The sequence below is a fragment of the Phaeoacremonium minimum genome (assembly GCF_000392275.1).
Source record: "Phaeoacremonium minimum UCRPA7 unplaced genomic scaffold PA7_03_scaffold_376, whole genome shotgun sequence".
Taxonomy (NCBI): Eukaryota; Fungi; Ascomycota; class Sordariomycetes; order Togniniales; family Togniniaceae; genus Phaeoacremonium; species Phaeoacremonium minimum.
The window spans coordinates 1-54,047 of record NW_006921280.1 but is presented as its reverse complement, the minus strand read 5'-3'; the positions used below and the strand labels follow the sequence as shown (position 1 = coordinate 54,047).

Below are 54,047 nucleotides of genomic sequence, written 5' to 3'. Positions count from 1 at the left end.
GGGGGGGTTTGTGAACTTACAGTTCCGGCGGCGCCCTTGAACAAGGCCATTTTGTCACCAGTGGGCTTCCAGTTCTCCTCGGGAACGATGCCCTTCAGGATCTCTGTGGCAATGTCCCATAGCTTGTCGTGCTCATCGCCGAAGAGGACGAGGACGCGGTTGCTCTGGGAGTTGAAGCTGCTGGGGACGTGGAGGATGGCCTCCTTGACGATCTCCTGGACGCGCTCCTTGCTGATGGTGAGGTCCTTGCTGAGGGGGTAGTATGAGCGGCGGCCCTTGATGTTCTCAAGAACAGCGTTGGCGGAGACGGTAGACATCTTGGCGGTGGTCTGTGGTGTGATTGTGGGGGTTGGTGTCGTTTTGCGAGTAGAGTGAGGACGCAGGTTCGAAGCGGTGATGCTAACGAGACGGCGGCTTGGTGATCCTGAGATGGACACGGGTTTGAGTGTGCGTAGGGTCTTGGAGAGAGACTTGACTCCGTTCATATGGGTTGATTGACTGGTGATACTGGTGGGATGGAGGGGCAAGCCGGGGAAGGGTGATCCAATTTATATCTTCCGGACAGGAGACGGGAGCTCGAAGTGGCCACGCCCGAGAAAGGGCCATTGCAAGCAGCATGTTGGAGGGCCCCGTCTATCTCCCTGAGCAAAACCCACCTAAACGTTACTCTAGAAGACCAAACCTGGCGGGCACCATAGTATGCTCTTGACGTAATGGGCCAATCCGGGACAGCAAAAGGGACCCAGGCAGGCAGTGGAGGTAGGCCGGGAGACGGGAGAAGTCTCCATTGCGTGCGCGTGTACTATGCAGTAGGAGCGGAGCCGTGGGTTTGCTGCTACTACCCGCTATCGAGGGCAAAGTTGCTTAACGAAGCATTCAATAAGCAAAGCAGTCGAGGCCGCGCCTAACTGGGACCAGATGACAAACCCAGTTTCTGGCAGCAAAAACTGCTTTGGGGCCTGAGGGGGCTTAGGGGGCTTCTGGCTACGGTTCCGTGATGGGTCCCTGACAGGGATGCATCTGCCTCGGGGCCAGCTTAGCGTCATGGATCGCAAGACAGTGGCAGTGTGGCGCATATGCCCGGGTAGAATTTGCATACCTCCAGGGGGGATTTGGAAGACTGCTGGTAGGTACATGAAGCTGTACATCAATTTACATGCCTAGTACAAGCCCGTTCGCTCAATCATCTCCATACGCAGTAGTCCATACACAACTCAATTACAGTGCTGACCCTACCATGTAGGATCATAGCACGCATGCCTGGTAGAAGGATTCTCTATTCCTTCCGGATGCAGCTGAGGGCTGTGAGCTTTCCAGCGATAGAGTTGGAGGATTGACCAATGGCCAATGCCTGTGCGATAATGACTCGGTCGTCGGTGTGGAATTACTCGGATCGCACCCACGCGCAAGTCACGTAACTCAGATGGTCCATTGGAAATTGCCATGTAAACATATCTTAATCAAGGTGGGCCATGGCGTTGAAGATGTTACTCGAGAAGGCATACTCGTTGATTAACTGTGGTTGACGATGCTGTTTCTCGAATCTTCTGTTCCCAGTTCCAGTTGACGATAACGGCCTCAGCTCAGGGCGGGGCGGGGCGGGAGGGGCAAGAGTTGTCGCAATTTGTGAATAGCCACCGGAGAGAGAGAGAAGCTCGCAACCCCTGGCCGGAGAAGCATTCTACTCGACTCTACTCTAGAATCTCTCCTCGTATACTGTAGTATAGAGAGAAACAAGTAGAATCACGATCAAGGCCCCACGCATCAGTTTGTTCCCAGAGACTGTAGCCCAATGAATGTACTGCACACGACCATTCCTCTTTGAGCTGCCGCGCGGGAGGCCCACAGCCAATCCACAAGCGCTTCAGCATCTCTGGTGTGATATGGATCTGCTCCCAGGGGGCCTGCCATGTGCCTTGGTGCCCTGTGGCTGTCGTCAGAACCTTAATTTTCAGTGCTCGAGCTGCCGGCTTCGACTGCCGAGGTCTTTTTCGAATGGCGCTGACAAGAGAGGTCTTAGAAATTCAGCCCCCAAAGCCGACTTCTGCAATGAGGCTCAACGAGCGCCGAGAACTATAACAATTTTGTTTCAGCCACACGTATAGTCTGACAATGGCAGATGGATAGACCAACAGAGTACAGCATTTGGTGACGGTGTCAACAGTATACTTAGAGCTGCGACGTTTTGGTTTCACTCTGCTGGAGTTGACGCTGCATCGCAGGAGGTGAGGAGTTGCTAATTGCGGCGACCCACACTGGCGTCCCAGACTGCTTCATGCAACCGGATATCAGCCGGTCACAAAATATCTCTCGTATGTGCGTGCCCCATGTTGAGAAACTCGTAAACAGCAGGATTCGCTATCGTCAGCGCAGGAGAAGACAATGATTACTGAAGATCTCGCGAATGGTTACTTCATCACTGTTCTTGCACTGCTCCTGGCTGACGAATCCGATGTTGGTTTTTCTCTGGGTGTAATCCTTAGGAACCAACCCCAGGCCTGTCACTAGGTACCTATCGGAGTTTACCTGTGGCAACGAGGGGCACCGCGTAACCCAGCCCTGGACCTCGAGGTCGTGTGTGCCCCCCCTGATTGCGATAGGCCTTTAGATTAGCGCTGTTCCCCCTCCTTCTTGGCCTGCTACCCGACCTAGGGGGTTCTAGAAAGCCCTACTGCAGCTGCTGCAGCTGCTGCCGTCTGTTGATTCTGTTTAGTTGTTCGTGCCAGGATGCGCATCCCAACCCCGAACAAATGCAGCTGAGAGAGCACTTCGAGGTAAAGAATAACGCCAATTGCTTCAAATTCAAACATGCAAAGATATGTCTCAATCCAGCAGAGACGCTCCGAAATCCTCGTCATACTGCTTTCAAAATCTGAAAAGCATCATGCTCGTCCAGGATCTTTCCTCGCGGTGCTGACAAGACCCATGATAACTTGCTTCGTAATGTCGAGGCCACTGCCACCGCTCGAATAGACCCGTATACCCGTATATCCGACCTGTTGCGGTGTCATGGACTCCCCCATCTCGAGATGATCTTCCGCGGCGACACTCAGTCCCGATCTGATTGATTGAAGCCCCGAGCAGTGGAGACAGGCACAGCAGAAGATGCAAGGCTTGGGCCATGGTCCCAGGCGCCCCGCGCGGTTCCTCTCAGGTGGTTTCTATTGTGAACCGTGAGTCTTGATTGTAAGCAATATGATGACTTGTTAAACGGGTGGGGTTGAGTGTCTATGGGTGTTGAAGACAACTCCTACAGTTGAACACAGTAACGAAGTCTAGTCTAGTCTAGCCCAACGTTGTCCTGAACCTTGTTACCCGAGTGAGTGCTTGGTTGGTCTGAGTAGAGTTGACGCCAAAGCCTCGACACTGTGAGGAGAATTGGCCCATTGCACGTATAGCTGACCTTTCCATCGAGACGCAGAACTTCTCAACGCGCGCCGCAAAGTCGAAGAAGCATGCGAGTCCCACAGAGCGCAGGGTCGCCTTAATCGCCACCACAGCTTGCGACACAATTGTAGCATCCTAGCCTCAGCCCCCCAAGCCTCACCTCGGACCTCCGAGCTTCCTTCCGACCACAGACTTCACATTTAAAAAGGGAAAACGTCACACATAGAATCAATGCATGCCATATCAATGTTTCATGTCCCTCTGTTCTTAGGACTGTATATACTAGCTATCGCTCAAGCTATTTACGATCTGCTACACGGAGAATAATGCGGGGATCCCTTTCTTTCCTTGAAGGGCCCAGTTCTGAAAAGCGATTGCAAAGTTGCCTCCCTGAAAAAGAAAAACATCAAAACGCCAGTTGGGAACCTGACCTGTAAGTAGGTCCCTCTCAATGGGGGGGCTCTCTTTTTCTAAACCGAGACCATGCAATTTTTTGTTTTTCCCTTGCCCTTGCTGTTTTCATGACGATGGGGTTGGGAATGATGGGATGCATGAAAAGCCTTGTTGTTTTTGTTTTCAAAGCTGCTCCTCCCTTTCACTTATAGAAAGGACTTCCTGATGCTTGCGCCGACACGATCTAGTGTGCGTGGTATAAATAAGGTAATATGAACGGGAAAAGGCCTGCCTGCCCAAGTGGATGATGTGCGTTTCAGGGCTACCGCGGGTCGAGATCAATCGTCTCACAAGACGTGGGGGGGGTTGAATGTGCAAGACATTACCACGTCTCGGCGGTGTACTGGCCAACTTCCTTCTTGAGCTGCCAGAACTTCTTCGCCTCCTCTCGCCCCAGGTTGCCCTTCTCCATGGCCACCTCGACGAGAGCCTCCTCGACGCCCTCGCCCATGCCCTTGGTACTGCCGCAGACGAAGACCCTACCGTCGACCGAGTTGATGATGTACCACACGAGGTCCGCCTGGTGCTTGACCTCCTCCTGGACGTAGCGGCCCTCGCCGCGCCGGCTCTGCACGACCCGCTTGACCTCGTCCTCGTGGACGCCCCACTCGCCGCTGTACAGCTCGTCGACCAGGGAGTCGCGGACGCCCTGCAGGACCCAGACCTTGTTGGCGCAGTTGGCCGTCTTGAGGCGGCGCTGGACGAAGCCGCGGAAGGGGGCGATGCCGACACCGGCGCCGATGAGCAGCATGGGGCCGTCGGACACGAATTGCTTGGCGAGGGGGTTGGCCATCAGGCCCTTGAACATGGGGATGTAGATCTGGCGCTCCTTCTCGCCGTTCTTCTGCCTCTCGATGAACTCGAGCGCCTGGCGCTGGAAGAAGCCCGATCCGATGCCGGCGCGCTTTCCGGTTCGCCAGTCGGCTGTCTCGTGAACGGTGACGGCGATCTCGATCAGACGATGCTGCTTGCCGTCGAGAGTCTCATACGACTCGTGGGGGTCGTTGGAGAGGGAGTAGAAGCGCGGCATGACAGGCTGCAGGGCGGAGAGAAGGAGATCCAGGGGAGGCTTGGCGCTGGGGAACGCATGCAGAAGCTGCGAGAGCGTGATGTGGGGTCCGGTTCTGAAGTCGCAGAAGACGCCTTGACCCTCGGCGGCGCAAAGGAAGAACAGCAGCTTCCTCTCGTTCTCGTCGGTCGCATACTCTGCAAGAATGCGAAGCAGATTCTTGGTGGGCGCATACGACTGGATGTCTGAGCACCAGGTCAGCAGGTCTCGGCGAGTGGTGACCAGCTCTCGAGCCTGATCAGCGCCCCAGACAGTTGGCCAGCGGCCCTTGGTTGTGCGCAAAAGGACTGGCTTGTCACGAATGAATCGCGGGATCAGCAGAAGATCCAGGATCTCGTCGACCATAGAAGCCTCGTTCGGGGCAGACACGCCAATAGCGCCGCCGACCTTGAAGTCAATGCCTTCGCCATCTGGGTAGTCTGTGACGTCGAGGTCAAAGTGGAAGGTGCGCTTCTCGGCACCTGGGCGCGTCAATTCTCGAGTATTGTGAATGCGCGCGGGGAAGACATGATATGGAGGGTGGGGTTGGACGAAGGACGGCGGCTGGATCTTGGTGTCGAGGTCTTCGAGCTTGAGCTCCTGGAGGGTGGTCTGCGCCTGCTTGGCGAGGGCCTCCAGGTCTGCGTCGTTCTCTAGGCCGATAGCCGAGTCTGTGGGTGAGGGGATGGTAGAGGGCCGTCGCAGAGGCTGTAGGAAGGCCGTCTGCTCAGGTAGGTCGGGGATGTTGGTCAATTCTGTAGGCACCTCGTCGATCTTGAGGCAAAGTGACTTGAATGCGTCATTGTCGGGAAACTCGACATGCTCGTACTGAATGCCCTCCTTTCTCTTGCCGGCCTTGAGACAGCAGCCTCCGCCACAACACCTCTCGACTAATTGAGCTGTAGATTCTCCAGTGATCCGCTGCACGTCCTCTGCATTTCGAGCGACCAGTCGTGTGGACGCGCGGCGGCGTCGAGGCTCGGCAGCGGGGTCCTCCACATCTTGCTCGTCGGCCGACTCAGAAAAAGTGAGGGAGGGCGCAACAGAGGCAATAGAAGGTGCACGAGGGGTCTGGGGTATGGAATTTGCTGTGTGCTCAGCAAGGAGCTGGGCTATTTGGGCGTGCATCTTGCTGTCGTGGTTGTTGTCGTCGTCCTGGGGAGGTTTGGAGTGGACGAAGTGGGTGGTGGAGGGGGTCGTCGTGGGGATCGAGGTGCGACCGTAGACTTGGGTGTGGGCGAGATGAAGTGGTGATGATGAAGGTGAGGGTGAAGTGATGGGAGTGTTAACAAGCCGCTGGATGCATGACCGAGTCTGTGGTCGAACCAATTTATGCCAAAGATGGGACGAAGGGTGAGCCACTGTCGAGTAAGCTTTTGTCGTCGTTTGTCGTCTGTCGTCGTCGTCTGAAGTAGGTAGGTAGGTGGATTTGGGTATTGTGTGGTGTGAGAGAGCGCACACAATAAGTTTAGGTAAGAATGGCCAAATCAATTACCAAAGGCACAAGCACAAACACAACAACAATGATGATAATGATCAGTGAATGGAATTGGGATCGTGAGAGTTGTGTGTGGGCTTGAAGTGAAGTGAAGTGAAGAGAAGAGAAGCAGGTCGATGAGAGGGGAGTGGAGGGTTGGAAGCCCGGAGAGGCCAGAAGAGGGCTGTGGATGGCTTTTTGGCTGATTGCTTAATTGATTTGACTGGGATGACCTAATGATTGAATGATCGGCTGGGGATGACAGCACAGGCGCAGGGCTACTCCGTTAGGTTGGGCAAAGATGGCATGGGGAGGGGGCCGACTGGGATAGCCTCTGATTGATTGATTGATTGATAGCAGCAAAGCAGGGCTTGGAGGGCGGAGGGCGATGAGCAAAGAATTGCCGTTTATTACCTCAACGAATTCCGGCACGATGCCACTGCACTGTGTACTAAAATGCTGGTCTGGTTATCTGCGACTCCCGAAGCCGGTCGACGCCGACGCCGACTTGCAGGGCAGCCCAGGCCCCAGGGAGATAGCAGGCGAATGCCCCCTTCTACTCTACTATGCAGTAGGTCCTTCCAGGTTGTGGATTGCAGATTGGCCGCCTCTTGCTGGTTGCGTGGCTTTTGGACCGGGACTACGCAGCAGAGCACAGTACTGCATAGTAGGCAGCTTGCGAACCGGATGTCGTGTCCGGGCAGTCGTCTGCTTCTCTCTTCTGGTTCAGTTCTTCAGTAGCGCATTTCCTTGGAAAATGGGCCAACGTGTGGACCCGGGCCAGGGATATCGATGCTATACTAGGTAGGCTTCCTTCTGGGTCCTGGCGAGCCTGGGTCTTGGATCTTCTGGGGCGGGCGAGACATGCATTTCCCACGGCGGCCAAATACGGTACAGTTCGATCAGATAACTCGAGGCTCAAAGAGTCAGGCCCAGCTCCAGTCAGCAATCTGCGCTGGGCACCCCCTGTCCCCTGTCGGCCGCGCGCGCTGAGGTGGGACGCGGCTTTGCACAGCGTCACTCATAATCTCGTCTCACCGCGTCCCGTAGGTACATGTAATCATTTGCTCAGCTCGTTCTTGGCTGAGCCCTCCCCGTGTGTCTTTCGATTTGTTCTCTTATGAGGGCACAGTGTGTTGGGCGACCAAGGTGGCGGCAATTGGCCGGGCCTTTGCACCCAAATGGGGAAGACTAACCCAGGACTCCAGGACTAATTGACTGAATCGCCACCTCACATTGGCCGCCGCGCCCCCTTTACGATGTTACCAGCGGCCAGTTACCGAGCAGCCTTTTTTCTGGGTCGGCTTTCCACTTCTTCATGCAGCACGTCGAAACTCTCCGGCTTGTCTTTCCCCAGATAAACACTCCCTCGGGACAGACAGGAGAAACGCATCAGGCGTCTTCATTTCAATCCTGATCCTCCTCTCCATGCCAGGGCTATCCTGCCTTTCCACCGGTCTAGGGATGAGAAATGGGCCAAGGCGCTCGGGAAGGAGAGGATAAAAATCAGCCCACCTCGTACGGTCCCGGTCCGAGGTTGACCGCTGCTTCGAATGACTTGACTGTCTGATTGACTGACTGACTGAGAGGGAATGCCAGGGAGCTGCGCCCGGCCCAACATTTTCCTTTTTATCTCTCAAGAGTCGGAAGTCTTACGCGGTCAGGAACGCGGACCGGGGGCCTGTGAAACAAGAAACAAAGAGACATCACAGGCAGAAAGAAGCAATCTCGTTACACGAGGCAGTGAGTGGATGCGCTGCGTCTCGGATGCAATCCGCCAATTCCATTAGGAGAGTACAGTAAACCATAGGAAGCAATGGCACAAGCAAAAGCTGCCCCCTAGAATTCAGAAATTCGGCTCGGTTGTTTTCCTCGGTTGGAAACGGCAGGGGTACCGACAGCCGGGTGGCTCGCCCGTGTGGGATGTGGGAAGGGAAGGAAAAAAAAGTCTGTCGTAATCTTATCTAATGATGGCGATCTAATCAATCCCATCACTCCTTTATCAATCTACCGCGCAGCAATGTCCGACATCGGCCCTTCTCCTGGCCTCCTATTCAACAGGCACGGCGGCTGCATTCCCACTGGCTGCTTCGATCTGATAATTTCTCTTGGCAAAACTATGACAGCACCGGGTTATCTCTAAGGTTTCGAACTGTGTCTTTACTGTGTACCTGAGGAGCTCCCAGCAGTTTCAGGCAGGGTCCCCCGGCCGAGGTTCCTTGTGGTTGGGATTTAGGAGTGTTTTGTTGTCGGCCGAGGGGGAGGGAGTCCGACCCTGCTTCTCCCGGACGCGTCCGCCGGCCACGGCGCGAGCCTCCTGCATGATCTCGTAGTCTCAGCCTTTAAGTGGTTTATATGCTCGGGCGAAGGCAGCCGGAGAACCGGCGGTCGTGGGTGCTCGTGACAACTTGCATCTTTGATATTTGTTGTCAATGTCGTGCTCGCAAACCCATGTCGGCCGGAGAGACGCGATGTCATATCCAGCGGTTATCATTGGAAGACATCGCAGTCGACTAGGTCTAAACTGCCGCTACAGAAGGAGGGCCACTGACGTGCATGAAGCCGACGGCTATTCGTCCTTGTCTCCTTACGCTACGGCCAAGTAGTCTGCATGTAAGCCTGGTGAGGAGTCACTCGACCTTCAACCGGCTATCCAGCATTGGATTCGACCTACGCCGCCAGCATCGATTGTTTGCGGCGCAAAAGATCCATGGCCCCTCCACGCACTGCAATTCAAGAGCGCACTGGTCTGAAGTTTGTCTCTTTCTGATCTACCATAGCGGGCTCCTGTGGATCATCAAGCGTAGATAGACTTGATTATGCATCTGAAATCCCTCCCTTGCTAATCGTCACGCTGTATGGGTGACGACCTCCGGAGTTCTATTCGACCATGAGCAGCCTTGTAGGCAATAGGCGAGCCTGGTAGTGCCGCGACCATTAGAGGCAGGAGATAGCAAATCGATGGATAACCTGATATTACCCAGTCTTTTCCATCATATGACGTGTATGTCTCAACCTCTAATTCGGTAGCGAAATCAGAGCATATGTCCCGAATAGCAACCCTATCTTTGCCCACTGCTGCTGCCAGAGGGATGTACTTGATAAGCGAGCGGGGAGAACGGTCAGTGCTATGGCTGTAAGAGAGCTCCGTCCAGCGTCTGCTTCTAAACCTTGCACAGAAGTCCAGGATTTCCATATCTCTGCGAATGGTGCGGCTGACCATCATCGACCGGGTGCTTTCCGGTAAAATCGAAAGAAAGATTTGTGCGATGTGGAATCGAGTATCTTCGTCGACGCTAGGGTGCTCTTCACAAGCGATCAGGGCTTCGAGGAGGCCAGCGCTTTCGATATCCATGAGATATCGGTGTTTTTGCCCAATTACGCTCATTGGTAGTGGATGAAAGCCGTTGAGATCAAGATAATGTCCTGCCCACGGTCTACAGATCTTTTCGAAAAGTCGTACCCGGTCGGAATCTTGTTCAATAAAACGCGGCCCGAGAGCAGTGAGCAGGAGGAGACCAGGTATGTGATTGGCCGGAGATCTTCCATAATCAACGTGATGAACCCCATGGAGAATTAATGCCAGGCATAATGCAGTTGGCATGACAGCATCATCCACAGAGTGAACAAGAGTCTTCCTCGGAGGAAGAGGCGTCACGTCTTCAGCTGGATCGAGCGGCGACAATCGGGGCTTATGAATACCAGATTCATCAAGCCAATTATTCAGATCTGTAAAAATCCGTTGCTTGTCAGGAGCAACGTAGTAGGATGCGATGTCTGCGCTACTGATGTGCGGCGCTTTCAGCGGCCATCGGTATATCCAACGGAGAATTGATTCTGTCCTTGGATTCGGCCCACCAAAGAAGGAATCGTTGGGAAGATCCAGTGGTATCCAATCTGACACCATTCTCTGTATTGCTTGACGTGAGGCATCATCCTCGAAGAGACTATCAGCCGATTTGATATAGCTGAAAATGTCCCGTGCGAGCGGCATTAAAGGTGGAAAAGGGGGATGACGTTTCGCGATAGATTTGTATATGAAAAAATTGCCATCAAGTTGGGTCCAGTGTCGTTTGTTTGAGATAAGATCCAAGCCAGAAAGTCCTCTAATCACAAACTCTTGAGCCGTTTGGTGAACGAACTGAACGTAAGACTCGAGATCAGTCGAAGCTAACTCAATGAGCCCACCGGTTCGGCTTCGGAGCCAGGCGAGTTGTTCTTGTTTCGTTGCCTCGGGTAACCCTACACTGTACGTAGTGGTACATGAGATTGTCGCGCAGTATAGAGTTTCTAGAGTAAGCAGTGAACGGCTGGCAAGAAGGATGCGAAGCGACACAAGTGCTTCGAGGGCATATTCTTTCGGTATTCTCTTTAGAGTGAATTCGTACAGGTTACTCAGTTCATCAGGAAGGCTCGTCAGATATGCCTGAAGATGAGAATATGGAGTGCCGTCAATAATGTTTTGGTAGAGGTAGTCAACGACAAGTCGGACCCAAATAAACACGCCATGGGCCTTACTGGCGATTATTTCTATCCAGTGTTCGACATCTTTCTTGAAGGTTTCTCGCTCTGATATTGCAGATGACAACCGTGACCTGCAGTATAGGTGGATATCTTCCTTTGTGTGATCGTGAATAGCAAAACTAAGGACCCTTTTCTCGTCGCCCAATTGTTTCTGAAAGATAGGCCAGGGCCGGCTTGCCAGGCAGATTTTCAAGATAGGGCCAACCCCTGGATGGAAAATCGAGTTCGAGTAAAATTCTGCGAGCTCCTTCAAAATAGAAATAACCTCATTATTTTCGGACTGGTCTTCATTCTCGTCTAGAGCATCAATAAAGAGAATGAGCCTAGTACGGCTGTGTTCGGGTTGTGAACCTTTCCACCGTTCAAATAGCGAGCCTTTTTGAGCCTGTAAGAAGAGAGGTATAAGCAGAACACATTGTTTCAAGATCTCTGTGCTCCATTCCAGCCTTTTGTTGCGTGATACTCTTAGTAGGTCTGTGTAGATCTCTTTGATTGAAAGGAAGTATTCGGGGAATTGAGTCAAGACTTGGAATGTTATCTCAAGAAGCATCCCATTCAGGCTCTTTTGAACGCGAGACTTTCCTCGAAGATGGAAGAAATACGCCACTGGATCTCCAAATCCATCGGGAAGGAGCTTTAGTGTTCGCGGATCTTGCATGGCAAATCGCATAAGAGTCGATTTGCCGGAACCCGGCTTGCCTGTAATCCAGAAGACTGGACTAAACTCATTCTTGTCATCCTCCAGCCAACGGCAAAAGTCAACTTCGTCGCTGAAAAGCCATTCAAAGCTGTTCTTGTGTTGTTGCGATACTTGTTGTACCCTTGCTCTAGCGCTGGGATCGTCGAGGCTTTCTAGACATTCTGTTGCTATTCAGCCACCATTCTCTTTAGCCCATAAAAACAGCATAGACATTCTTACCCTTATAGCCTTGTAGCAGGAATCCTTGGTTACGACTTATTAGCACCTGTCTTGAGATGTAGCCACTTGACTTACTCTTATCATCCTCCTCAATACCAACAATCCAACGCTTGACTACATTGCTGACCTTCATGAAGCCAGGGTCAGTATTTGATTTGAATTTCGCCATATACCGATGGTTTTCGGGTATCCCTCCCCAGTCCTCATGCCCTATTCTTGCGCATTCAGGCGGGACAATACGCATCCCAAAGATTGCTTTCCGTGTCTCCTTTTCCTCGAAGAAAGAGAACAAATGGATGTTCTTGTATTTCTTCAAAGTCTCGTGGAAGGTGGAACTGATCCTGTCAAGGGTCTCGGAATTTTTTTCAAGGGCACGCAAAAGCTGGGTGTTGGCGCTCTGTCCTGCGAACACCTTGGTAAGAAGAAATGCCATCTTCCCATAGGACGCAACTGCAGAGCCTCGGTGAGGCGTTCCGAGGAAGATGACACCATAAGTCAGTTCTGCAACCTGTTTAGTACGCCTGTTTTCCGTCCCCGAGGATTGGTTCAACGCCTAATTCCTTAGCTTCACTAAAAACATGGTCAAGGGGATGCAGTATGGTCTTACCTCTTTGAGAACAAGACCTCCAAGACTATGCACAATAAATATGAAAGGGATTTTGGTATCATATTTATCGAACAGATCGCATAGGTCGTTCAAGAGATTTCGGCCATGTTGATGGACAGTGTTCAAACCAGCTGCTGACATGAATCGTTCAACATCCGCATCGTACCCAAAGCTATATATCCGGGCATTAGGCACGGCACTTGGTAGGAGGTCTTCTGGCCAGAAGGGCTTCTTTGTGCCTCTAACACCCTCATCTGCCCAGGTCTTCCAAGGGTGTCCAAAGAGGCCATGGATAAAGACGATATTTGCGCTTGGGATTTGCGAATCCTTTCCATATAGAGGTGGAACATAAACCTCATTCATTCCAATCTGATACTTCATCTTGAGACTTTCCGCCATCTTGACGAGCAAGCAAGCATGACGACTCCGTCACAGCCAAAGGCAGCCTTACTAGGTTGCCCGCTAGATATCACACAGTGTTGCAAGGATGCACATTCCTCTAGAACCTTGAGGAAGTCATCAGACTTTGGAAAAAGATAGACCGTAAGTGAGGTCGCCTTGTGAATTTGATAGAGCATTGAGCAGGAGCAAAGTTGGATGAAGTAACGATAGGTGAGGCTGAGGAAGGCGATGCGTGGCTGCCTGAGGGGTTTACTTGCCCGCCACCTGTTTATCTCAATATTCACTGACTCCCTTCGACATCAAGTAGTTATTCCGGACATGACAGAGCACGCAGTATATTCATGTCCCAAATTTGAAGTAAGAAGCAATGCTAATCCATATGTTCTGCATGGGTTACATTTCAAGAGAGTAAACAGATGCTGCTCAGATTCCCGGTCCGAGAGGACTTTTCAGCGGCTGCCACATTTGGCACATGGCGTAGCTGCGACAGTTGAGTTGTGTGACAAACAGCGGATCTCCCAATTGCTTAGATGCTTAAAAGAGATTGTCTAAGTTGAAGCCTGTAAATCGTCATGAGATGTATTGAAGGCGAATTTTCTTTTGTGAGAGAAAGAACAGCCAGTATTTAATTTTGGCCAGGTTGATCACAGCGTTTCCATGCCGCCAGTGATTAAAGTGCTATTCCAGATGACCGCTTCATTGGAGTTTACATGCAGCCCATTAATAGGTGTGGACACCTAAATGCTGGAAGTTAAGCCTTCTCGGCATTCAGATCCAAGCGTTGCTAATCAAGTATTCGGAAAGCTTCAATAGGCCCCAGCCAGTTCTGTGTGGGCGTTACTTAGAAGCACTGAGCTTTGATGGCTGAACTTGCCAATGACCTGCTGTGCCAACAGGGGCTGTCTCGATGTCTCAGAAGCTGGCGGGTCGGTTGGTGCTCTGTTCCAGAAGGTTGTGCTCCGCAACATGCTAACGCCTTGGCGGCCCGGGTATCTTGCATCAGCTCAGGCCCGGTGGAGTGAGCAATGTCATAGAGGGCAAGTTGAAGCTAAGCATAAATTGACAGGCGGTAATTCTTGCCTTCAATCAGTTATCGGCGCTTCTGGAGTGGACGACTCGCATCGATGGGGACGAATGCTGCAGACAGCTTGGCATTCCAACACGGAGGCTAGCAGTTTCCTCTGTGCGTCCTGCAACTTCGTTTGTTTGGGTATTTCTTCCCCGTTCAAGGATTGATTCTTCCGTCCACGCAACCCGCACGCAACTCTTGACTTAACCAGCTGATGAAATGATGCATTGAGCTTGGCAAGCTGTGCTCTAGGCCCGGAATGAATCCAGCAGTCCCAAGGAATTGATGACTAGAATGAGCTTGTTTCTAAGGAAGCAGTGGAGTTGCCGGGTTGCTCTATCCGACGGTTTTCTAAGCTTCTACATGATCTAAATGTGACCGCTGCCCGAATTGCCGAGTGTTCTCAGTTGTATGGCTTCTCTTCAAACCGGCACTGAACGCAACGGCATTCGGGGAAGGCGGTAGATCATTATATTCTAAGCTTTGATCTTCTTAGGAAGACACAACTTAAGTGTTCAAATGCACATAAACTCTAGCCATCGACTAACCCTGCACATGCGAAAACTTGGGATGAAGTGGCTGTAGAGCTGAACAGGTCTCCCGTCGAGAAGCACCCAACTCTTGTGAAAGGCAATTCCGAAGTATAGTAAGCAGTGTCCTGCAGCGCGAGAGACCCATCCTGGCTTTCTCCCTCTTAGTTGTCTGAGATATTGAGGCTGTTTGGAGGTGGCGCTGAAATGCGGCTGCGGGACAGCTGCTCGAAGGGGTGGGCACGGATCCCGTCCCCCTGAGGATCTGTTAGTAAGTGCTAACGTCAGTGCTAGCTTTGCTGATCCCTTTGCTATGGCTTGCTACAGAATGCGGGCAACTCGCTATCAGTCTGACCGTTTCAGGCGGTATAGGAATAACAACCTCCTGAGAATTCTGAGACTGCTGGACAGTGGTGGTCGCAGCCGTGTTTGAAGCGCGGCTGTGGCCGATCCCGACTCCTTAACCCGGCCTTGTTTCAGATCTCCAAGTCACAGCACTTCCGCTCCCAGATTCACTGGAGATCGTCACAAGTGCCAAACCCCCAATAGAAGCCGCCGGCCACTCCCAGCTCCGATCCATGGCAGCTTGCAGGGCGGCCTTGTCTTTGTGCAGCTGCCGGTTGTAGGTCTAGTACCTTGCATCTCGTCATGTCTCGTCTTTGGCTAGCACTGCGATGTCTCCTGCCACACATGGTTTGGCGGCGGCTCTTGCTGTCCCCTGCTACGGGACCGAGAGCAGAGACCGGGTAGTGTAGCAGATAGTTGTTGTCTGGACTCGAGCTCTCTTGTTTCTCAGGACAATACATTCTCTTATCCTCTCCAGCCCGATCCGACTGTCAGCGTTTTAGAGTTGTTTTTCATATCCTCTTTGCCCAATATTGTTTGTGCTTCATTTGATGTTTTCTTTCCTTCTCTCTCTTCTTACGTTTCCTCGAATCAGTTCCACTTCATAGTTGGCCTCAACGATGTACGCGTTGTAGACCGGCTGTAAGAGAACGGAAAAGCAGCTACTTGATCGAGAAAGGCGTTCAAAGCTGGATCATCATATACTTTCCGAGCTTGGTCTTTTCTCTGCTGTCGATCTTGTTCTGCCCCTTCGATGGCAGCTGTTCTCAAGCATTTTCATTCCCAGAATCGCTCGACCGGCCGAGCTTCCTTTGCACCTGTCTTTATCTCTCTAACTGCATCTCGTGGTTCCGCAGGATATCTTTTTGGGGCGACGAAAGTGAAGAATTATCAATTACGTGTCTAGGACAATCGTGCATCATTCAAGAGCAAACCTTTCAGGAAGGACTTGTGTAGGAAGGTATCTACGCCGGATCTCCTCCAATGTCCACCAATTCTTCCGTTCTCTTTGGGAGATACTTCAACATGGATTCAACTATTGAGTTCATCCCGCCCACCGCGCTGGTGGTGCAGAGCAAACATCTCAGCTATTACATCGCTTTCGGTGCTGCGCTATTAGTCGCCTACCTCTTCCAGTCTGTACAGTCAACCAAGTCAAGACAAGTCGAGGCGCCATTTTACAAAGCTTCCAAAATGAAATGGATGTTCGATGCAGAGAACCTTGTTCGCGATAGTTACAACAAGGTAAACATTAGATAAATTAAACTAAGGCTTAATATGCTAATGGGCGGGATCAGTTCTATGACAAAGTATATAAGATCAAAGCAACAGAGGGTGTTCAAGTCTTAATTCCTCCCAAGCTTATTGGCGAATTGAAAGGACTACCTGAAGAAATCCTGAGCGCTCAGGAGGCCGTCAGTGAGGTGAGCTCAACCTGCGATGCTGGCATATACCTTCCGTCGTCTCTAATATAATGATAGGCGTTAATGAGCAAATACACCCATTTCTGTCCCGGCCAAAACGGAGAATTGTTGTCAGCTTTGGTCAGGACAAAACTGACCCAAAATCTCGCCCGCTTGATACCAACGTTGAAAGCCGAGATTGAGTATACAACAGCGACCGAATTTCCCGAATGTGAGGACTGGACGGCCGTGAAGGTGCAACCGTTTGCACTGAGAGCCATTGCGAGAACGAGTGGCAGAGCCTTTGTCGGCCCGTCGATCAACCGCAGCGAACCGTGGATGGACACAAGCATCAACTTCGCCATCCACGTCTTCGTAGCTGTTGTGAAGCTGCAGTTCTTTCCAGCTTGGCTGCGACCAATCGGGCGATTTTTCGTGTCAGACCTCAAGCAAATCCAGAAAGATATCGCCAGAGCACAGGACATCTTACAACCCCAGATCGAGGAGCGTCTTCGGGATATGGAGATCCCTGGATATCAAGGACCTGACGACCTTATTCAGTGGCTCCTAGATACCCTTCCAGAAAAAGGGAGGACCGATTTTAGAGCTCAGACGGAACTGCAGTTGATTCTGAGCGCAGCATCCATACACACAACAAACAACTTACTTGTCGATTGCATTTACGATTTGGCAACAGATCCAGAAATACAAGATGAGTTGCGTCAAGAAGCAATCAACGTTTTAGAAGGTGAAGATAACGGGTGGGCGAGGAAGGACAGCATGGCGAAGCTAAAGAAGATGGACAGTTTCATGAAAGAGGTGCAAAGAATATCAGGCAACGTCACCGGTTTCATCCGCAAGGTCATCCAACCCATCAAGCTGTCCGATGGCACGTACCTACCTCCTGGCACGAAAATCCTGGCTCCCCAGGCCGGGGTTTCCCACGACGAGCGATACTACCCTTCGCCGGACGAGTTTGATCCTTTGCGCTTCTATAAGATGCGTCAGAGATCTGAGGAAGACTGCAACCGGTGGCAGTTCTCGTCGATCAATGACACGAACATGAACTTTGGCGCCGGCAAACATGCTTGCCCAGGACGCTTCTTCGCTGGTAACGAGATCAAGATGATTCTTGCATACTTTCTCATCAACTTTGAGTTCAAGCTCAAGGACGGTGAGGAGCGACCGAAACCTATGATGATCATGATGTCAAAGACTCCGAACCCAAATGGGGAAATCATGTTTAAAAGACGAAGCGTTAAATCATGATGGGCTCTCCCATAGTGTTCATGCTCTAGAGTAGATCACGAACTACGAACAGCATCAGAACGATAGAAAAGAAAAGCTTTTTAGAGCTGGTGTCGGGACTTTGGGGCCTGGAGCTCCCTGGCCTTTTTATAACTGTATATAATCAATGTACATATGATCTTGGAATTAGGGTCGGAAATCTGGGAGGCTAAAGTCCGGACTTCAGTCCACATCAACGACAGAACTTGTCGTTCAAAGGCAGGCATATGCCGCCAATATAACAAAATTTACGTGTTCAGACTTCCCAGTGCCCGTCTTAGTTTGCCTACGGTGGTGGGTCCTGCAGTGACCTGACCTCAATCCCTAGACGTCTTTGTGAGCCATAAGAGATCGGAAACACAAGAGCTATATGCAGCCTTACCAACAAAATCGTAACAACCTAGGATGCCATCAACATTGGTAATAATCGAGTCTTTACACTGAATTAACATGTATACTTGGTAACCGTCTCTTTCCTGAACTCACTTAGATCTAGTGTTGAGCTCACTGGTCCACCGAATGTTCTCGAGCAATTACAGGTCAAGTTGCTGTTCACTTTTGTGCATGAAGCACATGAAAATAGCGCACCACCGCTTTAGACAGGCCGTCAGCAAACAAGGAGATCAAACAGGTTATTGCTGAGGTCGTCTACCTGCCTTGGTTTGCCTGATAGCACGCCTTCTGAATTCGTCACGCAATCATCTATGTCGATGAATGACGCATGCAGAACGCCGTTGTGATCCGGGCAAGAAGCGGCCATGAACTGATTGTATCCTCCAAAACCAAGGATCCAGTCTGCAGAGCAATTGGCGTAGAATCCCTGGGCGGTGATCGAAGCTGAGGCGAAAGCGAAGAAAAAGAGAAGGCTAGACATCGCCGCAAACGCTGATCGTCCCAAAGCTGTGAGTGAACAAGTTGGTCTCATCAAAGTGAGTAGATCTCAGACGGGCTAGAACGTGAACATACAAGCATCCGTTGATTCGGAGTATGAAGTCTCAGATAGGAAAACTACGTAGCTCGGCTGATGCACATTTGGTGACTTGTAGAACATAGCGCACTCAACCCAATGGCCGATCACCTCCACCTCCGTCTTGAGCGCAGGCAGCAAGCAGCATTCGCAGCGCATGACCTGTGCTTTCAATATGCGGATATTGCAGCTGCATAACATAGCGTTCCTGCGTCAATTTGAGGATTTACTGTGGTTGGATGTTCATCCTGGGGTAAATCGGCTAAAGGGGGGAGAGTGTGTTGAAAGGGGGCGATATGACCAAGATCCTGAGTTAGTTTTGCTGAGTAATAATGAGTGCTCGGCGGTATGTGTAGTACTAGCAGAAAATCCCTCGCACCATATCAAGAAATGATTGAGATTTACTTTGTAGTATAGCGGTGTACAGTGAAAATGTAAACACGTTAGCAGCAAGTCACTATTTTGAAGGCTCAATTCATCTGCCAGACGGCCTCTAGGGCGAATAATGAACGTATGCGGCTTCATAGCCACTGCTCTGAGATTCATGATACTATACTTTCAAGCAGCCTGCCTAGATTAATTGAGAATAATATCAATAGCTTCATGATCGTTGTAAGTCGCGACAGCGCTCACTCTACGCAGAGGCGCACTCGTTGGCTTTCATCAAGGATTACGGTTTCTATGACATCACGGCCTCCTGGCTGATGCAGATTCAGGCAAGGGGCAGTCAAAATTATACATGGACCACTCATACTGGTCCTCTTCAATGTTGGGAAAACAAGAGGTTAAGACGGATGCAAACCGTGTAATATGATTGGTCCAAACACGTCCTACCGCAATTTTTGTTTCTGGATATGCGAGTGACTTCGGAGGACGCGTCTGCCATTTGAAATTTGAAAAGAAAAGTTCTCGGCGTCCAAGAGCCGTAACAACATGATGGGCTAGCTGAGCTTTGTAGTAGGATTTAGTATCAGGTATGTGCACTGCGGTGGTTCGATGTTGGCTAGGTGTCTTTGTGGATGCCTTGCAGACAGTTTACTTCACTCTAACTAGGATATCCAGCTGCCTTTATCGCCATCTTGTCGATCTCACTGTATATTACGACCTAAATATTGAGTCTTCGGACCAGCAGAGTGCACGCATTTCAGTGAGGACAGAGATCTAAGTCGGTTTGGTATGACTTCATAACTTCCCTCTAGTTCAGTTGCCTCCAGTTCCTCCATCACTCAGCTACGTCCATTTGAAGTCCGTGCTCCTAGGATTGCTACTTGGAGGATAGCTTAGCGGTCGAGTAGTGGCATACTCTATCGCACCACTGACATGAAGGCGTAGGTACACGGGATGGCAATTTCTCCTAAGATTTCTACCAATCCCTTTTCACAAATAGTCCTGGGCGCTACTTTCAAACACCTAGAGACGGTAGTGTAAGCTTGGATAACATGGTTTAAATAATCTCATTGCCGAACTATAGGCGGCTGATAGAAAATGGACAGATTATCCTTGCTGATACTCTTTTCGAAGAGATAATTAACACAGGTTGGAACTCTTTACTACTACTTAATACTCATCACAAAACATAGGTTGGATAGAAAGTGATCTTCAGTAAACAAATAGACACGCAACTCGAGTGAAGCGACAGTTGCAATGTTGATGGATCATCAATGTAAAGCTTTGCTAGACTGCTCGAGGTAAAAGCTATTTTGGGCCGTCAAAATAATCCACCGAAACGCCTTATGCCATGCAAGGTTTGTTCTGCCCCAGAAAGAAATCATACAGGTACGGGTATTACAGTTCTGTAGCCTCATTCGTCATCGTCCGCGTCCTCTACAGTCGTAGCTGGCGCCTTTCCCTTTGAAGTGCTACCATTAGTGCCCTCATCAGACGCTCCGCCAACCTCGTTGCGTTGCTCGGCTACACTTGAGCCCTCATGAGGCTCCGTTGGCGCGTCGTTCTGCGCAGATGTCGATCGGCTGGAAGGAGCCTGTTGAAGTCCAAATGGCATCCCATTGCCACCACCGAAGAGCTGTGCCGAGCCACCCCAATTGGGCATGATAGGCGTCGGGGCAGCAACTGCTGGAGGTTCTCTTTGTTGAGCTCCCAGTACAGAAGTGCTGTTCTCACCCTGCTGGATGCCAGTTCTGGGCACCTCCTGTTGTACTCCCGAGCCATTAAGACCGGGAGCTGAGTTCGCTTCTGAGCTAATGTTGGTATGAGTTGAGGTTGGGGGTGGAACGGGCGGCGGGCTCTGTTGAGCAAAAGGCTGAAGAATATCTTGCAACTGGACTTGTAGGGAGGCCGGAACAGGAGCCGGAGCAGCCGAGCCAGGAGGCAAGTGTCCGCCGTCAGCATAACGCTGGAGCGGAAGAAGTGACCAACCGGGAGGAATGACGACACCTTCCGGAAGGTCAGGACTGCCCGCTGGGATTGCTGTTGTGTAAGATGCTCCCCCATACCGAGACATAGAAGGGGAACTCAGTCTTTGGGGGAAAGCAAAATTCGGCACCTGTGCCATAGGTGGAATGTGTTGTACTTGTGGTAGAGGTACTTGACCATGCGGTAGAGGAAATACTGGCTGTTGTTGAAGTTGAGGCAGCTGAACTGGTCCTGTTGTGGGTGGTGGAGGCGCAATGCCGGCTGTTGCAGATGGCCCTGGAGTAGGAACAGTTGGAGCGTTCTCTCTGAGAGTCGGAGCCTGAATAGTTGGATTCCCAAGCTGTTGTAACTGCCGGATACGATTTAGCTCGTGGAAGAGGAGGTTGAAAACCTGCAATTCCGACTGTGCGTTTTGCATAGTCCGCATCTCTCGGTGTATGCGTTGTTCGATGTCGATTAATTGCGCTCGAATTGCGTCCATAGAGTTGATCTCTGTGTTTTGCTCCTGTTGAACCTGCGGCGTTTGCGGAGCATGTGGGATATTGACAACATCGCCAACACCCATACGTTGAGCCATTTCCTGCATCTCCTGAGGACCGCCCTGAGCAAAGCCAAGACGAATAGGACCTAAGTTAAACATTCTGATATTGCCACCATTGCCGGCAGGCTGTTGACCTGGTGGAGGTTGTCCATTTGGACCAGCTTGAACACCGGGAGCAGCTCCATTTGCTGGGGCAGCCTGGTTCTGATTCTGACCATTCAATCCAGGTATTCGGAATGCCATCGCATCCCGGTTCCGCGGCGCAGCGGCCCCATCCACGACCACTGAGCTACGGCATGTCGGACAGACCTGCTGTCGCTCCAACCAGCTCTTCAAACAGCCGAAATGTAGTATATGGCCACAGGGAAGCTTCTTCGGACGTGAGCGTTCTACTTGCCCTGGATTCGCAGGATCCCAAGGGTGCATCTCTTCTCTGCAAATGATGCATGTATCCTCCCGTGACAACTCCTCTTCCGTCGCATCAGGGTACTTATTCATGTCTCGAAGAGCTTGACGGTACCGTAATAGGGCGCCTAAACGCTTTACAAAACTCCTTGTAGTCATGAATAAGTCTCTCATGATGTGGATAGGGAGGCCATAGAAAAAGAGAAGTACAAAAAAGAAAGCGGCATAGATGCAAAGCTTGAGGAAATCTGCAATTCAGGTCAGTATAAACGCTCATCCTCCTCAGGCTTGTGTAATAATTACCGGCAACAAGATCCAGGCTAAGAACCCACTGTCCTTTTGATTCCCAGCCGGGCACTTCAATGTCCATCTCGTCTATGTCGTCCTCTCTGGGCAAAGCCTCTTCAGTCTCACCCTCAGTAACCTCCCCTAGTTCACGTCGGCGCAATATCTCGTTCCTTTCTGCCCTAATTTCGCTTCGCCGTTGCTCCAGCCGCTGCTGAGTTTGTGCTTTCACAACTCGTTGCTCCACCAGAGACAGAATGTAACGTAACGAAGTGTGAACGGAACTAATTGCTAAGACCGCGAACTCGAAGAGGAACATGACCATCATATCGGGGCGGGCTTGCTGTACCACGGTGTTCACAGAGTAGTGCAGCAGCAAGAAGTTGTAGATGACGCTCGTCAAGAGGGATATCGAAAGCCGCGTATGGAACAGTCTCGGATTCGCCGGTGGTTGCTGTTCAAGAATCTCGACACGACCTTCACCAATCCAGCCCCATACTTTGCCTGTTATGAGTGCCGTGAACATGACCAAGAAGAAGGCGCCGACCTCCTCCCGGAACACCGTCATTGCTAAGCATGTCTCTGTTACGGCGAACCAAGCTTTTTCGTAGAGCTGTTCGATCTCGACTGGACGGAGTTGGCCGAAGCAGAGTCTTTGAAGGCTGTACATGAAGGAGCCGTAGACCAGAAAGATCAGGTTGACGAGAATCTGGAAGTCAATATTCGTCAGCAACTTTACTTGGAAGACTTTAATATCAAGAAAGGAGAACAGACCATCAAGCACAAATTACTCTGAGCAAGGTACACCATGGCAGAGTAGAAATTCGCGCGCTGGTAAAACGCTGAAGTGATGACGCCGGCCGCGAGGGCCGTGGAGGCCTATAGTGTTTGTTAGCTGTGAAGCTCATGGAAGCTATACTGTGTCTGTAGGCATACCCCGGCGTACCAAGCTAGCCGCATTTTGGGCATGCGGAAAGCGAGGAAAGGAAATTCCTGAAAAGAATGATGCCGTAGACGTTGTTAGAATACCATGATTTCGAGGAGTTTGCTGGCTCATGGAGGGAATTGATGAAAGCTGTCACCTCTGCTTATCGCCACGTTGGAGCTTAGGCCTGGCACGTGACAGCTACATCGCGGGATCTTTAGCGCACTTACTTATGGGGCAACGGGACGTTCCCCACTGCTTTTCCTGCCGCGAGATGGTGCACGTTCTCAGGATTTGAGCTCCTACCTTAATGCTATTGACCAACGAGGCAGTTGATCAGGACGCCTCCCCATTTTCCTCAGCACACCTCCTCTTACAGTTGCCTCCCCCATTTGTGTACTGCCATTGGCTAGAAAAACAGCTGTTAGTGACTAGGTATCTCAGTACGTACCATGGTCTGCTACATCTCCTACTACCTGACAGTAAGCTGTATAGACTGCTGAGTTAGTTGTTTAGTCTCTTTGTATCTGTCACGGCCAGATATAGCACAGGCAAGATGGCTCTGAGATTTACTCAGTCGGCCCAAATGAACCAGTCACGTGACTAGGAGACTGTCCTACTTTTCCCCATCCAGGTGCTACCCGTAAGACCAGGCAATGACACTGTTTTTGAATTTTGAGACATAAAGATCTACCTATCGAAGAACTTATCGTCTTTGAAAGATGCTGTGGACTTCTGTTTTGATGTTTCACCTTTTCCCGTACGAATAGGTTTAGAGGTAGAGTGATGGGATACAGGGAATGCAGACACCAAATACAAGATGTTAACCAGAAGGAGCCAAGCCGACTGGGCTGTGGAGGAGACATAGATGATATGTTGAGAGTCTTCCCTGAGATATCGAGAAGTTACGTACTTGCCGGCTCAGACCGCTGGACCTCAAGCTTCAGCTGCGTCTAAAAGGTTTAGATAAACCTCGCTCATCGTCGGAAACGGAGGCAGTGCATGCAGCAGCCGTTCGAGCGTCATCCCTCCCGCAATGGCAACCGTCGAGGCGTGGAGCAGCTCGGCCGCGTAGTCGCCCACAAACGTCGCTCCGAGCAGCCTCCCCGTCTCCCTATCCAGGATCCACTGAGCCCATCCGTCCTCGTATCCTTCGGCGTAGATCCTAGCCCCGAGCGTGATGAGCGGAGCAATCACCTCGCGGATCGGCCTCCCGGCTACTTGCGCCTTGGTTCTCGTGAGCCCTACGGATGCCACGTTGGGGCTCGTGAATATGACTTGCGGCGCTGCTTCCACGTCGGCAGTGGCAGCGTATGCCGACCAGGGAGACGGGGTCACCTCCAAACCCCTGATGCTCGCCAAGACGACATTGCTAGCAATGCGGCCGTGATATTTGCTCGTATGACTGGTGGGCGCTCGCCCGTTGACATCTCCTAGCGCATAAAGCCAGCCTCCTTCCACGGACGGGACGCGAAGAGACTCGTCGACTTTGATAGGACTTCCGTCGGTCTTGATCCCAAACTGCTCAAGGCCCATGCCCGTAGTGCAAGACTTTCTTCCTGATGCGATCAGGATTTCATGGGCACGAAGAGACTTGCCATTGGAGAGACCGACTGTGACAAATCCATCTGGCTGTCGCTCGGCCGACGTCACGGCCGTTGAGACCAGAACGTTGGCCCCTCCGCGAGACTCGAGGCGCCGGCGAACAGTCGCACCAGCCTCGGCGTCAATCTTGTCTAGAATCTCGGCCTTGGGCGTAACGAGAGTAACCTTGGACCCGAGATTCGCATACACCGTAGCCATCTCCGCCCCAATCGGCCCGGCGCCGACAATCACAAGAGTTTCCGGCACTACGCTGGAACTAATCGCGTGCCTCACCGTCCAAGGTTTCGCCTCCGCCAGACCGGCAATATCAGGAATGTAGAGCGCGCTCCCCGTGCACACAGCGACAGCATGTCTCGCCTCCAGCGTCACCTCTTCCCCATTCACGTTCCTTACACTCACCTTCTTAACTCCGACAATCCTCCCCTCCCCCCTGACTATCGTCGTCCCGCTGCCCTCCACTATCGGCACCGCCAACTTGGTGTCGTCCCAGACCCCGGCATACTCATCGCGCCGCCTGAGCACAGCGGCCACGTCGACCCTTCTGTCCCCTGTGGTACGCTCCCTGGCCCCTCCCACCGCAAGGGCCTCGTCCAGAGCCTCCTGCGGCCGCAGCAGCGCCTTGCTAGGGACGCAGGCCCAGAAGGGGCACTCGCCGCCCACGAGCTCGTCCTCGATGACGATGGCAGAAAGACCGGCTTTGACGATGTGGGCGGCAAAGGTGCGGCCAGCCCAGCCGGAGCCGATGGAGATAGCATCGTAGATGGTGGTTTTCAGGGAGGAAGGGGCGTGCGTGGCTGGATGGAGGTTGATGGTTGCGTAGTCCGGCATAGTTGCGGATAAGTAATGGAATTCGAGACAATACGTGGAACTTAGATTGAAGTATTGATATGAGGGCGGCTTAACCTGTATGAATCAAAACTTTGAAAGAGGTAGTAGTGCTAATAATCTTGGGTATAATCCGAATTGCTTGGTGTCCGCAAAGGCAGTTCAAAAGACATTTATATAACAGCTTCATGTAAACACTACAGGTGATTCGCCAGTCAAAGCACGGCAGACAAATCAGGAGCCATGCATTTACTCAAGCTCTGGGGATATACATTTTGCTTACTTAGGGGTAGGAAAGCAGGCTTCTGATTGGTCTGTAACGATGAGTTTGGTCCCTACGTCTCGAGTTACACAGCTCTAGTTGACTGCATACTTGTCACTGTTACAATTTGGAATCAAATACCTCCTGGTGGCAATCCTTGGACACTATGGACAGGGAACACCGTAGCCAACCAGAGGGCCACACTCAATGAGTTAGGTTATCTGCACACTGTTAAGCCTATTCTGGAGGACATCTGCGCCCTGTATGGCCCGCCCGCAAAAAGTATCGAAGTAGCTAGGGACTTATGTCGACGCAAAGGCGTGGTAGTCCTCCGTGTACTGTAACTGTGACTTTGTAGGTCACCACAATTGTAAGGCAAAGCTCAGCTACTAGGGTGATATAAGTAAATTATGCTATGAGAAGAGTAAAAACAAAGTAGAAGCTAATGAATAGCATCTTAAACAAGATGAATCTCAATATAACGTTAGCAAATATAGTAAAATTAATGAATATTCTTCTCTTAGTATATATATCATTGCTACGGTCTAGAACGTTTTATTGTGTTATATTGGTACTGTGAAGAAGAGACAATGATATTATGTCTCCTTGTGTATCTTAATATGTGTTGGACAGAGTGATCTGGGTTGAATCAGATCAAACAAATATAGTTGTTATAATCATAATTTTGGTCTTTCCCGCGATTTTATACCACACTATATAGTGGCGTAAGAAATCTAGAATATCATAGGTAGATACGACGATCCGTGAGACAGGAAGGAACAGCTGCGGAAAAAATAGGCTGGTTTGCATATTCGCATTATGCAAAGATTAGGTTCAGAGAAGATCACCAATCTCAGCCCTGTAACTTTCCACGAACACCTAAACCCAGCACAGGCAATGGAAGAAGGGCCTAGAAGGTGACAGCAGCTGTAGGATTCGGCCTCAGTCAGCAACTCAATGTGGTCTATGTATTGTTCTTACTAATGACAAGGTTTGAGCGTGGCTCCTGCCACTGGTAATGGTCAGGACTGGGGAAGGGAGGGTTACAGTCAGGCTCCATGATCCTTCTATCTTATACAGGCTCAATGATATTGTCCGACAGAATCATGAGAAAAGCCGAGACCCCAGGAGCGAAGGCAACGAAAATCCCAAATAGACTAGGCTTCACATTGAGTAAAAGGTGACACAGGCAGAGTCTTCCATGGCCAAGATACCACAGAAGCTGACAGGGCACCGAATGGAGAGTACGTTGATCAGATCTTTGACGACTGCCACTGTACCGAAAGTGCAATAAGCCTATCCGCCCAAAATCATCTCGATTGTAACCTTCTACCGGACCGATAGAGGAACTGGAGAATACTGATAACTTTCAGCGTCCAATTCTCTACTTGTAATGAAGACTCATTCAGGCAATCCGGAGCATAGTTTTCGCTAGTGTAGACTCAGCCGATACAACTGAAGACGACCAAGGCACTGTCAATCTCAATGAAAGCCAGATAAAAGGATGAAGTTATGTCACGAAATCATTCGAACCAATAGTTTCCAGAAGTGCTCTGGAGCCTTCTGTTCTAGGCAAGATGCAAGTCCAGACATAAGAGTTCAAGCCTAATGCAGCGATTCGACAAACGTTGTGCTTTCTCCAGGTCGAGAAGCCATCCCAGATCAGTCACGCATTCGCCGAAAGCGTCAAAAGATAAAAATACATTCTCCAAGAAAGAGGACTATTGATCGAAAACATTATATTGTGTGAAACTGATTGCCATGAAGAAAGAAAATGGTATGACGTCTCATTGTATATCCTATTATGTATTGTAGAGAGTGGTCTGGGCCGAATCTGATCAAATAAATACTTTTTCCAAAACCGGGTCTTGCAGATTGTCAGTGAGAACATCTGACAGGACGACCAAGATATTTACGTCGTTGAAGCAAGGTTTGCCCGTGTCATCGTACTTCTTCCGCATGTGCGAGACGAGGGACAGCTGCCGGTCAACGAGCAGAGAGATCAGGCTGCTGCGTAGCACAACACTGTTGTCCGCTCGGCTGCTGAGGCCTTCTTTGTCCTAATCGCTAGCCTCATACCACAAGACGAAGGATGAGTGCGTTTACGGACGGACAAGCTTTTTGTTGACTCGAGAGACAGATGAAACCTCAACTAAAAGGTCATCTTAAAGGAGCACTCAACGGCAGAGCTACTGTTTATGAAGTGAAAGCTGTGAGACAAACTATCATTAGTATATGTGAAGGTGCAGGCATGCGAATATTTGATAGTGATACTCCTGCCGGGAGGGGTTGGCGTATGAGGTTGCAGACATATGAATGAGACTGACTCAAGGGCAGTCTTCATAGGCTATCAATGAGCAGATACTGGCCTTGGCTCCAAGAAGACAACATGGCCCCAAGTTGCATATCACTGTGAATCGTGGATTATTAGTCATCAGACAGCTTTGACCCTTCCAACATGAGTTTGTCAGTCAGTCAAATTTACCTAGGAAGATTACGAGCAGGCGACTTTACGGACCGTTACAGACCGTTGCGAGCCGGTACCTCAGGAAGCCTTCATTAATCCAAACCGCTGGATAAAAAGAGCTTCTGTAATTCCCTGAACGTGGGTGGGGACTTAGGTCCGGTAGACTTTAGTGTAGACCTGCATGGCCAGCGGCAGGAAATTGGGAACCAGGCCCCACGATCACGTGAGCCAGAAAATTCCAGGTAACTCTAATTGCCGTTCCGCCCCGTTCTGTCGCCTCTTTGTGGTTCTTGACATATTCTATTCTCCCTCTTCCATCGAACTTACTGCCATCACCACACAGATATCACAGCAATGTCGTGGAGAAATCAGGGAATTACCGGATCCAACAATATCCCCTTGGGGAAAACTCGCCGGTTCGGCGGCGAAGATGAGCCTGACAATAGCTACAACAGCTCTTCCTACTCGAATGGCGACTCCTACGGAGATCGCGACCTGAAGCGTGGTCGTAGCCCTGAGCCGCGTATGCACCCGACCGTGTTCATTCCGCAAATAGTCCATTCTAATCTTGTGATAGGAACTGACGCCGACGGTCCGCGACGACGAAAGAAGCGTAATCGATGGGGTGATGCCTCCGAGAACAAGGCTGCTGGTCTCATGGGTCTTCCCACCGCGATCGTGGCAAATATGACAAGCGAACAACTAGAGGCTTACACTCTCCATTTGCGCATCGAGGAGATCAGTCAAAAGCTTAAGATTGACGATGTCGTTCCAGCTGACGGCGATCGGTAAGTTCTTTTGGTCATCTCAGTCATTATAGCCACTAATAACCGAATCACAGCTCACCGTCACCTCCCCCTCAATATGATAATCATGGTCGTCGTGTCAACACTAGGGAATACCGCTATCGAAAGCGCCTCGAGGATGAGCGTCACAAGTTGATTGAAAAGGCTATGAAGGTGAGCTTCCCCATCGCCGATTCCAAAGCAGATGACTAATTATATACAGACCATCCCAAACTACCACCCTCCTCAGGACTACCGTCGGCCAACAAAGACCCAAGAGAAGGTCTACGTGCCGGTCAATGATTACCCGGAGATTAACTTCAGTATGATTGCTAACCCTCTAACCTTTCTAACGATGTTACCCCTGCCCCTTGGTCTCTTACGAGGCGTGGGAATTGTATTCGCTTGGATGCTCTGTCCTTCGCCTTGTCGAACTAAATTTTCCACACATGCTCTCCCATTTTGATACAAAGACTAACACTTAGCTTTACTTACTAAAGTCGGCTTACTTATTGGTCCTCGTGGCAACACACTCAAGAAAATGGAATCAGAATCTGGTGCCAAGATTGCCATTCGCGGGAAAGGCTCAGTCAAGGAGGGCAAAGGCAGAAGTGACGCTGCACATGCTAGTAACCAGGAAGAAGATCTTCACTGCCTAATTATGGCCGACACCGAAGAAAAGGTTAACAAGGCCAAGAAGCTCATCCACAATGTTATCGAAACTGTAAGTTCTAGAAGCAATTCTTGATTCTCATCCTTTACTAACCAGCTTAGGCTGCCTCCATCCCTGAAGGCCAGAACGAACTGAAGCGGAACCAGCTCCGTGAACTTGCCGCCCTCAACGGAACATTGCGTGATGATGAGAACCAGGCTTGTCAGAACTGTGGACAGATCGGTCATCGTAAATATGACTGTCCCGAGAAGCAGAACTTCACTGCCAACATCATCTGCCGTGTTTGCGGCAATGCAGGACATATGGCAAGAGACTGTCCTGACAGGCAGCGGGGCGCCAGTTGGCGCAATGACGGCCCTGGGGCTGGCCGCCCTGCTGGACGCATTGGGGGCGGAGAGACTGTAGACAAGGAGTACGAGGTAAGCTTCATGGCTTTCATGTCTCTCACAAACAGCTACTAATCGATATCTAGCAACTCATGCAAGAGCTTGGCGGCGGAGGAGCTGCCCCTGCCCGCATCGAAGCTGGTCCTGGATCTTACAACAACAATAACGGAGACGCGAAGCCTTGGCAGCGAGGGCCTACTGGCGGCCCTGCACCTTGGCGTAGCCGCAACAATGACCGCGATAATGAAGCTGGTGGCGGCGGCGGAGCCTCTGGCGGTCCGGCGCCCTGGGCTCGCGACCGTGGTAGTCGCAATAACGATAACAACGGCGATAGCTACTACGGTGGACAGAGCAATTACGGCTCTTCTGCTCCTCCCGGCACCGCTCCATGGCAGCAAGCCCCTGGGGCTCAATCAGGCGGTTATGGAAGTTATGGAGGCTATGCAGGCTATGGTGCGCCTCCGGGCATGGGAGCCGCCGCTCCCCCTGGAGCTCCTCCAGGTCTGAGTGCACCTCCTGGACTTCCCGGAAATATCAATGCCTTGATCCAGCAGTATGCCGGCTCGATGGTTCCACCTCCTCCTCCCCCTCCGGATGGAGCGCCGCCGCCACCACCAAGCGACTTCCCTCCTCCCCCTCCTCCGGGAGCCTAAGGACATCCCAGGTCGTAGTAGTTGCCATAGTTAACCGAGGGTTACTAACATGCTGACTATTACTTGTCTGTATTTTTTGTTTTGGTTTTCAACTCACCTTTAGTCTGATGCCAGTAGGCTGCGATAGGTTTACAGAAACAGCAAGCCGAGACGGAACTACGAGATACTAAATAGCTATAGTGGAAATGCTTTTTGTACTGACTGTATAATAGGTTGGTCTCTCTAAGGCTGGCACAGACTGATAACTTAGTAGAAATACGTAACGCTGTACTTCGTAACCTGCTGTCTTCATGTGATGTCCTTAAATATGCTCTGCTATTTCACCGACATTAAATTGCCATATTTCTAGAAGCTCCTTTGTTCTTTGACACCAGCTGAATCATCTTGATATGGTGTGGATACATGGATTGTGAAAGGCCTGGGAGCGCGTTACAGAGAGGTAAACTCCTACTAAGGTAGATTTTGGTGGCGCGCTTGTACTGTTTTTAGTAACTTACCGTCCATGCATGACCCCGCAGAGCGGCGGAAGCTTTGAGCGACCCTTGTAGGAGCTTGGGCCACCTGCAGGCATGGTGACGCTGCTGACCTCGTACTCCTCTATTGCACCTTCAGGTCAATCCAACGAGACAAATCCGCCACTCAGCACGCCGCGCAGTTCAACCTCGATTGAAGTGCCATAGGACCTGACTCCTAGAGGATTTCTGGTTCCGTCAAAGCCTGATAGTGAACTCTCGCTTGGGCAGTGTCGTCTCACCTCAAGAGAGGGGCTACCTGTTGAAAGGTGCGACCTGCCTCGGAAATACGAATCTGCCTGTATCGGCAACCGCATCGTGACACTTCAGACTTCAGCTCCTCAGATGTTCTTATTTCAGTAGCATCAACATAGGAGGCGCTTTCACCAAACTTCATGCACTCACGTGTTTTGATAATTATAATCCACTACCTACGACAAGGCATTGGCGCATAGCATCTTGGATCTTTGAGCCTTATGCTCTATTCATCATGAATCCCTTTGCGTTCCGACCGGCACAAGTCTCCTTCTGGACGACAGTCATCTATCTTGCGCTCGTCATTCCTCTCATCGTCGTCAACGAGAGTGTACCCCCAGCACCTACAGATCCCACTCCATTGGAAGGCATTAATATCACGGAGGCATGGCTGGATCTCGCCACTCTCACGAATGGCTATCACCCCTACAACAGCCACAGGAATGATGAAGTGCGCAACTGGCTACTTCTGAGGATCCAGGACATTTTGGACGAGAATGGCGTATCTTGGAACACAGAGACAACTATCAGCAAGCCCCCGTAAGCACACTGTCTAACTCTTCCCACTCCTCCCTTGCAGCAAGATATGTCTGACATAGGCTGTTCCAAAGTTCTAACTACAGCTCTAAACATCTGTCCCTCTCTGGTCAAAATCGTCGATCCACGACGGCTTTGGCTGAAAAGGGCTCCAATCAGGCAGCATCTGCATCTGATGTTCAGCCCACTTCAGGATATGATGTGACCGTCTTCAACGATTTGCTTTCTAACGTGACATGCCTTTTTGGAGGCGTCATTGCTACTGGCCCAGGAGTTGCCACTTATTTCGAAGGGACTAATATAATAGTGTACATTCGAGGTACCCTAGATGAAGATGGAGATTGGTGGAAGTCTGCCAACACTGATCGCCAAAAGGAAATCGGCAAAGGAGGAGTTCTTGTGAACGCGCACTATGACTCGTAGGCCCTCCCCAGTATTTGAAATTCGATACTTGTTTTACTGATCTCACAAAGTGTATCTACTGGATACGGCGCAACCGATGACGGCGTGGGTGTTATCACCGTGTTGCAACTCATCAAATATTTCACCACTCCAGGACATCAGCCTGAGCATGGAATTGTAGCGCTTCTGAACAATGCAGAAGAGGACTACCTTTACGGCGCTAGGGCATTTGGGAAGAGTCCGCTGATGCCATTTGTTCACAGCTTCTTGAACCTCGAGGGAGCTGGTGCTGGAGGACGAGCTATACTCTTCCGGACTACGGACCAGGACGTGACAGCTGCTTATGCTGGAGTCAAGGACCCATTTGGCACCGTTATTGGATCAGACGCATTTGGTCTGGGATTCATCCGAAGTCAGACAGACTACGTTGTATTCAACGGTAATTACGGTGCGAGGGGCGCGGATATAGCCTTCTATCGTCCTCGAGCAAGGTATCACACCAACCAAGATGATGCGAGACACACTAGTCGAGCAAGTCTGTGGCACATGCTCTCTGCTTCCATCACTACTGTTGATAGCCTGTCTGGTGACTGGGGGAAGAAGTTCCTTGGGGAACGTAGCGACGGTGACGACACTAAGGTTCCTAACGGCAAGACCAGCGACGGGGTCTGGTTCGATCTCTTTGGCAAAGGCTTTGTTCTTTTTAACTTGCGTGGCATGTTCGCATGGTCTCTGACTTTGCTTATTGCCACACCACTAATCTTGGTCCTTCTCACCTATGTCTTACACAAGTATGGGAAATACTATTTCTTCTCGTCTAAAGTCAATACTTCTGAGACTGATGAGCTTGATTCGGGCGATGTCGAGAAGGTCAAGATTGGGGGGTGGAAAGGCTTCTTCCGGTTTCCTTTCGCACTCATTGTCGCCGGAGCATTGAATTTTGGTGCTGCATTACTGCTGAAGAAGGTGAACCCATTCATTGTCTATAGCAGCGAATATGCCGTGTGAGTTCTGCTCTAGTTCTGATTTGTTACCAAGATCAAAAGCTGACATATTATAGCTGGGCAATGATGACATCGCTCTTCTACTTCGTCTTCTGGTCCATCATGAAAGGTGCAGACTTTGCAAGACCGAGTGCTTTGCATAGAGGCTATGTTCACATATGGCTATTTATTCTCTCGTGGGCTATTCTTGTGGCTGTGACCGTATTCGAGGACAGGTTCAAGATTGCTTCCGGCTACCCGTTTGTGTTCTTCCAGTCGGCTGTCTTTCTGTCTACCCTCATCGCATTCACTGAGCTTTTTGCTCTGCCAAACATGCGGACTTATGGAGTAAGAGCTCAAGAAGAAGATCAAGTGAGAGACAGCCTGCAAGCAGTTCCTAGTGCTGATGCGTTGATCGCGCCGAGCCCAGGGGAAGTGGATCCTGCTACTGCTCGGGACAGAGATGATGACGAAGAGGGAGAGCCGGCAACTGAGACGACACCACTTGTCGGTGGTCGAGCAAATGGAGATAATGCGCGCACGACGTTTGCGACCACGTACCGCCGGTCCATCCAGGCTCTAACTGATGTCACACGAAAGGACCAACAGCCTGATGACGGGCCACAACCTTACGAGGACGAACAACCTTGGTCGGGTAACCTACCGACATGGACATGGCTTCTGCAGTTCCTGATTTTAGGCCCTTTCACCATTATTTTAGTGACCCAAATTGGTCTGGTGTTCTTGGACGCAGTTGCCCAGACTGGTCCGGATGGCTCGAGTCCCCTACTACCATTCCTACTCACTGCTCTGTGCAGCATCTTGCTTTTGCTCCCGATCACACCCTTTATTCATCGCGTAACTCATCATATTCCCCTTTTCCTCCTCTGCGTATTCGTCGGCACCCTAATTTATAACTTGGTTGCTTTCCCGTTCTCCGCGGACAGCAGGTATAAGGCGTACTGGCAACAACTCGTCAATCTTGACACGGGAGAGTCGACAGTCAAGTTCGTGGGCATCGAGGATTATCTTCGGCCAATAATCGCAGAACTACCCTCTGCCGCAGGCAAGGAGGTGACATGCCGCGATGCAAAGAATCGTTATAACATCAGAGAATGTGTGTATGACGGCGTGGATGTTCCGCCAGTTCTTGCCGGCAACGTCATCCCCGGCGTGCCTCCGCAGAAGAGCTTCACAGATCTCGTCTCCGTCAACATCACGCACGGATCTGCGCCAGGAACTGCTTCTCTGGCCGTCAATGCCAAGAACACGAAGGCTTGCTATCTGAGATTCAAGAAGGCAATCAACTTCACCATAAAGGACGGCACGGGCTGGGATGATCGCTTCGGAGCTGTCCCTGAGAGCGGCATTTACGAAATCTTGCTGTGGAGAAGAGACTGGAACAAGACTTGGTTTGTTGATATCGAATGGGATGTTGATGCCAAGGATGTGGACCCTCTGACTGAGGTCGATGATGGTCAAGAACATGATGGACCGGATGAGTTGAAGGCGCGAGCACCAGGTATGGAGGGTGAGGTATCCTGTCTCTGGAGCGACATCAATACGCCCGGGACGATTCCTGCGCTGGACGAAGCGCTTCAATTCGCACCGAGTTGGGTGGCCATTTCGAAAATCGCAGCTGGGCTCGTCGAAGGCAGCAAGACTTTCATTATTTGAAAACGAGCTGTGGTCTGAATGAATGACAGTGGTCTGAGTGGTCTGGTTATTGATTTATCTCATTCGTCTCATCTTCCGTCACACAGGCAGTATTACATTTGACTTAAAGGCGGAGTGCATCGTTGGCGTTGAGATGGTATATTTTTTTTGGTCGTTGAAACACCTTGCTCAGTACCATGCATGGATAGTTGTTAGGCAGTTGTGATTTTTTGAGGCTGGTGCGATAATTGAGATGTGACTACTCGTAGCACAAGACAAACGGTTACAGTGGAACAAGCCGTGTTTTTGAATAGTTGCCTTTATCTCCTCGACATCAGTAAACCAAAGGAAATGGCAATCTTTGGGACACAATTCCTGGTTTCCGGAGCAGACGTCCCGTCCGGTGAGGCCGTCATTCAGGGGTAAAGCTTGCGAGAAGGTAAGTGGCGGGTTCATCAAACCTGGTAGACCAGAACACCCGGCAAGGCAGTGGTAATTTACATGGATGTAAACAAGATCACATCACATAGGTTCACAAAGCTGGGGGAGGAATCATTGCTGTATTCTGCCAGGAGTCGTGGAGGGGATGTAATTAGCCGATGCATCTGGGACTTTTCTTTGCCACACACGCACTTCCCCCCCTAGAGCCACCATGTCCCAGGCCGAATGATCTCTAGTCTGATGGAAGGGGGAGTTGTTGGCAATGTGATTTATGTTACAGCAAAAATTCAATGCTCAGGATTGGCTAGAGTAGTAGGAATGAGGTAAAATCATTTGGTGAGAGCTAGCTCAGACGAATTTACCGAGGAGAGGTGTCAAGTTCGTTTGCAGAAATTCGAAGAGATGACTACCTGGGTATAGTCTCGCCGTGAACGAGTATTTCTTTCATGAAACACACCTTCGCACACGAATTTCACTTTGTTGGCATTTGGCATCATCTACTTTGTAATCATCCGCCCGAGTACTTCGCTGCTACGTCCTGAAGCTGTCTCAGGAACTGGAGTCATTCAGAAAGACTAGCCTCCACGACATCGGCTCTGGCAGTGTTCGTAGCTCTTTTGTTACAATATCTCACCAACCCTCAAAGTTTGACAACCAAGATGATATTCACCAAGCTCACGAGTGCCATGGTGTTCGTTTTTGTATTCGGCAAACTCGCGGCCGGTGCTCCAGCCGTGTCTGACCCCAGCGAGCCGGTCGCAGCCCCGAGCTGTGTCATTGGCGCCGCTGCGGCGACGGGCACGGAGGGAAGCTGGCAGATCAACTTTGCTTCCGTGACGCCTGTGCCTGCTACGCAGACTTCCTACGGCGTTGACAAGACGTGGTCTTCACAACACGCCATGATGACCATGGTGAGTTCTAGATGTTGATTACGAGACGTCTAGTTTGGTGCTGTTCATTGACTATTTGTTTCTAGAATATTGGTCTCACACATGGCGGTGATATGGATCTCTATGGAGCGTTCAAGTGTCAGTTCCATTGCCAACTCAGAGACGGCTGTCTCTCGTATTTCGGGCGCTATGTCGATGTGAATAGCTCGACCGAGCGCTTCGAGTGCGTCGGCTTCAATGCTATGTGAGTTCCACCCATTTGAGTCATTCTTCAACTCTCAGTTAGGCAAGGCTGACAGAACGCAGCATGAATCCGTCTGTCTTCGTGCCGGACCCGATTAATATTCCTGTTGGCGGGTTCGACCAGCTTTGCACAGGCGCGGACTAGGCTAGCGTGATAACCAGGACCATCGAGTTGTTCGTGGAGCTTGGAGGATGTGTCGCGTGTAGGAAGCCGTTGATGCTGTTTCTCAAGGGACCGTCTCAGTACTATAGCATAGCAATCCCGTTCGAGGTTCTTCATCGCCGTCTGGAGTCGACTCCAGTGGAGTATTGCCGGCACCTTTGTGGGTACCGTGAATGCCTCTTCCAAGAGCAAGGTCGACTCACTCCTTCATCTCGACGTCCCTCTCCCTGCCGCCATTTTCCACTAGGCCCTCCAGGTGTTCCCTCGCCTTGGTCCACAGCTCTGCCTCCATGTCCCTCTCAACCTTGTTGCTCCGACTGTTGAGCCAGCCCACGTCCAGATTTCCAATGTTGCCGACGCCATTCGGCTCGATTGCGCCGACGCCTGGCTGCTTCGTCTCCTTGGCGGCGCCCAGGCTAATGATGCCCGCCTCCTCGAGCGCCATGATCTGCCGCTTCAGTCGGACATCGACGCGGTGCAGCGTAGACAAGAAGGCGTCCATGGAGCCCTTGAACGCCTCGGTCTGCTGGTCGGTCGACATGTCGCCATTGGACGAGGGGCTCTTCTGCTTGCCCAGGCTCTGGATCGCTTTGCCTGTCAGCTCGAGGAGGGTGGTGACGTCCTGCGGGAGGCGGTTAGCGAGTGCGGCAGGGGAGGGTGTAGAGGGAGGCTAGCATACCTGGTCGATCTCGCTGAGCTGCAGCATTCGCTCGGCGCGAGTGAAGGGCTGGTGGATGTCGGTCGCGCCTTCGGGAGGCGGGGAGCCTGACGATGCTGAGGAGCCGTCCATTGTGGGAAAGGAGGAGGACGAGGAGGTCAAGCGGGAGAAAACGTGAGAAAGCGGTGGCAGTGGTGGGATGAGGTCAGTGTCGGAAGATTTGAGCTAACTAGCTAGCTACCATCCCGCAACACGGGATGCGATGCGTTGCTTTGCGTTGCGTTGCGTTAGGTCACCTTAGCTCGCCCTTGCAGGGGCAGGAGGGGACACCTAGGTACCCCGCCAAAACCTGCCCGCCCTGAAGGAAGAAGGCATGGGCCAGGAACTCACCCCTAACCCGCCCGATGGAACAGGCCACGACACACGTGATACCCTTCAGACGTAACGGGATTTCCCCACGTCGGCAGGCGGTGTCGGGTCGGCCACAGACGGGAAACAGCAAAAGTGCATTGTAACCGCGGACTCGGGGCAGGCACCGACTTTTGCCTTGTCGATTCTAGATGTCGATGATCTCTTGACCCCTGCCTCACCCTGCCTGTGCCGGTCTAGACTTTTCGTCATCTACACTACAGTACAACGTCAGCCCCGCCTGCTGTTCAGATATTTAGATCGCATGTCGCTATCGGCTGAGCCGGCCAGGGCGGGGTCTGCTTGGTAGCTAGACTAACAGGGACCATGTCTGCTTGACCATCGACGATATTGAAGATCACCTGCGCAAGGGCAACATTGAAGGCAGCCGTCATCGTCATTGGGGCCTCGCCTAACTGAAAACGACTTTAGGCGATGGCCAACAGACAAACATGATCGTCTAAGCAGTTCTCATGACATGCGTATTCGTGTATACAGCATAGGCTAGATGTGATAGACAGACAGCGCAAGACGATCAGATAGATTGGAGGGATTGATGGCCAGCAGATCGTACCACGTACCATACCTACCCTATCTACCTATTCAACTACATATGTAAGGTGCAATGATGCACTTTGCAACACATTTACGTCCATCCAATTGCATGCCTGTCTGACAGAAAGCCAACCGAAGGCAACTCTGTTGGGCGGGCGGTTACAGAGTGACGGACAAGCGAAGAGTCTGGCAGCGAAACTAACTGAGGTGAGTCAAGTAAGACTCCCACGGCAGGTCACCCTCAGCGAAGACAAAAAAGGACCGACAGCGCTTTATTCCCCATTGCAGATCTGCGCCCACGCCCAGTGGCCTGTTTGGTGAGATCTAGTCGGATCGTCGGGAGAGACACACACACAATGCCACTGCATTAGACACCGAACGGTCTGTCCCTGGTCTGAACTGTGGGAGATGAACAGCCCATCTTTCCCTTTTGCATGCCGGTTCGAGGCCCAGTCTGGACTTTTCGCTCCATCTGCTTCAGGTCTTAGTTAGTTGCGCTTTTCGGTTTTCTCTCCTCATAGAAAAGTAGCGACATATAAATCAACGACATATTCTTTCTTTCTCAAAGTGACGAGAGCGCATATGGCCGCTGTTGCGGAAAGTAGCTGAAGCCCGACACACCCATCCATCCCACTTCACTTCACAACTCGCCCCAGTGTCGCCGCTCGAGCCCACTAATCCGTGGCTACCTGTATAACTGCACTTACGTGACTGACTACCCCGGGGCCGGCCTCAGCCGCCGTCTAGGTAGATAGGTATACCTAGGTACCTTAGCTACCTATAAACGGGTACCTTAAGTGTCCGCCTGGGTTGGTTGCGCGTCGTCATACCCTCCCGCCGCGAGAATCTAATTAGGTACCGACTTTTTAATTATTCAAAGAGAGAGGCAGAGAGGACACATCGACTTGTGAACCAGGCTTTTGCGCTCAGTTTACACCTGGCAGATTAGGGGCATTCTTTCCAAAGCCCGCGTCGCAACCGATTGTCTGCTATCTCTCGGTTTCTCGCCGCTCGCGACACGAAACTCGTCTGCGCTCGTTCGTTCGCTCTGCTTGTCGATCCATCTTGACGCCGAGAAATTCTTCCCTGCGCCCCTCCAATAACCCCGCTGCTCGCTCCTCGCCGCCGCTGCAAGTGCCCCCCAACACGATTAATAGGCCTGGCTTGGCTGGCCAGCCCACCGACGTCTATCGGTTTCTGCGCAACATAATCTGCAAATCCATATCCTCGTCGGGCTCTCACGCTTGTCCGTCACCCGAGCGACCTCTCGAACTGGGCAGACGATGCTAAGCGCTCCCGAATTGCGATAACCTCGAGCCATCGGGCTTCTGGTCCCCTCGAAACCTCTCTCACCCCACCACTTCTCCGTGCTCTGCGCCCAACCGCCGCCGGGCTCTGCAGTCCGCCAAGATGAAGACTGGCTTACCCAGACGATTTCTCACTTTGCGTGACAAGAATGGCAACCATCGAAGGAGCAAGTCCTCAGAGGGACACCGAGTAAGTGCTTGCTAATCCGGCATTCTTTTGCTGCGGCCCGAAGCTCTGAGCTGACCTTCCTTGCCATGATGTAGACCCGCCCTCTCTCTGCCGAGGCATTCTTCTCGATGTTCAGGAACGAAAATGGGAAGCAATCAGTAAAGGAAGACGAGGACAAGGAGAAGGAAGCAGCCAAGGTCCGTCTGCCCAATCCGGCGCACAGTCAAAGAGCACGCACGTCCTGACAGTCTCCTAGATCGAAGATATTTCAAAGCGTTTAGCTGAGATGAACATGCACGACATCTCTGATCAGTATATCCACTTCGCATTGACCGGCATGTACGCCAATGGCGACGTCGAAAAGGCCCTCGAGATTCTACTTTTACAGCAAAAATCATTTTCAGGCATTATCATGCCATACAACCCAAATGTGTCGATGCTCGGGGCCGAGAATAGGGGGAACGTGACATGCTACCTAGACGCTCTGCTCTTCGCCATGTTCGCGAAACTCGAGGCATTCGAGTGCATGCTCAAGAACGACTCCAATGATGAAGCGCAGCGGAAATTGGCTACTCTCGTTCGCCTTTGGGTCAACATGCTGAGGAGCGGAAAACTGATCCACACGGATATGGTATGAGGACCCTGAAAGTGCAAAGGAGGCAACGGGCAGCTAACTTTCATACAGACAAAGTTAATACAAGACGCTTTGGCAGCATGCGGCTGGCAAGACGCCTCTCTATTGGAACAGCAAGACACTTCAGAGGCTTTTGCCTTTATTACCGAAACGTTACAGCTACCCCTATTAACACTACAGGTGGACCTATTCCATCAAGGAAAAGGCGATGCTGATGATCACAAAGTCGTTTATGAACGCCTTTTGAATCTTGCGGTTCCTGCTGACCCAGAAGGCAAAGGCATCAAGCTGGAAGACTGCCTCGAGGAGTATTTCAACACCAAGGTCGATGTTTTACGGGACAGCCTAGAAGAGAAAAGGGGAGAGAGGCCTGTCCTGACTCCCAAAAACACTATCCGTATTGTGACGGATAACGACGGCGCAGAGTCGGAAGCCGCCGACCAGGTGGAGATGTCCCAATTACAACGGCGGTGGACACATGCAGACTCGCCGGCTTCGTCATCATCTCCAACAACAGTACGGCCAACGCCGCGGCACAGATCGACCAGCATTATTCAGCGAGTTGTTCTAGACGAGAAAGGTCAGCCAACAGAAGTGGACGGAACCACACTGCTGCAAAGGGCGAAGCGGACAGGGTCAACTGTCGTGAAAGCTGTCACAATACCTGCTTGGCAGTTCTTCAGGTTAATACGTAAGTCCAGCTCATCTTGACAGATCCGCAGGGAAGTTACTGATTGTCATCTAGCCTGGAACGCAGCTTCGAATGCAGAGCCTCAAACAGATGTTGAGGTTGCAAAACACTTCAATCAGCGTCCTGTTGTCGGCATCTGTCTGAAACGGTACATGATGACGGAGAAGGGCGAGTTCAAGCGTCAGAACACGTTTATTGATATCCCAGACAGTCTCAGGTTACCGCATTTCATGATGGTCGACGATGTGAGGCTGGAAGAGGATGCTGGCCTGAGCGCCGAGTACAAGCTCGTGCTCCAGTCGGTTGTCTGCCATCGAGGCGATTCTCTGCACAGCGGACATTACATCTCCTTCGCTCGCGTCGCCCCGAAGCTGCTCACGGATAACCGTCGGCATGACAGCGACCCCCCACCGGACTATGAGGAAGCACAATGGGTCAAGTTCGACGATCTTAACATCGAGAGTCGAGTGACCTATGTAGATGACATCAAGGAGTCTTTGAAGGAGGAGATGCCCTATCTCCTGTTCTACCAGATCGTACCGATGGTCGATGTGACTACATCCTCCACGGTCGATTCGGAGACGGACCCACCGTCTTATAACGACTCGGCCATCAACGTGGGAGGCACAACAACTCCAGGCATTGACGGGGAGAAGATCGGATTGTCAAGGCAGACTAGTGGCTACTTTGACGGTCTGACCAATTCGACCGGCCCAAGCATCCGCTTCTCGTCCGAGATGGAGCGTCCGCCACGCGTGAGCCTGACAGTCGACGAAGACCCTTACTCGTCATCCACGCTCCTTGGCACGAACTCGTCGCGCCGTGGCAGCTTGACGTTTACAGAGTCCACGGCCGTCACGCCCGCGATCACACCAGAGGGCGGCCACTCCCCGGCGATCACGCCGAACGAGGAAAGCACCGCGCAGAGACTATCACGGGCCGCAGCGAAGTTCACCAAGTCCGGCAACCGGAGCCGGCCACCCAGCCAGGCTGGCGAGAACCGGATTAGTATCACGATGTCTCGTCTCGGCCTCGGCCGGCAGAGCAAGGAGCCCCTTCGCGAGGAAGGTGGCGTGGAGGCGGTGGAAGACGAGCAGACAATCTTGCCGGACGGCGAACACCTGGTGGACGGGACGAACGGCAAGGAGCATCACCATCACCATCACCACCACCACCACCACAACAACAACAAGAAGAAGAGGGGCAAGTCGAAGAGTCGGGCTGGCGACGAGGAGAAAGGCGTCAGCAAGGCGGGCGTGCCCGAGCGCGAGTGCGTCGTCATGTAGGGGGCGTAGTACTTTTTTTGCTTGTTAGGAGAACGCGCGTTGCCTAGTTTCCATCGAAGGGGCGTGGGTGCATGCGCGTTTCGTTTCGTTGCCAGGGAGAGGCAAGAGAGAGTTTTGGTTGCAGCATCTATACATTATCATGGGAAAGGGGGGGTTTGCATAGTGATACCACGGAAACACAGTCGAGGGAAGGCTGATGGTCTGGGCCACAAAGTTTTTTTTGGGTCTGGTGTGTGTGTCCAGGAGAGACGACCGTTTCCGAACAAAAAAACCAGCATAATAAGCGAATTGTGTTTTTCCCGATCTTGGGGAGGATTAATGAATATACATGACCGGGGCGGCGGCGGGAAATCATAAAGCGGCAAAAAACGAAAAAGGGGACCGCGTGGTATGGAGTCTTAAGGAGACTCCTTGCGAAACAGGTTCCTAGGTAGTCAGTTGTATGACCTGCGCTAAGCCACGAATAAAAATTAATGATTCAATCATCTCGCAAGTTTCTGCATAGCTGTGGTTTCATGTTTTGAGGGATTATGATGCTCATGTTGATCTAAAATCCGAGGACCTCGTTCAAGTCAAGAGTAGTAGTCAAGAATGATATGGGTATTGTCATTTTCGTAGCTTCGTATCTTGCATTGTTTCTTAGTGTAACATGTGTGAAGAGGCATCATCAATCCTTAATACTTAAAGACGCTCAACATCTTTTAAGATGAGGGCTTGTCTTTGAATAGCTTCTGTATTCGCTTGACAAAACGTTGTCTAGACCTTGGAGTTGACTTGCTAGGTTCCTTTTTGTCGGTCTTCTCGCTGATGTGGTCTTCTCTTCCGGGGCCTCTCTCCTTATTGAGACTCTTCAACTTTCTTGTATCACTGTTCATTTCAAATAGTTTGCAAACAGCCTCATAATACCCTTCTAGAGACCCATCAGGCATCTGTACTATGCCACCATTGAAACGGTTATCCACGAGACGCTGATATATGGCAAGTTGTCTTGAAGCGCTTTCCTGCTTCTTTATACTGTCGTCTGTCGTTGCAGCGACCTCCGTTTCTATCAGGAACTGGATAAGTTGATATCGGGATGTAGGACCTGGGAAGCCTGATTCAAGAGGCCTGTCGCGCACGTGGAGATCGGTGAATCCCGCCAGGCCAAACACGGCGTGAGATAATATGGAACAAGATTCTGGGCCTGGGATCACCAGGCTTGGCTCGGCCGTCACCTTGGCCCGCACATAAGGAGAGATGGCGAACTGTGCTGTGAGGGCCAGGAAGGAGATGTCGGGTTCGTTGCGAACCTGCGTGGTTGACCAGTGAGGCAGGCCTTGACGTTTTTCGATACTTTCAGGGGTAAAGGCCCCGGCATATATGGGCGGCACCGGATCGCCGCGTGGATTGAACGCGGCAACCTCGGCGCACTGTTTGTCCAGTCGATCCAGGATCTCAATGAGTTCACGGAAGTTGGGTGAATAATCGCGGACCCGAGCCGCATACCGCAGGCACGCCTGGACCGCCCTCCAGAAATCCTCTATGATGGTATGTCCGCCGTCTTTGATGCCCTTCTTTACTCTAGACATCTCAACAGTTACTGCCTTCAGGAGCGCCAGGTTTGGGTCGAAATCAACCGGTGCCTCCGAGCATATTACCGACCACTTGAAATTCACCCACTCGGCGACGCTTCGATGTAGATAATCGACGTGGCCATCCGTCACCTCCAGGAGGCCTCTTGTTCTGCTGTCCAGCCTTCTCTTCATAGTTTGAATGATTAGTTTGATGCGCCCAAAGGCGATCGTACTAAGATCTGTATCATATGGGTCATTTTCATTGGCGAGCCACATTGTGATTACGGATTCTTCGCCTAAGATTGCTTTGTAAATCTGAAAGAGTTGAGAGGAGTGGGCGATGTATCTAGGTTTGATTCGGCACCAGATTCCATCGTAAAGCTCTGACAAGTCACTGGGAAGCTCGTTCACCATGGTTTTCAGGTCAGACAGGTTATCACCCTCGGTGATGCTCTCCAAGATGGTGTTGACAACGACAGCCACCCAGAGGAAAACGCCTTGAGCCTTCTCGATGATGGCTTCCATGAGACGACTAGCATCGTCTGGTAGAGCATCTTGCAGCTCTCGGAAGGCAGGTGTCGAGTTGAACTTGCCGTCAACGAAGAGCTCGATATCCCCACGAGTAAGATCTTGTAATCTCAAACTCGGACCACAAGAGAAGGCGTCAACGAATACATTCCACGGCCGACTGCTGACGCATATTTTGGTGCCCGGATTTGAGCGAAACGGCCTGATGAGGTCAATGAGTTGCTTATGATCTCCGTCGAGTTCGTCAAGACCATCAATAAAGAGGGCCAGGTTGAAATCCTGACCAGCTAACATGTTGAGAGCGGAGAAGGTCTCAAGCAATTCTTCCTTGTTCCACATCGGGGCTGTTTGTAATGCACTAACACCGAAGACCTTGCACAGAGCCCACCGTTTAGGACACAGCTTTGGGACGATCTGAGGCTGTTGTTTGAGACACTGGTATAGAAGCGTTCTGAGGAGTCCTTCTTGCGTTTTCTGCATTGCACTCCCGGCATTCCAGAAATAAAAGCTCGCAACAAGGCAAGGCCTCGGGTCCGCCCAATCCCTCAAGGGTTGTATCATTTTTGAATGAGATGAGATGAACTTCATCAAAGTAGACTTTCCAGATCCCGGCTTGCCTGTCATCCAGTATATATCTTCGGATGGACCGGTGAGCCATGACAGGAAGTCAGACCAGCGAGGCGTACCATCTGGAGTAAGTCGTGGCGTCTTCAGGAGCCACTCGAAAGTTTCTTTGTAAGCCTTGAATATCGCTGTTTCTCTCGAGCTGATGTCATCGAAATCCAAGCTTTTGGTTATAGATCTAGCGTAGATTAAGTCTCCCGTGTTCTCTACTGCTTTCGCACCCACTTCCGCTTTCGTGTCCTCTTCTAAGCTGTCAGTTTTGTTATTCCAATCGGATGACCAAAAGGATTCCACGGCTTCTTCGTACTCTCGATCTTCACTGGACTTGGTATTGTTGACTACCTGAATTAATGTCTTATTAAGTGTTTGGGTGCTGTCGTCTATTTGGTTGAGTGTGGATATCATATCATTTTGTTGTCGTGAAAGTTTCTGAACATCATGCGCTCCGGACTTTGACTCCTCCCTGGTGCTTCTGTTAGAACGTTATGCCCAAACTAACCTACTTGACAAATGAAAATAAATAACGCACCAGAGGAATGTCAACATAGCCATCATCATCTGCCGTCTCACATCAGTGATCCGTTCACGGAAACCATCGATCCTATCGCGAGACCAGCATTTGCGTAACGCAACCGCAAAACTCTCCACTGCCAGCTTTAATTTGCCAGTGTTGTGTGTCTGCAGCTGGTTGAGGGCATTTCCCAACTCTTTGGACAGTTCCTGGGCCGTATGACAAAGCCTGAGCAATGTCTGCTCTGAAGTGCTCAACCCATCGCTAAGGTCCACTAGGCGAGACGACTTTTCCTCTATACTGGAACTAAGCTGGTGTAGGTCTACCCCGATCGTAGACAGTTCAACAATATCCGATGTCATTCCCGACACCGATTTGTACGTCTTCGTAGTCTCCTTCAGCAGGCGAGCGCCAAAATCAGAGAACTGCACAACTGCCGCCGCAACTGAGACGGCCGTGATGGGATCCATCGTGCAGTGCAGGTTGCAGCTGCAACCTGTGATCCGAGGCGCGGCTCCTCAAAGAGGTTAAAGCCAGCGATATGATCGTGGAGGTTGAGGTATCATGAATCCTGGAAGTGGGGGAACAATCGTAATCGAGGGGTGAGAATCCTATGTGGCTGATATACTGTGGCCTAATTGATCGAGCACTGCCTCACAATGCGCCCAATAATTCGACATCAACCTAGAATTTCCTTGAAAGCTCCAAACTCGAGGAGCCATCGTTAATGCTTCACTTTTTATTTCATCTTACAGTTGGTCTTCAGCAGTCTGAGCCCGATCTTTGGGAAAGCGATTTTCGTTCCTGATGGCTGGAATACCTTGGGACAGCATCAGCGGCATATTGATTGGCGATGGTGGCCTAGACAATGAAGCGGTGGCGCCAGGCCCTGTTCTTCGGCCCCGTCATGCTGGCTAGATTGAATCTGCATCGTTAAGACTGCAGTCATCAACATTACTGGGGGTAGCAAGATTGAGATTGAATGACAAAAGCCTTAGGTTCTTTCTAAGAGAAAGCGACGTGTTTGTCCCGCCAGGTGGGCACTATCCAACAGGAATTGGCGTTGAATTGTCACTTGCGCGCCTACGCAGTAGGTCCTACAAGATGTAGGAGGAATTGGAGAAGCATTCTGTAATGTATCGAGTGAGCGACGAAGGTACACAGCTGATGAACGATTGTTATGGAAAGGGGAATGATACCTTAAAAAGGATGCCTATTTAAGTCTCATAAAACAATGGCTTGTTCTTTCATGGGGTCGGCTGCCGACAAGTAGCTTCGGGTTTGTGTTTCCACATTCTAGAAGTCCGACACGGAATTGGATTTAAGACCTCTCCCGGTTTACGTCTCGGTCGTCCGAATCAAATTGTACAAGGCAAAGCTCTGTATTGCATTTCAGATAATTGATTAGTAATTACTGAGACTGCGGCACAATCATATTGAGTTATTGTAAGTTGCCATGTGCACAGAGCATTTTTGGCGGGACGCCTGTTTACCAGGGATCATATTCAAACAGGCGCCGTCCTTTAAGCTCACAGGGTTAAGTGTGATAGTCAACGTGGTTACGTCCACACCGTGCAGATCAAGAGAAAATATTAGCCATCGGAAGTAGTGTAACTACAGAAGTACTAGCATTTTGCTACAGTTTCATAGGTCGTATACGCAGCTTTTCCCCTTGCAGTGTTTGTGGGCCTAGGACGTGTTCTGTGCCTCAAAGGATTGATCCTCTCCCCCTCAATCACCAAGAAAGATCATCCTGACCATGGATTCTCGAATAAAGATTACTAAACAAGTTCCATTTCGTCCCATCACACGAAATCCGTCTGAAGAGGGCAGCTCTTCTTCCCAGATAACAATGTCAAGGACTAATTCTGATATTGTTCACCCAAGATAATCTCTGAAGAGTTTCAAGGAGACATGTCGTCCGGCACACATAATACCGCGCCAAAGAGGAAATCACAGGAGACAATATCGGTATGACACGACCTGGACTTTGTGGTAATTGGAGATCTAACAGCTATCATAGTCTATGTTGCGGACAGCGCTATAGAAGTACGTGCCACCCTTCACAGATACCCGCAATATCAGCTAAATTCTTGAGTAGGTCGAGAGACAACGTCTTAGTAAGAAATTATTCCTTTGAAGCTGATTGCTGAGACTAACCGGCTTAGACTATCAAGATGTTGCGCTGACACTATTGCTTGATGGAGAATTGCTCGTAAGCACTTTAAAACAGAAACCGAGGAATGTCCCTGATCTTGCAACAGGAACCGGTACGTCATTTGTGTTCCTACGTTGGCCTTGTGTTCCTAACTATCACTAGCAAAATGGGCTCACGATTTTGGTTCGTAAACCCTTCAAACTCTGCCAGCTTCATTTAACCGTCAAAATAGCAAAGAAGTACCCAGAATCAACGGTGACCGGTGTTGATGTGACTGAGGCTCTCGATCCTAACTATGTCGCGCCAAATCGTAGAATTGAGCCGGAGCTAACAATAGTAGCCCACCCTCCAACTTCAATTTTGAGGTCCTAGATATCCAACAAGATTGGACTTTTCCAGAGTTGTTCGACATCATCCATGGACGACTCTTATTCACCATCCAGCTAGACTTTCCCAGGTTATTCGCCCAGGCATACAACAATTTAGCACCAGGTGGTTGTTTCGAGCTGCAGGATTGCATATGGCCCTTCCACCACGATGGGTATCTTGACCCAGCTTGCTCGGGCGCATTGCTTCTGGATGGGCTTTCGAGGGGAATTCCAGCTCTCGGTCTCGATTGAGGCCAAACGTGAAAGTTTGATGCATATATGAGGGAACAGGGCTTCGTAGATGTTCAAGTCAAAACCTATCGTGCTCCGTTTGGTGAATGGTCCGAAAATGCCAAGGAAAAGGAAGTCGGACGCATAATGGGCGGAGATTGTTATCCTCGTTATCTACCCGCGTGAAAAGTGGTCTGGACCAAGGGACTAGGCTGGTCAGATGACAAGATCGAGAAGATAGAAAGGGATCTCAAAGCCGATATTGAGTCCCTGAAAGCCCGTTTCTGGTTGGAGTACCGCGTTATAACTGGCAAGAAGCCGGAATAGGGGATTGTTCATTGTGATGTCCAGATTCGAATATTTCAGCCGCCGGGATAACTCAAATAAGGCTCTATGTGGCATTTATCTAGTTTCCTCAACTGTGGCCTGGCGTGACTGTTACTCTGGAGAGCGCAGTTAGAAACATGTTCAAGTGCAAAGCTATTTGTTTCACTAAAGGAAGGGAGAAAGGAGCTTACCGGATCTACCCAGATAAATTCATGTTGGAGATAGACGGTCCCTCCGGCGTCACGCATGATGAAGCTTACTGGCTTACCCATGACTTTCAGTCCATCGACCTCGGCATGGATAACGCGATTCTTGTCGAAATGAATATCGCGAACTCGTCTCTCCTCGGGGGGGAAATCCGTCAATGACACCCAACCTATTGGCACATCCTTCTCGTTCAGAATCATATTCTGTTCAACCTCGATAACTCGTCTACCAAGCTCGTACATAATTTCAGAGTCCCAGAAGTTTTCCCTCTTTGCAGTGTATGTTTTAACTAATTCAAGGGCTTCGAGGCGAGTGACAAGATCGCGGCATTTCATGACGACGATATGAGTAATCATCAGGTATCCTATTTCGAATCGGAACTCTGGTCCCTTGGGAATCTCGGTTCGCTGCTTCATCTTCGAACTCAAATGTCTCGCAATGTCGACCATGTAGCGAAATTTCTCGATAAATTCGTCGTAAGCCGTCTCGTCAGGATCTTGTGCTATTGTAATCCAGATTCTGCAGAACTCAGCCCGCAACTCGCAGCAAAGAAACCAAGCTTCAGTATCACCTGACCACCCCTGCTTCTGCAGATGTTTGCCAAACCTTGCCAGAGCTGGCACGAAATGTCCAATCGCCTGCTTGAGCTCTGTCTCAGCAGGTGATGATCTAGGCCAGATCGCCTGGTTACGGAGGCAGCCGTAAAGATACTCATCTCCGCGACAAGCAAGCTGTAGCCTTCGGGCTATAATGTTTTCGATGGCGAGGTTAACCTCACGCAAAGTGTTAAAGTTTTTAGGGATATGTGTCAGAGGGTTTTGAATGGAATTCATAGATCGAGCGTAGAAGACCGGCAACGGGCTTAGTCGGTGAAATATCGGAGCCAGATAATCCTGAGCCCAGACAGCTGTGGTTTGAATACTTTGCAGAATGGCAAGCCCATGCCGGCAATGAATAATAGCCTGTTCCGTATTGTCTTGTATGACTTCGATGCAGACGAAGAGGAGGCAGACTAGCAGAACAAGCGGCTCGTATCGTACATCTCGCAATTTGTGTACAGCATGATTGTAGTGGAAGAGGGCGAAGGGATTCGTCGCAAGTCGGCTTACTTCCCTGCCTTTGCACGAGAGGTCCTCGTAAAGCGAACTGATGGCGACGACTGCGTGTCGCACTATAGGTTCGGAGTTGCTGAGCTGCAGGACGAGACCACTCCAGAAGTAAGAATCATAGAGGCCTGATAATGACTTCGCGACTCGAGCGCGGAAGAAATGCAATGCCCTTGCTTCAGCTGGTTGGTCCCAGGCCGGTAACAACTGCCGCGGCTCTGCCAGGATGCTCAATTGCTCTGGAGAGGAATAGCCATCGCATTTTCGCCCTGTCTGCGTACATCGAGCGCAATGGGGTTTCCTTTCGTCACACTATATGTGATTACGCCAGTATGTCAGAAAAGCTCAGCGAGAACTTCTATTAAAGCATCTGCCGCTCGGCCCTCACCTTGATTTTTCGAATACTAGTAACAGTTAGCTTGCCCAGAGTGCCGATTATTCTTTCCACCCTCTCTTGGTGGGCGTTGTGAAAAGAGTAAACATACCGGCATGTGATGCAACCTGTTTGCGCCTTGTTTCTACCCTTTCGAGCCATCTGTAATCGTAGCGTCCTTGAGATGATACAGAACTGTGCCGTCAGGAGACAGATCCGGCCAGTGATGGTATATACCGGCGCAGGATTCGAGTGGGTTTCAACTAAGTTGACCCATAGTGGAGTCGTTTCACTCAAAACTATTGGAAGAGTAAGCGAAATAACCAATCAGAGTTATGCTCCTTGGCAAGTCTGAACTAAGTTCTCTAAGCCAGTTTTAATTATCCCCACGGATTTCGGGAAAACCGTGCGGCGTAAAATGAGATACAACCGACACTTATTCGTGATGGTGACGATCTAGCCAATCATCATTCAATCCAAAACAAGATCTGGCCTAGAGAAGGATTTAGGGCTGAACGCACGTACACAGCCGTTGATGAGGTAATTGGGCTAAACATGACAAAGCTCAACAGTAATGTGGGTATTTCGTTCCCCTGATCCTTCCGAGGAATCCCAAAGGGCTCAAATTCATGTGAATTGGTATCGCCGCGGGGATGTTGAAGTACCAACACGACGGAAACCATCTCATTGAAAGTGATCTATGTTTTAGCAAGGACCTGCTAGCCTAAAAATAGATAGATATAAACATCTTTCCCTGAATGCAATCGGTTTTCGACCTCGCAAGTGGCCCGCGGGTTTGGGATATGTCTCCCGCGGGTTTGGGTTTCCATAGTCTACAATACTAGCTTGAGGAGACACCAAGATAATATATATATCACCAGAGTGTTCAGGAACAGATTTGAATTAATTCCAACTCTATCAGCATCATCAAGCAATCAAGACAATCACATCATCTTATCTTCACCACAAATCACTCAAGACACTACCAGCTAGTCACTTCAAACTCTAATCACCATGCCTTACATTGTCACTGTCATGTTCGCCAGGCCCGCCAGCGGCAAATACAACTTCAACATGGATCACTACCTCAACGTCCATACCGAACTGGCAACCAAGGTTTTTGGCCCACTGGGCCTGCGATCTCTAAAAGTCGTGGACTATCGGGACGACGAGTCTCAGCCGTACCTGATCGGAAACGTGATGGAATGGGAGAGTGTCGAGGCGTTCGAGAGGGAGAAAGGCAGCGCAGCCGTCGGCGCAGTGTTCGCCGACCTGGCCAACGTCACCGACCTACCGCCAATCTTCCTACAAGGCGAGATCAAGAAGACGGTGAAATACGACCCGACAAACTAAGGTCTGAAAGGATTATATACATCCTGCAAGACTCTCACGACCAAGTCAGAAAGAAAAATAGAGGGGATTGATAGGATATTCATAGTCATATCTGCAACTTAATGAGGCAGTGTTTCCTACAGTTCATGGTTCATGTCTAGGCATTGGGGGGAAGGACGCCCTGGACATCTCAAGGCGGAACCGGTTTCACAATAATGTATTTTAAATCTGCTAGACTTTTATGACTAGACTCTCGTTAATGGAAGAAACTGCATTGCGTCATGGTATCATGAGCACTACTCCCCGAATTTCCAAGTGCTATCTTCAGCTTGAAACCAGCTCTGGATCCTCGATGGCATTGAAAAGCACGCTCTGGCTTGACCAAGTTAGGTTTCGAGCGGCACAGCACGAAGAAAACAGCTCGTTTTCCAAATGTAGATTAAGTCCTGTCCAAATACTGTGCCGCGCCCCGTCGTCTTATATGTGGCCCGTTGTAGGGATGTTTAGATCGGTGTGGCGGCGGGATAAGCTTGTTTGTAAAGAGATCGTGGGGTTACTAAAGCTAACTCGGCTAACTCGGATCCGAGCCAGGCAACATGATGACATAACTCCTGAAGACATTCCAAGATGAAACTTGTAGATCTGGAAATAAGAAGGCAAGAAGGATTAATTATAAAAAGCTTGAATAATCGCCATGAGAAAGGTGTGGACTCAGCAGCACTCACGACCCTGCGTTCCAATCCAACCCCAAAAGAAGAGTTGACACCGTAGCACACGAATTGTCATATTGATAAAAATTCGAAACGATGCCCCATCTCATTAAGAAAGTTGCGCTCACTGGGGTAATACTCTTGTATACTCAACTTCAAAACTGGGCACTAGTTAAACTCTGATATAGGCCAAGGGCAGTGTCGGAGCCAAAGTGCTCGACGCATTGATCGAAGCGAGGTTCCAAGTTACCGTCCTTACCCGAAAAGAAGCCAAGCATCCCGCCGGGGTTGAAGTAAAGGTTGTCGACTACAGCTCCCTGTCGTCGCTCAAGGATGCAGTCCAAGGCCAAGATGCTGTGATCGACACGACTCAGAGCAACGACAGCGAAACACCTGTCCGACTCATTGAGGCGAGTGCTGCAGTAGGAGTGTATCGATTGTACGTGAACTGAAAATTCATCCGTTGATCTCTTCCGAAACTAATGGCTGGTCAGCATTACAAGTGACTTTGGTTTGGACCCAGACCTGCCTGGAGTTCACGATGTGCCAGTATTCGCTCGCAAGAAGGCAGCCTACGATGCCGTGAAGGCGAAGTTCAAGGAGACGGGCATGACATACACTGTCATTACACCCGGTCTTATCCTAGACTGGAACCTTGCGACTGGGTTTGCCGGCATTCAACTGAAAGAGAAGAAGGTCACTTTCTTTGACAAAGGAGACAACGTCATGCCCTGGACAACGCTGCAGGACATTGGGCGAGCAGGCGCCAGTGCGCTCCTGAAGCCCGAAGAGACGCTCAATCGCCCCGTGTACATACACAATGTCAACATGACGCAGAGGCAGATGCTAGACGTAGCGAAGGATGTATTGGGGAGTGATGGATGGGAAGAAACGTCACAGGGTATGACGGCTGCCTATAAACAGGCTCTTGCGGATATGAAGGCGGGCAACATCACGATGATGACATTTGGAGTTCAGCTCCAGTATTGCATGGCCAAGAAAGAGCTTTGTCATCCATGGGAAAAGGACGACAATGCCCTTGTAGGTGTCAAGGAGATGACCCGAGACCAGGTGAAGCAGCTCATTCGAGACATTGTTGTGTAGGCGCATACTAGTCGTGCAGCAAGCCTATGAGCGGAAGTCCGCCTGATAGCTGTCACATGATGGCGGGGCCCGAATTCCGATCGACCTCGCTATGATCACAGCCAGACATGGACCGACCGCAGCACTTGGAAGCACATCAATTGAGCGCGGAAGAGCGCAAGGCACTCGAAGACGCTGTTCCCGCGATCGAACCGTTACTCGTGAATCGAGGTCGGGCTGACGTGAATACCGACGCAGCTGGCCTGGAGGCGGCGTGCAGCGAATTCCACCGACTCTTCAACAAGCGGCCACAGGTATTTGTCTCTTCTTTCCCTCTGAGCATGGGCTAATTTAAGACAGTTCGTAGATGGATCACTGCTTGTATCTCTCCGAGTCGTCGGGGAGTACCTGCTCCGCATCAGCCAGCCCCCCGTGATACTCGTGCCGGCCAGGATATCCGAAGGTGCAAGAGTAGGAACGAAGGAGGTACAACTTGGCACTTATATGTATCTGATGGAAGACGTTGCTATATCACCAGAGGTC

At 50.7% G+C, this 54,047-nt stretch overlaps 12 protein-coding genes across 12 annotated transcripts; 7 read left to right on the top strand and 5 right to left on the bottom strand.

The window, feature by feature from the left end:
- Positions 1–4,162: 4,162 nt before the first annotated feature.
- UCRPA7_4968 (putative fad binding domain-containing protein) lies at positions 4,163–6,016 on the bottom strand (the record flags this gene model as incomplete). The annotated part of the gene is made up of 1 exon (XM_007917514.1): positions 4,163–6,016. One exon carries the CDS (start codon positions 6,014–6,016, stop codon positions 4,163–4,165), a length of 1,854 nt encoding a protein of 617 aa, XP_007915705.1.
- Positions 6,017–15,787: 9,771 nt separating this feature from the next.
- On the top strand, positions 15,788–17,433 carry UCRPA7_4967 (putative cytochrome p450 protein; the record flags this gene model as incomplete). The annotated part of the gene is made up of 3 exons (XM_007917517.1): positions 15,788–16,006; positions 16,060–16,185; positions 16,243–17,433. The coding sequence occupies 3 exons, from the start codon at positions 15,788–15,790 to the stop codon at positions 17,431–17,433; spliced, it is 1,536 nt and encodes a 511-aa protein (XP_007915708.1).
- A 6,450-nt stretch (positions 17,434–23,883) lies between these two features.
- On the bottom strand, positions 23,884–25,380 carry UCRPA7_4966 (putative oxidoreductase protein; the record flags this gene model as incomplete). Its single annotated transcript, XM_007917508.1, has 1 exon — positions 23,884–25,380. One exon carries the CDS (start codon positions 25,378–25,380, stop codon positions 23,884–23,886), a length of 1,497 nt encoding a protein of 498 aa, XP_007915699.1.
- Positions 25,381–28,460: 3,080 nt separating this feature from the next.
- UCRPA7_4965 (putative branchpoint-bridging protein) lies at positions 28,461–30,603 on the top strand (the record flags this gene model as incomplete). The annotated part of the gene is made up of 7 exons (XM_007917513.1): positions 28,461–28,629; positions 28,684–28,894; positions 28,948–29,065; positions 29,115–29,214; positions 29,392–29,615; positions 29,666–29,983; positions 30,037–30,603. The coding sequence occupies 7 exons, from the start codon at positions 28,461–28,463 to the stop codon at positions 30,601–30,603; spliced, it is 1,707 nt and encodes a 568-aa protein (XP_007915704.1).
- Positions 30,604–31,605: 1,002 nt separating this feature from the next.
- UCRPA7_4964 (putative peptidase family m28 family protein) lies at positions 31,606–34,969 on the top strand (the record flags this gene model as incomplete). The annotated part of the gene is made up of 3 exons (XM_007917515.1): positions 31,606–31,910; positions 32,381–33,313; positions 33,370–34,969. The coding sequence occupies 3 exons, from the start codon at positions 31,606–31,608 to the stop codon at positions 34,967–34,969; spliced, it is 2,838 nt and encodes a 945-aa protein (XP_007915706.1).
- Positions 34,970–36,048: 1,079 nt separating this feature from the next.
- Positions 36,049–36,667, top strand: UCRPA7_4963 (hypothetical protein; the record flags this gene model as incomplete). The annotated part of the gene is made up of 3 exons (XM_007917516.1): positions 36,049–36,300; positions 36,366–36,523; positions 36,586–36,667. 3 exons carry the CDS (start codon positions 36,049–36,051, stop codon positions 36,665–36,667), a joined length of 492 nt encoding a protein of 163 aa, XP_007915707.1.
- Positions 36,668–36,884: 217 nt separating this feature from the next.
- Positions 36,885–37,475, bottom strand: UCRPA7_4962 (putative mediator complex protein; the record flags this gene model as incomplete). Its single annotated transcript, XM_007917518.1, has 2 exons — positions 36,885–37,307; positions 37,365–37,475. The coding sequence occupies 2 exons, from the start codon at positions 37,473–37,475 to the stop codon at positions 36,885–36,887; spliced, it is 534 nt and encodes a 177-aa protein (XP_007915709.1).
- Positions 37,476–39,910: 2,435 nt separating this feature from the next.
- UCRPA7_4961 (putative ubiquitin c-terminal hydrolase family protein) lies at positions 39,911–42,393 on the top strand (the record flags this gene model as incomplete). Its single annotated transcript, XM_007917510.1, has 4 exons — positions 39,911–39,979; positions 40,039–40,413; positions 40,597–41,107; positions 41,162–42,393. The coding sequence occupies 4 exons, from the start codon at positions 39,911–39,913 to the stop codon at positions 42,391–42,393; spliced, it is 2,187 nt and encodes a 728-aa protein (XP_007915701.1).
- A 701-nt stretch (positions 42,394–43,094) lies between these two features.
- UCRPA7_4960 (hypothetical protein) lies at positions 43,095–44,768 on the bottom strand (the record flags this gene model as incomplete). Its single annotated transcript, XM_007917509.1, has 1 exon — positions 43,095–44,768. One exon carries the CDS (start codon positions 44,766–44,768, stop codon positions 43,095–43,097), a length of 1,674 nt encoding a protein of 557 aa, XP_007915700.1.
- Positions 44,769–48,804: 4,036 nt separating this feature from the next.
- Positions 48,805–49,316, bottom strand: UCRPA7_4959 (putative c6 zinc finger domain protein; the record flags this gene model as incomplete). Its single annotated transcript, XM_007917512.1, has 2 exons — positions 48,805–48,809; positions 48,962–49,316. The coding sequence occupies 2 exons, from the start codon at positions 49,314–49,316 to the stop codon at positions 48,805–48,807; spliced, it is 360 nt and encodes a 119-aa protein (XP_007915703.1).
- Positions 49,317–51,393: 2,077 nt separating this feature from the next.
- UCRPA7_4958 (putative ethyl tert-butyl ether degradation protein) lies at positions 51,394–51,732 on the top strand (the record flags this gene model as incomplete). Its single annotated transcript, XM_007917519.1, has 1 exon — positions 51,394–51,732. One exon carries the CDS (start codon positions 51,394–51,396, stop codon positions 51,730–51,732), a length of 339 nt encoding a protein of 112 aa, XP_007915710.1.
- Positions 51,733–52,517: 785 nt separating this feature from the next.
- UCRPA7_4957 (putative isoflavone reductase family protein) lies at positions 52,518–53,525 on the top strand (the record flags this gene model as incomplete). Its single annotated transcript, XM_007917511.1, has 3 exons — positions 52,518–52,553; positions 52,610–52,860; positions 52,916–53,525. 3 exons carry the CDS (start codon positions 52,518–52,520, stop codon positions 53,523–53,525), a joined length of 897 nt encoding a protein of 298 aa, XP_007915702.1.
- Positions 53,526–54,047: the final 522 nt, after the last annotated feature.